This window comes from Impatiens glandulifera, chromosome 7 (genome assembly GCF_907164915.1).
Source record: "Impatiens glandulifera chromosome 7, dImpGla2.1, whole genome shotgun sequence".
Lineage (NCBI taxonomy): Eukaryota > Viridiplantae > Streptophyta > Magnoliopsida > Ericales > Balsaminaceae > Impatiens > Impatiens glandulifera.
In genome coordinates, this window is record NC_061868.1 from 3140798 (window position 1) to 3212886 (window position 72089).

The 72089-nt window shown below is 29.4% G+C and overlaps 7 protein-coding genes and 1 non-coding gene across 8 annotated transcripts; 4 read left to right on the forward strand and 4 right to left on the reverse strand.

The window, feature by feature from the left end:
* Nucleotides 1-4104: 4104 nt before the first annotated feature.
* Nucleotides 4105-5872, forward strand: LOC124945606 (aquaporin TIP2-1-like). The gene is made up of 3 exons (XM_047486068.1): nt 4105-4327; nt 4449-4699; nt 5346-5872. The coding sequence occupies exons 1-3, from the start codon at nt 4201-4203 to the stop codon at nt 5715-5717; spliced, it is 750 nt and encodes a 249-aa protein (XP_047342024.1). The 5' UTR covers nt 4105-4200; the 3' UTR covers nt 5718-5872.
* Nucleotides 5873-8329: 2457 nt separating this feature from the next.
* Nucleotides 8330-12753, forward strand: LOC124944915 (tRNase Z TRZ3, mitochondrial). The gene is made up of 12 exons (XM_047485263.1): nt 8330-8743; nt 8826-8915; nt 9014-9058; nt 9133-9187; nt 9275-9318; nt 9709-10086; nt 10169-10416; nt 10493-10634; nt 10733-10783; nt 11031-11413; nt 11561-12146; nt 12241-12753. Exons 1-12 carry the CDS (start codon nt 8384-8386, stop codon nt 12562-12564), a joined length of 2706 nt encoding a protein of 901 aa, XP_047341219.1. The 5' UTR covers nt 8330-8383; the 3' UTR covers nt 12565-12753.
* A 10730-nt stretch (nt 12754-23483) lies between these two features.
* On the forward strand, nt 23484-24331 carry LOC124944510 (dehydration-responsive element-binding protein 3-like). The gene has a single exon (XM_047484776.1). The coding sequence runs from the start codon at nt 23583-23585 to the stop codon at nt 24204-24206; it is 624 nt and encodes a 207-aa protein (XP_047340732.1). The 5' UTR covers nt 23484-23582; the 3' UTR covers nt 24207-24331.
* A 2700-nt stretch (nt 24332-27031) lies between these two features.
* Nucleotides 27032-32106, reverse strand: LOC124944508 (probable inactive ATP-dependent zinc metalloprotease FTSHI 2, chloroplastic). The gene is made up of 12 exons (XM_047484775.1): nt 31910-32106; nt 30448-31785; nt 29741-29913; nt 29539-29640; nt 29298-29462; nt 28969-29109; nt 28621-28779; nt 28460-28545; nt 28232-28310; nt 27746-27868; nt 27601-27657; nt 27032-27528 (listed from the first exon to the last, which is right to left on the reverse strand). Exons 2-12 carry the CDS (start codon nt 31778-31780, stop codon nt 27310-27312), a joined length of 2637 nt encoding a protein of 878 aa, XP_047340731.1. The 5' UTR covers nt 31781-31785; nt 31910-32106; the 3' UTR covers nt 27032-27309.
* A 14588-nt stretch (nt 32107-46694) lies between these two features.
* On the forward strand, nt 46695-46766 carry TRNAM-CAU. The gene has a single exon. It is a non-coding gene; the product is annotated as a tRNA-Met (tRNA).
* Nucleotides 46767-47873: 1107 nt separating this feature from the next.
* On the reverse strand, nt 47874-50748 carry LOC124910708 (CASP-like protein 3A1). The gene is made up of 3 exons (XM_047451389.1): nt 50428-50748; nt 48367-48505; nt 47874-48262 (listed from the first exon to the last, which is right to left on the reverse strand). Exons 1-3 carry the CDS (start codon nt 50703-50705, stop codon nt 48047-48049), a joined length of 633 nt encoding a protein of 210 aa, XP_047307345.1. The 5' UTR covers nt 50706-50748; the 3' UTR covers nt 47874-48046.
* A 4530-nt stretch (nt 50749-55278) lies between these two features.
* Nucleotides 55279-56655, reverse strand: LOC124946189 (GATA transcription factor 12-like). The gene is made up of 2 exons (XM_047486759.1): nt 56319-56655; nt 55279-56195 (listed from the first exon to the last, which is right to left on the reverse strand). The coding sequence occupies exons 1-2, from the start codon at nt 56598-56600 to the stop codon at nt 55482-55484; spliced, it is 996 nt and encodes a 331-aa protein (XP_047342715.1). The 5' UTR covers nt 56601-56655; the 3' UTR covers nt 55279-55481.
* A 13287-nt stretch (nt 56656-69942) lies between these two features.
* On the reverse strand, nt 69943-70961 carry LOC124946072. The gene has a single exon (XM_047486632.1). The coding sequence runs from the start codon at nt 70906-70908 to the stop codon at nt 70321-70323; it is 588 nt and encodes a 195-aa protein (XP_047342588.1). The 5' UTR covers nt 70909-70961; the 3' UTR covers nt 69943-70320.
* Between the last annotated feature and the right edge of the window lie 1128 nt (nt 70962-72089).

Genomic DNA, 72089 nt, shown 5'->3' on the forward strand with positions numbered 1-72089 from the left:
AATCTTGATAAGAATGCGTAAAAAATGATGTGTCACTTTCTAATTAAATTAAAAGTTTAAAAATTCTTATTTCATACACATTATTGTCAAGATTTTCCATGCTTTCTATCCTTACTCTTATATCATATCTATATATATATATATATATATAATGATGCTTAATTTTTAAAGTGTCCGGATTGCCGGGTCGAGAGCTGTGATTAATTTGGATATATGTGAGAGTAAATGGATACTTGGGTCGGATTGTGGGTTGACCCGCCCATAAACTTAAAACGGTTAAAAATAAAATTAAAAATGCTATAGGTATGGTTCGAACTTGCAACCTAAACAAAACAAGTACAACATTTTAACCAACTAGGCTAATAACACTTTATATTTTAATTTCAACCCAAAGTTTGATAAACGCGTGACATTTTAACAATATAAGTTTAACTTTTTAACTAACTAATCTATATATATATAATGATGCTTAATTTTTAAAGTGTCTGGATTGCCGGGTCGAGAGCTGTGGTTAATTTGGATATATGTGAGAATAAATAAATACTTGGGTCGGATTGTGGGTTGACCCGCCCATAAACTTAAAACGATTAAAAATAAAATTAAAAATGCTATAGGTATGGTTTGAACTTGCAACCTAACAAAAACAAATACAACCTTTTAACCAACTAGGCTAATAACACTTTATATTTTAAATTCAACCCAAAATTTGATAAATGCGTGACATTTTAACAATATAAGTTCAACTTTTTAACTAACTAATCTAAATATATATATATATATATATATAATGATGCTTAATTTTTAAAGTGTCCGGATTGTCGGGTCGAGATCTGTGGTTAATTTGGATATATGTGAGAGTAAATGGATATTTGGGTCGGATTATGGGTTGACCCGTCCATAAAAATTTTACCGTAATATTTTTTTATAGTTTTTTATATCATTATTACTCGTGCAAATGCACGGAATACATGCTAGTTCACTAAAATATCATTTCAACCTAAGGTGGCCAACTAATTCATTAATGGTTGCAAAATATCAAGTAAATTGTTGTTATTAATTATAAATTAGGGTCATATCAGCATTTGTTTGGTTTCAATTCCTTTTGAGAAGAGAAGTAGATCAAGAGTGACTTGTGCAAAATGCTAATTTTAGAAAATGATAATTGTTTTCAAATAAAACCTCATTATGGCTCATTATTTTTAATTTTATCACTTTTGAAAAGGGTAATAATTTTCAATTTATATTTAATAAAAGAAAAAACATTTCCCTTTTGGAAATGGCATCTTGTGAATGAATAAGTTTGGTCGGTGCATTAGTGGCCCTAAATGGCTCATGCCATCACCTCTCCTGTCTCCCCATTTCTCCTTTTTATTATTAATCTGTCGGACCCAACAACCACTAAATAGAAATTCAAATTTATAATTAAACAAAATAATTTTATGATTGAACTTGTTACTATCCACAATTCCACATCACAACTTAATTTATTTTCAATCTAAATATGATCTTCATTCCCATTATAGACATATTAAAAATCTATCCTTTTTTTTATATATAAATAATACTTACAAATTCATTTAAATTATAACACTCACTTACTTGAGGGGAATAGTTACAAATCCAGCACATTGACATTTGAAAATTCTTCAATTTATTTTCATCTTTTGTTTTTTTAGATGGGTAAGATCTAAAATAAAAGACTAATTAGAAAAAAAAATACTATAAACATGAGAATTCATCTATTAACCAATGAATGAATGGGTTTGTAAGTTGGATATATTTTTTTAATTAAATTTGTTAATATATATATATATATATATATATATATATATATATATATTTAAGTATATTTTATTTAAATTAATATTTGAAAAACAGAAAAATTTATAAAAAAAAATTGTTCAAACTTAAAATTAGCTCTAAAATCTAAATAATTTTAATCAAAGAAATGACAGAAGTGAGTTTGAATGAATTAATATATATATATATATATATATATATATATATATATATATATATATATATATATATATATATATATATATATATATATATTAAGGTAAATTTTAAAATAGTATCTCATATAATTAATATTTTAATAATTTTTTTTTTAAACTCCTAATCTAACTCTGGATGTGATATTTTCAAACAAAACAATTTGTCAAAACTGTAGAGAAATTAACTATTTTTTTCCAATTTAACTTCATCTGAATTTTGTAGGTCTATAAAACTCATAAATTATAATATCATTAACAATAATAATTATAAATCATATTTAACTTACTAAAATAGTTTAAATGAATAAAAAATCTAACCTAAGAAATTAAATGTTTCAAGTTTGATTTTTACTAAAAACACGATATATTTTCAATAAACGGGCTCTAACGGTGGATGTGATGAAGGATAATTTGGATCCAAAACATAAACTATTTTATTATATTTATCATTATTATTTTGTAAAAAAATTATTAAAATTATAAGTTTTTAGGAGCCATGTTAATTTTCTTGAAATTAAATAATAATAATTTTATTAAAGAAAAATGAAATTATTAGTGTATTTGTGGACCCCAACAAACATGAGTCAAGAAGCTTATCAAAGGATGATAATGGAATTAATGGGCTTCTCGACAATCTCATTAAGCTGGCATGTTTGCCTTGTTGGCAGTCTACTTTATATATATATATATATATATATATATATATATATATATATATATATATATATATATATATATATATATATTTATTTATTTATTTTTATCAAAAAAAAAAAAAAAAATTTATTATTAATAAATCCAGTCATATCTATGCCACCTTGTCATATACAATTGTTTAGTTTATCCAAATGAATTAAAAAAAATCCTTGTTTGGAAATTATTTATTATTAATAATTTAAATATTATTACGAACACTAATTATTCACGAATTCTATCCTCATTTAAAATATCTTCAAAATGAATGTCATATATATATATATATATAATTGTGGTCATTTTATTTAAAAGAATTATAACTTAAATATAATTAAGACTAGTTTGATTTGATGATTAAAATACAAATTACAATTATCAATCTAATGTTTCTTAAATCAATTTGTTTTTTATAAAACTAACATTGACACCATATATTACAATAGTTTTAATGAATAAGTTGATTCAAACAAATTTATTATTTACTTAAATCAAAACTTCTAATTTATAATTTAAGGACATTTGTCGTAAAATAAGAAAAAATAATCTATTAATATTTTTTTTCTTTCGAAACAAGCTGTAATAAATAATTCCTTCCGTGACACTAAGTGATTAACTAATAAACTGTCTAAATCAAACTAACCCCTTAATATATTTATTTTTCATAAAAAATATCTCTAAAAAATTATTAATTTAGTTATCACTCAAATTTTGAAATATATATATATATATAATGATGCTTAATTTTTAAAGTGTCCGGATTGCCGGGTCGAGAACTGTGGTTAATTTGGATACTTGGGTCGGATTGTGGGTTGACCCGCTTTTAAATTTAAAACGGTTAAAAATAAAATTAAAAATACTTGAGGTTTGTTTCGAACTTGCAACCTAACAAAAACAAGTACAACTCTTTAACTAACTAGGCTACAAAGACTTTATATTTTAAATTTAACACCAAATTTGATGAACGCGGGACGTTTTAACGTTAATATAAATTCAATTTTTTAACTAACTAATATATATATATATAATGATGTTGAGTAAATGGATACTTGAGTCGGATTGTGGGTTGATCCACCCATAAATTTAAAACGATTAAAAATAAAATTAAAAATGTTATCCGTAATTTTTTTTCACGATTTTTTATATTATTAACTGTGCAAATAAACGGGCTAACTGCTAGTTTATTTAACTTCTTAAAACTTAATATGTCAAGTAGTTCCAATTTCAAGATTATAGGTGTTAAAAAATGTATTTTTTATTATACCTGTTAGGATATATATCAATTATTTTTAAAATGGTGTTATGGATTAGTTTGTAATTAATTATTTTCAATTATCAATATTATATTCATCTCAATCTCAATTTCAATCTCTATCTCTATCTCTCTCCATGTATATAAATGTACTGATTGATCCATAATTTTCTCAAAGGCAAAGGTCATAACTCACTTTCTCTCTTTCTTTCTTTATTTCATTGATTTTCATTTTGAAATTTGATAAAATTAATTAACATGGCTGGAATAGCTTTTGGACGATTTGATGATTCATTCAGCGGAGCCTCTATCAAGGCTTACCTTGCTGAGTTCATCTCCACCCTACTCTTCGTCTTCGCCGGAGTTGGCTCCGCCATTGCTTTCAGTAAACAACAATCTCTTTCTTTTATAATATTTGTTTTTTTGATGTAATTGATAATATAATGATGGATAAGGTAATAAATTAAAACTATGTTTATCTGATGTAATTGGTAATATAATGATAGATAAGGTAACATCTAATGGTGCACTTGATCCGGCGGGATTGGTGGCGATTGCAATTGCACATGGATTAGCTTTGTTTGTGGCTGTTTCTGTCGGAGCTAATATCTCCGGCGGACATGTCAATCCGGCTGTTACTTATGGGTTGGCTGTTGGTGGTCAGATCACTATTATCACCGGAATATTCTATTGGATTGCTCAACTTGCTGGATCCATTGTTGCTTGTTATCTTCTTAAATTTGTCACTGCAGATTTGGTATCATCCTTTTTCTCTCTTTCTATTAATCCATTAACCATATTTATTTATTTTCAAAAAATGATTAATTTAACGAAAAAATCAGAGAAAGCAAGTTTACGAATCGTAGTATGCCATGTGGGTAAAAGAAAGAAAATTTTAAAAATGTCCCGAAACGTTCATTTCTGGTCTCGAAACGCCAATTCGGGTCTTAAAATGCTCAATTTTTTTAGTCCCGAAATAACCATTTTAGGATCCGAAATGAATGTTTTCGAGACGTGGGTACAACCTGGCAGGTTACGTCAGATTCGTGGACTTGTTTTCGCATTTTTTTTTTTGAATTTATCATTTTTCTTTTTCACTTTTCACATTAAAATTATATTAATTAATTAAATAAGTCTTTTAGAAAACAATCGTCTATTATTTTATATATAAATTATTATTTTTGGAATGGCGTTAACATTTATTAAAAAAAATTATGCTACAACCTTTTGATTTCCTGGTAAGAATGTATAAAATGGTCATATTTTAAAAGTTAAATAAAAATTGACCGATTTACCTTTTTTGAGATCGGAGGAGATCCGTAATATATTAGGCTAAAAATAATTTATTTATTTTAGTTTAAAAAAAAATTATAAAATAAATAGTTATATATATTAAATTTCAGGCAATTCCAACCCATAGCTTAGGGTCAGGAGTGGGAGTGACAGAAGGAGTGGTGATGGAGACAGTAATAACGTTTGCATTGGTGTATACGGTGTACGCGACCGCAGTGGATCCCAAGAAGGGTTCATTAGGCACTATTGCTCCAATTGCAATCGGGTTTATTGTCGGAGCTAATATCTTGGCTGCCGGTCCATTCTCTGGTGGATCCATGAACCCGGCCCGATCATTTGGGCCTGCAGTTGTAAGTGGTGACTTTAAAGATAACTGGATTTATTGGGTTGGGCCTCTTATTGGTGGTGGGCTTGCTGGTGTTATTTATCCAAATCTCTTTATGAATCAACAACATGTCCCTCTCTCTTCTTCTGATTTCTAAAAGCCTCTTTCTTCAAAGAGAGAAAATTTCATTTCCTTCACTTTTTTTTTATTTAATTAATCATTTGAGTGTTGTTATGTCGTGTGTTTCCTTTTCTACTTTTATTATGTATTTATCTCTTATCGTATGTCAATGACAATGCTTCATTTAATCCATCTGATGCTTTTTATGTCTAAATTATATATGTTTTAGATAACTCTCCATAGTATAGAACAATAACACATGTTTATAAACTTATTAATTCTTAAAAAAAAAAAAATTAGATATAGGATTTTTTTACATATCTTGTAACTCTTTAGCTCATAAAGTATATAGCATATTTTTTTATCACTTATATTTAAGTTGTAAATTGGTACGGTGTTTTGTTCGACGCATCATCTTGTTTAATTAGTCGAATCGGTTTTTTTCATTATGACTTTTTATAATTTGAATAATATTATAAATTTTAGTGGGTTGTTTTTTATTATCTTGATAATCATTTTTCGAGTTCAAATTAAGAAAATAAAAATGATTAATAGAGGTGAGTAATGAGAATGAGTATATAGATAAAAATATAATATTTAATTAGGACTATGTAATTATTTTCATTTTTCTTTTAAAAAGATTAATGTATATTAAAATAATTAAATTCATGACATAAACATTCTCATAATGTTTCAATTTATTAAAGAGAAATTATTACTATTATTTTGTAATTGAAATTATTATTAATATTTCATACACAAATAAGTATGATATAATTTAATAAAATATAAACACATAATATGTTATCATACTAATTATATTTAAAAAAAATAGTTACAACAAATAGAATTAAATTATTCAATTTTTTTTTATAAATTACAAATACAAAATTATTAATCATACATAAATAACAAATTCTTTATATATTATATACTAAATACTGGATAAAATAATTTAGATTAAATATAATATTTTACTTAATAATATATATTATAAGTTGGTATAATTTTTTTATTAATATTTTTTATTAAAATATTTCATTTTTAACTTTTTTAATATTTTTTAAATAATTTATTTATATATAATTATTATTAATTTTCTTTTATTTTTAAATTTCTAAATTTTAACTAATCTATTATAATTTTTTTATTAATATATAATATTTAAAACTAATTATATAAAAAATCATATTATTATTAAACAATAATTTTATTAATTGCATTTTATTTTAAATAATTCTATGATATTATTTAAATAATTGAAATAATATTTTTTTAATAAATAAACTATAAATTTTATTATTATTTTAATTATAATAAAATGAGTAATATAATTATAAATAGAATATATATATAAATAAATAATTAAAAGAATAATAGTGATGATAGGATGCGAAAGATCTGCAGCAAAAAAAATGACAAATGATGTGTCATTATAATTTGTAAATGTCACCTAAAATATAAGACACATATAAATTTTTATTTCTTAAATCATTTAATATTTTCTAGTTTCTTCAATTTTTTAATATTTAAAAAAATATTTAGTGATTTATCTCTATTTAATTTTTATTATTAAATTATTATAAATAACATTTCAAAATTATTAATATATATATTATTATATATATATAATTTTAATGTATTATCAAATATTTTTGTTATTATTAATTTTATTTGAAATTGAACCACTACAAGACAAATTCATAATTATTAAGATAATTATAATTCAAATCATAAAATACTGATATTTAAGATAAATATAATTCAAATTATGAATAAAATTAATATTCAATATTTATATAAAAGAAAAAACACTTACATACAAGACTTAACATAATATAATATGATTGCATAATAGAAAATATATAATGATACTTAATTGAGTTTAGAATAAATTTATTTAAAAAAAAATTATGAAAATGATAATTGATTGAGTTTATAATAAATTTATTAAAAAAAATTATAAAAAAATAAATAAAAAAGAAAAGAGAAACTACTCGTAGAGGGTGTATATATATATATTTTTAAAAATCATATAATTTATTAATTTAATTTATTTTCCCTATTATTATTCATTTAAAATAAATAAATTATTAACAACAATATATATATATATATATATATAAATAGACTAGAGAAATAATTAATTAAAAAAATAATGAAGAATTTTATATTTAATTTTTTATTCTTTTATTATATATTTTTTTTATATTTTGTTATTTAATTTATTATTATTTTTATTACTCTAAAAATTATATAAATAAATAATTTAATTAACAAAATTATATAAATATATATTTACAAATTAATTTTATTTATTCATAACCTCATACATAAACTTAATGATATAATTCACAAAAGATTATTCTAAAAATTGTTGAAAAATGTTATGAAACACCGTCCTAAGAATAATTTCACCTCCTCGATTAAATTACTCATCGTTACATATTTTTGGATTAATCTTGAAATAATTACAAGATTGTTGTATTATTTAACATGTACATTCTTATTTAATTATTTTAATTTTATTGATATCATTTTTATATAAACCTTTCACCCGACCCCGAAAGGAAATTGGCCTGACCCAACAAGAAAACCGCTAAAAAAAAAAAAGAAAAGCGGAAAGAGTTTTTTAATTAAGAACGGGTTTTTCTCCGTTGACGAAGGAAGCAACAAAGAGAAGGAAAACCTCCATTAAACCCAATGCCCCAATTGCCGTCTTTGCGCCTCCTACTCTCCTCCGCCAGTTATCAAACATCTCCTCTCAAATTCTCTTCTTTCTCAAATCTCTTCCGACCCAGATCTTCTCCAAGTTTCCGGCGACGCACTATTTTCACTTCCTCCGCTTCTTATCCCAATAGACACAGAGACAAACCCAGTTCTCGTCCCCTTAATCTAAGTCGTCGAAAAGGCAGTTCATCGATGGATGATATTGAGGATAATGGGTCTATTGGGTTTAACAAAAGGAGAGCTGAAGGTAAGGATAAGTCTGACTTGCCTAAGAAAACCCTCAAATTGAAAGACGCTAAACTTAATCCTGTCAATACAATTTGCTATCTTCAGGTATATCATTGATGGGTTTTACTATTTCGTTTGAATTTTCTCAACTGGGTTGATGTTATTGATGATGTTTACTTGTTTTTAGGTTCTAGGAACTGGAATGGATACACAAGATACATCACCATCTGTTTTGCTCTTTTTTGACAAGCAAAGATTTATCTTTAATGCTGGAGAAGTAAGCATTTATGTCATAATCTATTATACACTTGTTCTTTATGTTGGATTGTTTAGGTCAAATTCAAGGAACTATTTTAAGCATATATAATGTTACAGGGATTACAACGCTTCTGTACAGAACACAAGATTAAACTGTCCAAGGTAATAGTTTATTCTTCCTTTTTAACCATTGATTTGAATCTTTAATTGAAGATCATCTGTTTGTATAATGTCAGATTGATCACATATTTTTATCTCGGGTCTGTTCAGAAACTGCAGGCGGCTTACCAGGTTTATTTGATCAGAGAACCATCCTTTTCAAATCTATTTGCAGTGTTTTTCTCGTATTTTTAAGAATTTGATTGTTTTTTTCTCCAGGTCTTCTATTGACATTAGCTGGAATTGGAGAAGAAGGAATGTCGGTGAGTATTCGATCAAACTCTATAAATGCTGAAGGATAATAAAAATTACTTGCTGATGGAAGAACAAGTCAATGAAACACGAGAACAGGGCAAATATATTTTTTTCTTCACCAGCTAAATCTTGATAACATTGACCCGATTGGAAACATTTTCTAGATCTGTGCCTTGTTCCGGATGAGGAGCCATCAATAGACATTTTTGAACACTTTTATCTTTTTTGTCGAAGATCTCATTCTCACCTGGATGTATCCAGAAACAGAACTTAGTTAGACACAAATTTAGAGTTATCTTTTGATAGTTTCTCATGTAGATCCTGATCCATATTGAAACCCAGATCAGAAAGTGTTTCCAAATTGAAATTTAAACAATAGTTGATTGATGTTTTTGTAGGTTAATGTATGGGGTCCTTCGGATCTAAATTATCTCGTTACAGCAATGAGATCGTTTATTCCCGGTGCATCCATGGTTAACACTAAAACGTTCGAGATGAGTGAGTCAACAGAACCCGAAATCGTAGTGGAAAATGAGGTGGTGAAAATATCAGTCATTCTATTGCAGCCAGATCCAGTTGTAGGCCAAAACACGAAAAATGATAATCACCTTTTGTCAAAGGCTGGCGACATATCTGCCATTTACGTTTGCGAATTACCTGAAATAAAAGGGAAATTCTATCCGGAAAAAGCTATTGCTCTTGGCTTGAAACCCGGGCCCAAGTATCGCCAACTGCAATTGGGTCAGTCCGTGAAATCAGACCGAAAAAATATAATGGTAAGTACCAAACTTAAAATTCCCCATTTGGAAACACTTTGGTTCTGCGTTTATTTAGAGTCTTAACATTCTTTCATGGTAGGTTCATCCTAGTGATGTTATGGATCCTTCCATACCGGGTCCCATTGTACTTGTTGTCGACTGCCCGACAGTATATCATTTGGGAGAAATTGCATATACTGAATCCCTTCAAAGCTTTTATGGAGGTATATCGAAAACCGTTAACTGTATAATTCATTTGAGTCCCCTATCTGTAGTAAACACGGATGAGTATCAATTTTGGATGACGAGATTTGTCGGAGCCCAGCATATTGTGGCAGGACATCAACCGTGAGTTTTTTTTCATCTTTTGTATGGTTATGTTTCAGTTGTATTGAGTTTTACCGATGTTCAATATTTTATGCAGTAAAAATGTTGAAATTCCGATTTTGAAGTCTAGTGCTAAGATTGCAGCTTGGCTCAATTATCTTTGTCCTCAGTTCTTTCCATCTCCAGGCATTTGGTCTCTTCAGAAACAGGAAGGGTCATATTCAAAGGCTTCAAATGAGGTTGGAACTCGATTTTTTTGAATTTTATTTATCGGGTAACCGTTAGTTTCTGTACATTAAATTTTCACTTGAACAAGTCTTCGGTTTATAATTCTCAGGATCCTTCCTCGGAGCCTTGCAAAACTATTTCGGCTGAAAATCTTCTAAAGGTAAATGGCTTTAATGACTTTTTACCCAAATAATCCAATTTTCAATAAACTAAACCGAATAAGGTTATTTTGAAGTAACTAATGGTTATCTAAGCAAAGTATTGTTTGATGAGATTATTTGGATTAGATGACTAAATATCTTTGTACTTAATGTTTAAATGTTATAAAAGTATTGGTATTTTAGTAGATGACCAAATAACCTTCATCAACAAGGCCTATAACTCGGTTTCTTTTTGTGGACGAACAGTTCTGGTTGCGGCCTAGTTCTCAGTTTGGTTTGGATAGATCCGGTGTTCCAAGTTTAGCTTCCACCTCAGATGTAATCAAAGAATTGTTTTCTGAGATTCCGGATATAGAATCTGTGGCGAAGCAGATTTCGAAGTTCTGGGATCTTGAGAAAGACAAGGAAGAAGACATGGTTGAAGAGCCGTGGTTGAGTGAAGAAGATGATGTTCTTCCTAGTTGTTTGGAAGATATATCAAGAGAAGAAATGGAGATTGTCCTTCTTGGAACCGGATCTTCTCAACCTTCAAAGTATCGAAATGTTAGTGCTGTCTTCATTAATCTTTTCTCAAAAGGAAGCTTGCTTTTCGATTGTGGTGAAGGAACTCTCGGCCAACTTAAACGAAGGTAAAAATCGCAGCGACCTTTTGGAAACTGTTTCTAATCTAAGAATAAAAATGTTTCCAAAAGGTTTGTTTGATGTAGGTTTTTCTTTTCAAATAATCCAGAAAATACCTTATTTAGTGGTTAACTTTTTTTCGGGTTGGTTAACAGGTTCGGTCTTGAGGGTGCTGACAAGGCGATCAGAGGATTAAGATTCATATGGATCTCTCATATTCATGCGGATCACCATACGGGTTTAGCAAGAATTCTCGCACTCCGACGCGATTTATTAAAAGACGAACCACACGCACCTATAGTCGTCATAGGTCCTCGACAACTTAAGAGGTATTTGGATGCATACCAAAGGCTTGAAAATCTAGACATGCTATTTCTCGATTGTCAAAACACTGAAGATTCTACCAATGACGGTCAAAAAGATGTCGATTCAAATCTATTCACCCGTGGAAGTCCCATGAGGAGCTATTGGAAACGTCTGAATGGTGGTATTGCTAATGAAATTGCTTCGTCTATTATGAACGACTTGGAAAAGACTCTCAAAGAGGCGGGATTAGAAAGTTTGGTTAGCTTTCCTGTGGTTCACTGCCCTCAGTCTTACGGTGTTGCCTTGAAGGCCTCGAATAGGGTAAATTGCGACGGAAAAGTTATTCCAGGTTGGAAAATTGTTTATTCAGGCGATACTAGGCCTTGTCCCCAACTAGTTAAGGCTTCTCGAGGGGCTACGGTTCTTATACACGAGGCAAGTTCATAAACTCTAGGATTTTTTTTTTTAAAATCAGTTAGCACGACCCCACTTCATTTGGTTTTTGTTCGGAATATTTTCTTTTTTGCAGGCTACGTTTGAGGATGGAATGGGGCACGAGGCGATTGCGAAAAACCATAGTACGACAAAGGAAGCTATTGAAGTCGGGGATTTAGCAGGAGTATACAGAATTATCTTGACTCATTTCAGCCAACGGTATCCCAAGATTCCAGTTTTCGACGAAACCCACATGCACAAGACGAGTATAGCCTTTGATCTGATGAGCGTTAACCTAGCCGACCTTCCTATGCTCCCGAAAGTTCTCCCGTTTCTTAAACTCCTATTTAAAGATGAAATGATTGCCGTTGACGATGAATCCGAAGATGTTGTTCTTGCCGATGCTGGTCGATTATAGATTTTCTATTTATTTTCTCAGTTTTGCATCATAATCTTGTTATCTAAGGTTATGTTTCCTTATGTAGGTATAAGAATATCAATTCAATTATTATGTGTTTTCATTTCATTTAGTCACTTCTAATGTCCTCAAACAATTGCCTATATTACAATTCTTTCTTTGAATTTCTTTTATCCTATTGTGATTTCATTTAAAAATTGTTTTTTTTAACAAATTTGAGTGAAGAAAAACTGAATATATTCGTCACACTAACCAAGTTAGTATTTTAAAAAATATTCATTTGTCATATTAAACCAAACAAAGGTAACAAATATTTATATGCGTGTTGCGATTTATCTTATTTAATTTTATTTATACGCGTGATAATTTATTCACTAAAACTAATAATTAATATGGATATATTCAAAATAGCCGTTACCTGGCAACAATATTAGCAAAGAGGTAGACTGATGATGACGTGTATTAAGGAGCTGTTTGGAATTTGAAACAGACAAAAATGTGAACAGTTAAGAAACCACTAAAACTTCTTGTCCCAACGGATACATGATGGAGCCTAACGGGAAAAAGGCGTTTATTTGATTTTGGTTATCCGTTATTTTTTAATAAATTTAAAATTTTATTTGATGAAAAATAAATTATTTGGGTTAAATTATTAAAATAATTTTCTATTTAAAATTTTAATTTCTTAAAAATAATATAATTATATTTTATTTAATAAATTATTAAAAGAATATATAATGCAATAAAACATTATTTGAAAATAATAAAATAAACTGGATGAAACAAGCTCTAATAAGAACGGGGTTCAGTGATATATATATATATATATACTTTGTATTGATTTAATTTTTTTTTATTTTAATATTTAATAATCTCTTTTTAAATTAATAGAGTTTGACTCCCATTCGCTAAAAAATAAAAGGTATATGAAAATAATTTTAGACAAATCAAATTTATTAAAAATCATTTTATTTATTTATTATTTTTTTTTAATAATCCCAAAGAAAGTTACATTTTGAATTCATATTTTTTTTTCTTAAAGATAAATCATAAGCAATAACAATTTAAATAAAAGTTTGAACACAATTTAAAATAAATTTTTTTTAAAAAATCAGTTTTGATTTTCACTAAAAATGTTTAAATTATAGTGAGAGTCATTACTTCATAAGTATGTTGTCATGAAATATAAAACAATACAAAAAATTTTAAGTGGAGATCATGGCGGTGGTGTGTCATACTAGCTCTCCTTTACTAAAAAATAAAAAAGGATACAAAATAATTATATATTTTGTGAATAGCGAATAATCGAGCTTCTTTTTAGAGATTAACAACTCAATTTACTCTTTAACATTTTGCTAAACTTTCCTCCTACTTTTAAAAAGATTATGAACTCTTTAATTTCTCTTCAAATTTCCTAAATCTATGGCTCCTAAGAAATATCAGCATATTTTTTAAAAGAAAAAAAGAAATCCCTTTTAATCTCTGTGATGATACATTCCTTAATTTTGTGCCATCTCCTTAGAAAATAGATTCCATAATGCAATTGTTCACCATTTTTCAAATAGAAAAAAGACAATAATCAATCTCACACAATATGATTTATAATTTCCATCTCAATTATGTACAAAATATACTTAATATTATCAATATATGCTCCTTAATTGGTCATCTTTCTTTAAATGCAAACATGATGACTTGATGCATCAAACTCCTTAGTCATCTTTCTTTAAATGTTAACATAAGATAAGATGACTTAGTGCATGGGAATCACTTTGGATGATCAAACAAGTTCCACATGTTAACCTCATTACCTTAAGTTCTCAATGAATGCCACACCTTATTTGTCATAAAGTAGTTTTCTTTCTCTAGTTTCCACATGCATGAGCTATTATAATTACTATCAATGTTCAAGCAATCAAATATTTCTTCCTTCTCTTGCCCCAAAAACCTCAATCACTCTCCCCTCCAAATGCCTAACCACTTTTGCAAACTTGCACCTATATCCCAAATTCACACAATTGAATTCCATTTTGAGAATATTAATTTATTCTAAAACCATTTTTTATTGTATAAAATTAGTATGACTCCCCACAACCATGATTAGAGTCGGCAATTTTTGACCCAACACGAAAACACAACCCGAACAAAAAAAAATCAGATTAGGATTATGTATTTTTGGGTTCGAGTCGAAATTTGGTCGACACATTTAACCTGATTAATAAATATGTCAAAATCGGGTCGACCTGAAATGACCTAGTGTAGACCCGTCTATCCATTTACAATTTTTTTTTGTAGGGTTTTGTTTGTACTTTCTTAGTCGCTCACTCATCTTCTTTTATTGGGGTTTTTTTAAGCGAATTTATGATATTATTAGATTTTGTTTTTTTAAAAGGTTAATGTATATTAAAAATGATAAAAATCGTTTGAACAAATCATGATCATCCTTCACCACAAAACTAGTAGAAGATATGTTATTGGGTTTTGTCTTTCATTGGTGTCATTTTAATCTGAAATAAAAATATATGATATTAATTAAATCGAATTAAATTGGGTTCAGTTCAAGATAGACAATCGAGTCAATTACAAATAAACATGTCATCTTCAAATTAGTATGGCTCAACTCGCTAACATGTCAATTTGAACACGTCAACCTGAACCTAACCTGAATGGTCAGGTCTAATCATGACATCCACTTCAACTTAAATAGTTCTAAATGAGAAATGAATTCACGATTTTTAATCTCTTAAAAACCACCCGTTACTTGAGTTACTTTAATATGAGTTTATTCTAAAACAATTTCTAACTCAACTTAATACTGATAAGACTTAATGTATTATGTATACATATCTTATGATATTGTATATCCAACCATATTAATTTTAAAAAATAGTTTCTAAATAAAGTTAAATATGAAAAATAATTGAAGAATATATAGTATTGTGCTGAAAGTATTTCATATTTTGAGAGATGGTTAACAAATAACCAAAAGTATTCTTAAGAATTAACATGAATATATGAAATATTGAAAATCATATCACAATTAACTATTTGTCTCAAATGAACTATGGAACTTGAATCATTTACTCCGGTACATTTTTTAGTGTTAGTAGTTTTATATGTTAGAATTAGTCATGTTTAATTTTTAATATATTATAATATCAATATTATATAACACTAAATATTTGTGTGAATATATTATTATTTTTAAATCCTGTAATAATAACATCTTAAGCAAATTCAAACATGATTACATCATACCATTGAAGGACCCGACCGTTCTACTTATTTTCTTTTCCACTTAATAATTACTTAGAATTGATTTTAGTATCTATAGTCTTCTTTCTTTTTTTAAAATTGAGAAGAAATTATGATTCTAGAATTAATATAGTAAGTTTTTAATACGTGTCGCGTTATTCATTAAAGAAATCAATTATAAATTTACAACGTTCATATGGATGGTTAGTTTATAAATTTGTATTTTTTTAATATTGGAGTATGAGGTCATGACTCACTTTAATTAAAGTATATTAAATGAGAATAAAATAAAGACAAGAAATGTGTTACTAATTAACAATCAAAATAAACATAGATAAATAAAAATTATTTTGAATGCCCTTAGGCTGAGGGGCTTTATCAATTGTATTTATTTAACATCCTTAAATCTTATTAATAATTCATCGGTTTATACACTATCAATATAAATTGAGCTAAACTGAGTAAATATATCAATTCAGTTATATTCATTTAGGTGGATTTGGGTTTGAAAAAAAAATATTTAAAATTTTCTATAATTTTGTTTTTTTTTATATTTTATTCTTATTCAAATATTAATATAAATAAAATAATATTCGGAAATATACCTTAATTTTATATATATATATATAAATATATATATATATATATATTATTAACAAATCTATATATATCTAATAACGCTTAATTTAAAATATTTGAGGTGTATTACACGCTCTTTCCAAAATCATTCACAAATCAGGTAATTTCTCTTTCCTAATTTATTTATTTTAATTAGTTTCTCTCTCCTAATATATATATATATAAATTTCTTTCCTAATATGTATATATATTTCAATATTTTTTTTCTCTCTTTACCATATAGATATTTATATTATTTTTTTTCACACTAATAATATAAAATATTTTTTTATTATATTAATAAACATTTATTTATATTTATATATAATAACGTTTAATATGATTTATTAAATTAACAATAAAAATTCACTATAATTCTCTTTCTCTATTTTTCTTAATTTAATTATATTAATATTAATTCAAAATTTTCATTAAATATCAATTATAAAACCTCCAAAAAAACGTATAATAAAATATTAATTATAAAAACTCCCACAACAACATGAATTCTCATTAATTTAGTATTAAATATTAATTATAAAATCTTGCAATTTAACCAATTAAATCAAACTTTTCATTTTCTTCTCCACCCAAATATTTTTCTACTTATAAATAATCTTACATCAACAAAGTTCAACTTCAACAAGAATATTCAACTCAGAGTCCCCATGGATTGTTGAGCACGATTGAATCCTTCGATTCTGGCCAATTACATTGGAAAATGCGTAAAATTTCAGATAACAACGATAAAGGTTGCATCTTTGAAAGGGGAGAAGGTTTGGTGATGGCGTCAATTCTAGAGACGATCCTAAATAAATTTTGTATAAGAAACTTTTTTTCGGTTTATTATTTTGATTCTTTGTTTAGTGAATATATATATATATATATATTAATTAGATTGTACTTTTTAAATTTTTTAATTCAAATAAATTGTTTTTTTATTATCTATTTTTAATGTACTCTCATCATAAAATTACAAATTATTTTACCATATAAAATTACAATTTTCTTTCATAAATATTAATCATATATATAATAATAATATATATATATCTTTTCTCACCTAATCTATATATATCTAATAACGCTTAATTTAAAATGTTGGAGGTGTAACACACGCTCTCTCCACCATCATCAACAAATAAGGTAAATAAATTTTGTATAAGAAACTTTTTTTCGGTTTATTATTTTGATTCTTTGTTTAGTGAAAATATATATATATATATATATATATATATATATTAATTAGATTGTACTTTTTAAATTTTTTAATTCAAATAAATTGTTTTTTTATTATCTATTTTTAATGTACTCTCATCATAAAATTACAAATTATTTTACCATATAAAATTACAATTTTCTTTCATAAATATTAATCATATATATAATAATAATATATATATATCTTTTCTCACCTAATCTATATATCTATATATATCTAATAACGCTTAATTTAAAAGATTTGAGGTGCATAACACGCTCTCTTTATAATCATCCTAAAGAAAATGTAATTTCTCTCTCCTAATTTAATTAAAGCAATTTCTCTCTCCTAATTTAATTAAGATAATTTCTCTCTCCTAATTTAATTATCTATTTCTCTTTCTTAATTTAACTTTTACTCTCTTTTTTTTTTCTTTTTTTAATTAAATTTTGTTTTCTATTATTATTATTATTATTATAATTATTAATATATATATATATATATATATACGATATTTTATTACCATATATTATCTAAAAAATTATCTATATTAATATTAATTCAAAATATAAATAATTTTGTTATAAACACACCTACCTTCATAAATTTTTTAAATATATATATATATATATATAAACAATTTTTTTATAAATGCACTTACATTCATAATTTTATATTTATTTGTTACCTTATATATTATATTATTTTTCATCAATAATTTTATGTATTTTATACATTTTTTCTATTATATATATATATTTAATATTTTCATTATGAGTATAAATAATTTTTATGTTATAAAAAAATTAACTAATTACTAATCTATATATATCTAATAACGCTTAATTTAAAATATTTGAGGTGTATTACACGCTCTTTCCAAAATCATTCACAAATCAGGTAATTTCTCTTTCCTAATTTATTTATTTTAATTAGTTTCTCTCTCCTAATATATATATATATAAATTTCTTTCCTAATATGTATATATATTTCAATATTTTTTTTCTCTCTTTACCATATAGATATTTATATTATTTTTTTTCACACTAATAATATAAAATATTTTTTTATTATATTAATAAACATTTATTTATATTTATATATAATAACGTTTAATATGATTTATTAAATTAACAATAAAAATTCACTATAATTCTCTTTCTCTATTTTTCTTAATTAAATTATATTAATATTAATTCAAAATTTTCATTAAATATCAATTATAATACCTCCAAAAAAACGTATAATAAAATATTAATTATAAAAACTCCCACAACAACATGAATTCTCATTAATTTAGTATTAAATATTAATTATAAAATCTTGCAATTTAACCAATTAAATCAGACTTTTCATTTTCTTCTCCACCCAAATATTTTTCTACTTATAAATAATCTTACATCAACAAAGTTCAACTTCAACAAGAATATTCAACTCAGAGTCCCCATGGATTGTTGAGCACGATTGAATCCTTCGATTCTGGCCAATTACATTGGAAAATGCGTAAAATTTCAGATAACAACGATAAAGGTTGCATCTTTGAAAGGGGAGAAGGTTTGGTGATGGCGTCAATTCTAGAGGCGATCCTAAATAAATTTTGTATAAGAAACTTTTTTTCGGTTTATTATTTTGATTCTTTGTTTAGTGAAAATATATATATATATATATATTAATTAGATTGTACTTTTTAAATTTTTTAATTCAAATAAATTGTTTTTTTATTATCTATTTTTAATGTACTCTCATCATAAAATTACAAATTATTTTACCATATAAAATTACAATTTTCTTTCATAAATATTAATCATATATATAATAATAATATATATATATCTTTTCTCACCTAATCTATATATATCTAATAACGCTTAATTTAAAATGTTGGAGGTGCAACACACGCTCTCTCCACCATCATTAACAAATCTATATATATAAATTTCTTTCCTAATATATATATATATATATATATATATATATATATATATATATATATATATATATATATATTTCCCTTAATTTATTTATTGAGTATTTTTTACTCTCTCTTACCATATAAATATTTATATTTTTTTCGCATTAATAATATAAAATATTTTTTTATCAATAATTTTATATTAAAATATATAATATTACATAACATATTTATTTTTATATTTAATAATAACAATATATATATAATAATGTTTAAAGTCAACATGCACCACATTAATCCATCGTCATTAGATATATAATCCACATTATCAAATATTTTATCTCTCTTCTCTCCTTCTCTTTATTTCATAATTTCTCTCTTTGCTAATAATTATTTATCTTAATTATTTTCTCTCTCTTAATATATATATATATATATATATATATATATATATAAAAGTTTCTTTTTTAATATATATATATTTTTCTCCCTTAATTTAATTATTAAATATTTTTTACTCTCTCTTATTAAATAAATATTTATATTTTTTTCACTAATAATATAAAATATTTTTTTTATCAATAATGTTATATTAAAATATATGATATTATATAACATATTTATTTTTATATTTAATAATAACAATCTATATATATATATATAATAATCTATAAAGTCAAGCACCACATTAATCCATATATAATCTATATCATTAAATATTTTCTCTCTCCTCTCTCCTTCCTCTTCATTTCTTAATTAAATTTTGTTTTTCTATTATTATATATATTATATTTAATATATATTTCATTATCAGATATTATCTAAAACATTATCTATATTAATATTAATTCAAAATATAAAAAAAAAATTGGTTATAAATGAATCTTAACTTCATAATTTTTATATTTATTTTATTTATATATAAATATAAATAACTTTTTTTATATTTTTATAAATGCACCTACCTTCATAATTTTATATTTATTGGTTACCTTTTATATATATATATATATATATATATATATATATATATATATATATATATATATATATATATATATATATATATATATATATTATATTAGTTTTCATCATTAATTTTATATAAATACATTTTATTTTTTATCATACATTTTTTCACTCATCATATATATAATAATATAAATAATTTTTATGTTAATATAAAAATTAACTAATTGGTAATAAATATTAAATACAAAATATATATGCATACACAAAATAATAAAATTATTTCAACAATCATAAGTCGTCTAGCGGTTTAAGTGTTCATATTTCATGCGAAAGATCAGGGTTCGAATCCCAGAACATGCAAAATTTTAAATGTTTAAGGTCACGAGATGGAGGTTGGGTGGTCAGTGGTTTGTCGAGTATGATTTCATAATTAGTGGTTGGTATGACGAGCATTTAAAATTGTGAGGTCACGAAATGGAGGTCGGGTGGTGGGTGGTTTTTCGAGTGTGAGGTCGGAATTAGTGGTTGGTTTGGCAAGCATTTGAAAGTGTAAGGTCACGAGATGGAGGTCGGGTGGTGAGTGGTTTGTCGAGTGTGAGGTTGGAATTAATGGTTGGTTTGAAGAGAATTTGAAAGTGTGAGGTCACGAGATAGAAGTCGGGTGGTGGGTGGTTTTTCGAGTGTGATGTCGGAATTAGTGGTTGGGTTGGCGAGCATTTGAAAGTGTGAGGTCACAAGATGAAGGTCGGGTGGTGGGTGGTTTGTCGAGTGTGAAGTCGGAATTATTTGGTGGTGGGTGGTTTGTCGAGTGTGATGTCGGAATTAGTGGTTGGGTTGGCGAGCATTTGAAAGTGTGAGGTCACACGATGAATGTCGGGTGGTGGATGGTTTGTCGAGTGTGAAGTCGGAATTATTGGGTGGTGGGTGGTTTTTTGAGTGTGATGTCGGAATTAGTGGTTGGGTGACGAGCATTTGAAAGTGTGAGGTCACAAGATGAAGGTCGGGTGGTGGGTGGTTTGTCGAGTGTGAAACAGAATTATTGGGTGGTGGGTGGTTTGTCGAGTGTGAAGTCGGAATTATTTGGTGGTGGGTGGTTTGTCAAGTGTGATGTCGGAATTAGTGGTTGGGTTGGCGAGCATTTGAAAGTGTGAGGTCATAAGATGAAGGTCGGGTGGTGGATGGTTTGTCGAGTGTGAAGTCGGAATTATTGGGTGGTGGGTGGTTTGTCGAGTGTGAAGTCGAAATTATTGGGTGGTGGGTGGTTTGTCGAGTATGATGTCGGAATTAGTGGTTGGGTTGACGAGTATTTGAAAGTGTGAGGTCACAAGATGAAGGTCGGGTGGTGGGTGATTTGTCGAGTGTGAAGTCATAATTATTGGTTGGTTTGACGAGCATTTAAAAGTGTGAGATCACGAGATGAAGGTCGGGTGGTGGTTAACTAATTGTTAATAAATATTAAATACAAAATATATATGCATACACAAAATAATAAAATTATTTCAACAATCTTAAGTAATCTAGCGGTTTAAGTATTCACATTTCATGTGGAAGACCAACTTTCGAATCCCAAAATATGCAAATTTATATTTTCAACGATGTATTCTTGACTATAATATATGGTGGCGCAACTTTTAAACAAATGATAAGCATCTGAAAGTGTGAGGTCAGAATTAGTGGTTGGTTTGGGCATCTGAAAGTGTGAGGTCGGAATTAGTGGTTGGTTTGGTGAGCATTTGAAAGTTTGAGGTCACGAGATGGAGGTCGGGTGGTGGGTTGTTTGTCGAATGTGAGGTAGGAATTAAAGGTTGGTGTGATGAGCATTTGAATGTGTGAGGTCACGAGATGGAGGTCGGGTGGTGGGTAGTTTGTCGAGTGTGAGGTTGAAATTAATGGTTGATTTGACGAGTATTAGAAAGTGTGAGGTCACAAGATGATGGTCAATTGAGGGGTTAAGTGAGTGTCGAACGGATAAATATAAGTTAATCTTAAGTTTAAAATGAAACTTAATTTTATCTAAAATATTTATAAATAAATAATATTTTATATATATTCTCATCCGTGCAAATGCACGGGATTCATGCTAGTTTAATATAATTTTCCATATTCACTCAAACTCAAAATGTTTTATAATCTACTTTCATAATTACATTAAATAAATATAATAGAATTTTATAACATATAAAGGAATGACATGATGTAGTTTAAATGGTAATATACTTCTATAATAGATTTAGTCACAATATATAAAGTTCTCTTTTAATTATATTTGTCTTGGGATTTTCAATCTAAATTATTCATAAGATAGATTTTTCTATATTTGACTTGTAGTTGACCGATTATGATATTGGTGTTTTTCATGTCCCGACTTCATCTCGATTCTATCACAAACACTGATAACACAATTAAATATATTGAATATATAAAATCATCAGTATATATTTTTTATTTTTTATTATAAGAATTTTAAATTTATTTCTTTATAATAATATAAATTTTCATATCTTACAATATATATAATATTAAAAAAAATAACAATTTTTTTATATATAACAACACTCAAATTTCCTAAAATTGAACAAAAATATTAGTCAAAAAATTATCATAAATAGAATGAGATGAACATGATAAACGCATTTCCTCACGTTGATTAATCAAATTGTCATCTTTTTATACCCAATTAATAAATCAATTATACAACCATTTTAAGATATACATAACAATGACATAAGTCACAACTACAGTATATTACTTTTAATGTGGTTGTTTTCAACCTCTAAATTATAAACTTGTTATTTTAGTTATCTTTTTTTCTAACTAACTATACAAAAATAATCTAATAATCTATTATCATGATAAAAAGAAAGAAATCCAGTTGACATTAAATGTTCATAAAAAACAATACCCACTTTATATTATATATATATAAATTAGTCTTCTTGGTAGTTTGAGTGTCACAATAAACGGCTAGTGACAAATCTCTCCTCTTCTCTCTCTCTCTCTACAAAACCCCCTTACTGGTTTCTTTCTTATCAACAAAAAATTACTTCTCTCTCTCTAAAATGGCAAGAAATCATGGAAATGAAAGCTCAGCCACCGTTTCATCTTCATCTTCTTCATCTACCAGGTCGACCCATAACCCGAAAGGAAAAGTACTAAAGAGAGCCCGTGAAATATCTTCAAAAACCGGTACTAAGCACCCGAAATACAGAGGTGTAAGAATGAGAAGTTGGGGAAAATGGGTTTCAGAGATCCGACAACCACGAAAAAAAGCCCGAATTTGGTTAGGAACATACCCGACACCCGAAATGGCAGCCCGTGCCCACGACGTCGCTGCAATAACCATAAAAGGTGAATCCGCAGTCCTTAATTTCCCCCATCTAGCAAATTCACTTCCCCGTCCGGCGTCGATTTCGCCGGAAGATGTCCGGGCGGCGGCGGCAAAGGCGGCGGTTATGGAGGATCTTTCGATTTCGTCCGAGGAAGAAGAGAATCATGATCAATTGGGAGAGATAATTGAATTGCCGAAATTGGAAGAAGATTTGCGATTGGGAGATTCTTGGGTGTATCCGCCGCCGTGGACGGCGGAGATGGAATCGGAGCTTTATTTTAATAGCTGTGATGAGTCGTCGGCGGCAGTGGCCGCGGCGGAGCATTATTATTTGATTTTGAATAGTTTAATATGATTAGTGAAAGTAATATTATAATTATTTACTATTTTAAAGTGTATGCTTAATTACATGTTTGATTATCATATATTCATATTATGTAATTGTATTCACTTAATTAAATAAAAATTATATATTTAAAAGTTATTTAAAGTAAATAACAATATTATTTATTTATTTAACTTAATAATATAACACAATCAAAATATCCCTTTTCAATATTCATAAAAGGTTGAATTTTGAAATGTGAATATTTTATTATGTTAATTGAGATTTCAGATTGTTTTTAAAATTTATAATTTTTAATCAAAATTTTATTAGCTTTAATTTAGATAATTAAATAAGTGACATTTAATTTTTATTTTTTATATATAAATGGTAAGGTTAGGATATTTCAAGGAGCCTCAATTCACATTTAAAAAATTATTCTTGTTAATTACTTACTAGTAAAATAAATTAATATTTTCAATAATATTATTTTAAAGAAAATAAATAAAAAAAAAAAAAAAAAAATTGTAACGTTGAGAGAGAGACGATTTTGATTTGGTCATATAATATAACCGTTGATGATGGACAAAAGATAAGTTTGAAAAAAATCAATGAAAATAAATGGGAAAGAAGCCAAATTAATTAACTTACTTTTCTTTTTTGAAAATTGACAATTCAAACAAAATAAAAATCATTCTTGGAGTGCGGCACTGAATATGCTCTATCACATTAGTTTTATCCTTTTTTCAAGGTTACATGAAAACAAAAAAAATTAATAATATAATGAGTTTAGAAAAACAATGAAATAAAATAATAATAGTATTTTTTTTTTTAATTCAAAAAACTAGACTGACTTTTACTTCAATTTATGTGTTTAAATGAAAATAAAATTCATAACCTTTACTATATTAAAATACCAATTTTTAATATAAAAATTATATATTTTTAGTTTGATAATAAGTTATTTTATAGTAACTTTAACTCAAGTCAATATTCAATTTGTGCAATACCAAATGAATAGATTGTAAAAAAAAGGTTCCAAATAATGTTTGGTATTGAACTTGAACAAAAGTGTATATCTAGATAAAACCTCAATGAAATTTATAATTTGATTGATTTATGACCTAATTTCATATTTTTATAATATAGATTTATAGTAAAATAATCACTAATGTGAAATCTCACCTAATTGTAAAGTCCACATATTTGGTAGAAGTTCAAATTTCATTGAGATTTTATCCACACCAAAATAGCCTTCAAATGCATTATATTAAACACAAACCTTATCTTATTTTAATTTTCTTTATGATTTAAATTAAATATAAAAATTAACATTAAAGGTTTACATAACTAGTAAAGAAATGACTCGTTACAAAATAAAATGTTGAAAAAAATGTATCAACTCACAAATATTGTCGAAGTAGACAAATTAGCTAGAGAACGCAATAAAAAATAATGCATATTCGGAAAAAAAAAAAAAAAAAAAACAGGACATACTAAGGATCATAGACTAGTTAATTTTGAGGATATTTTTCAATAAGCCCTGTAAGCTAGACAATGTATCATTTTAATTTTATACAAAGTTAAAATCTTATATTTATTTATGAGCTATTGGCATATAAATTAATAATAATAATTTTTTCTATTGAATTATTAATTTCTGGCATGAGGAAGAGGGAAGTAATTATGATGGAACAGTCCATTTAAGGTAGAAGGACCCCATCTGTGATCTGTATTTGTTTCTTTCCTATTGAATATGCCCTAACAAAGATCAATTAATTAATGCTCTTTCATTTTTCTGGGTTTTGTCACACATCTCTCCAAATATCACAAAGAGACTTCACATATAATACTTCACAGATTTTGTGGTCCAGATTCGATCTCTACTTAGAATAAATAACTTGCTTGTTTAGTTAAGATTGTCCTTACCATTTTAGTTATCTTAATCGACATGGTAACTAGCATGGTTACAATTCAGGTCGGGTTTGAATTGACGGATTGGGATTGGGATGAACATATTAGCGGATGAAGTGATACTAACTGAATTAAATTTGTTTAGTAATTTTGGTCAAAAATCTTATCATGAATTTGACTTATTTATTTGTAATTGACTTGAACCGACTAAATTGACCTTACTTAACTTAAACTCAACCCGATATAATTAATATCACATTTTTTCCAAATTAAAATGACATCAACACAACAATGAAACTAAATTACAAATCCATTTACAGAAATTTCTATAAAAGAAAATGAGTGAGTGAAAATTGGTAAACACAAAACCCTACCATAAAAAATTATAAAACGGGTTGACGAGTTTACTTTGAGTCATTTAAGGTCGACCCAATTTTGACATGTTTATTAATCAGATTAAATATGTCGATCTGATTTCGACCCAAAATCAACAATACATTACTCTAATATGAGTTTTTCATGTTCGGTGTTTTCGTGTCGGCATAGTAATTAATTAATTAATTTGATAGAAAGTTTTAAACCCTAAATTATAATTTTATGTTTTCAATTACAAACCCAAGTTTAGCTCTCAAATGGGCACAATTTTTTTAGGATGGCATAATTTATATGTAATTTTAAGTAAGAGATCTCTTTTCTCTTAAGCAACAAAAAGTCAAACAATATGCATTTAATAAGCAATTTGGTATGAGATAGTAGTCAAGAGAAAGAATGAGAGGAAAATTTTAAGGATTGCCCAAAAGCTTTAGGCCAGATTTTATGGTCACCTAAGAAATATTGTAGAATTAGGCCCACCTAATTTTATGAAATAATTCCCCCATCATCAAATTCTACCCAATCATATTTTTCACATGTGACATTTTCATATTATTTTTGCAAACAAATATTATTATTTCATTGTAATGTATCATGAAATTTGAATTATGTGGATAATCCCAAAAAAAAAAACTATTGTTTCTAGTCTAAATTCACATAATTATCTCTCAAAGAGGATACCAATCTAATATGAATTCTAATCCATACAATAAACATAGTAACATACAAATTAAATTTAGAGAACCTAACTCGACAAACTCCACAAAATGAAAGCTAAAGAAAAAATAATATCAAAAGCCGGCTAAGATTGATGGGATCGCGGTTAAGCATTCTTCTCATGCATTTCTCATGCATTTCCTCCAACAATAGTTGTCTCTTTGAGGTTCATCATCATTTTTTGAAACTCTTCTCGTTTCTGAGCTCTGATATCCACGATGCTAGGTGGCAACGGTTCTAAGCATCCATGTAACTCGACCAAGTGAAAGAATTCTTGTTTGGTCAAGCTCTTCTTCTCAACTAACTCGTCTACCACCTTATCCACAAGCTTCCGATTACCCTCCAAGATCTAGCATATAATAATCGATATATTAAACACATTTAAAATGATTTAAAGGGTATTGCTTCTTGTAGTTGATACCTTTTTAACCCGTTCGTGGCACATGTTTACTATCCGCATGGCTTCCACATCAATGTCCTGATTAATCAATCAAATCACCCATTCATATTCCATATTTGAAATCATTTGAGGAATAGAAAAAGAATTTAGCACCATTTGCACTTACACTATTCCGATCAGCAACCCAGAAGTTGTTTAAGCCATAATGCTTGTCAGAAAGACCAGCAAGTACAAGAGTTCGGGCAGTTGACCTCGCATTATCAGCTGTTTCTGCCCATATTGTGCTCAACTGCAAAAAAGTGTGAACCAAATACTAGTTTTGTAAAAAAAACTCTTAATCTTGTAAAAATCTAAGCTATGAAAGACTGAACTCGGTAGTTTAGGAAGAGTCAAAATCACAACTTTAACCCTACAACATAATCAAATTAAGTCATTACAAGAGTAAAATAATCTTTTAAGTGCTTTTCCAACATTGGTTCCACATTTGATCAAATCAATTTACAAACTAAATACTTAAAAATTTATATATTTTTATTTGTGTTTTGAACACTAAGTTCTCAAACGCTTAAAATTCAATATTCAGCATTCATCGTAACTTAATTTTCAGTTTATTTAAAAACAGCCTAAAATTTATTGGACTCTAGCTTCATACCTGACCTTCACCAAACCATAGTTCATCAGCTGCACGAGGTGCCAGTAAAACAGTAATATGATCCAATACAGATTGACGACTGCAAATGGATTAAAGAAATTTCTTTAATTAATCAGGTGTGTTCTTAAGAATTCCTTTAATGTTAACTAACATCATATTGTGAGAATAATTCATCGGGGTAAAAGGGTAAAAACATAAGAATCAAAATCAGAGATGAGATATTGTCACCTGAGCAATCCTTCATTGAATTTCATATGATTCATTTTCACGCGGACGTAACCCAGTTCCCTGCCAGCTCTAGGGGAAATATTAAGCTAACCAAAAGTAAAGATGAAACCCATTAATAAGGAAACATAGTAAATTTAGCTGATTTTTTAGAAAGAACATACAAACTCAATGTTCCTCAGGTCTGGAAAATTCATGGCTGCTACTGCCATAGCTGCTTCATTGAGAGCAACTTGCCTCCACATTTCAACGCTCCTCTCCTTTCTATCGAGCATACCTCTTTCTTCGACTTGGGCAGCTTGCAACAAATCATCAGTTGTAAGCTGCATCATCGTTGTTGTTCCTTAGAAATAATTGAGGCATAATGGCCCCAATTTGGAAACACTTATGTTTTGGTCTCAGATTGAATTTCGCTTCCAAAATTATTATGTATTTGGAAACTTTTCCAACACAAAAGTGTTTCCATATGGGGCCATGGATCGATCAACATACAAAGCTAAAGAATCAGTTACCTCAGTTCTACTATCGCGAAGCATATTAATAGCAGCTACTTCGAGTATGTTAGCCAGCTCAGCACCCACCATGCCATCTGTCATGCTAGCAACCGCCATATAGTCCACATCCTCAGCCATTGGTTTCTTTCGAGCATGGACCTGTTAAAAGCTTGTTTGAAGTACTGACTTTTTGTAATAAATCTTGGGTTCAATAACTAAAATATCCTTTGTATTTAATATTTAAAATATTATAAAAAAATCAAGGGTAGTTTAGTTATTTGAATGACAAAGTGATTGACTTGATGGGATAAGTGGTCATCAAACAAGGCCTAATAAAAAAAACAAACCTTCAAAATTTCTATCCGACCAATTAGTCCAGGTTTAGGAATGTATATTTTTCTGTCGAATCGTCCTGGTCTCACAAGTGCTGGGTCAAGTATGTCTGGTCTGTTGGTTGAAGCAATGGTAATAACTTCCCCTCTTCCTTCAAACCCATCCAAGCTCACAAGAAGCTGAAAAAATGTACAAAACAACGAAACATAAATTTAAAACTTACAAAATAATATACCGGAGAAACTCCCAAATCACCTGATTGAGAGTCGCATCACGTTCTTGCCCTCCAGAACCCTTGATTAAACCACGTTCTCTTCCAACAGCATCCAACTCGTCAATGAATACGACAGATGGAGCCTAGAAAACAAAAAAAAAATATATATATATATATATATATATACCATGTCAGATGTCAAACAAGATTTAACAAAGAATGCAGGTAGTAAAAAGAACTTACATTTTCTTTTGCCTCTTGGTAGAGTGCTCGAACACGGGAAGCACCCACACCAACATATATTTCTACAAATTGTGAAGCGGAAATAGAAAAGAAATTCACTCCTGCCTCACCTGCCACAGCCTTTGCTAACAATGTCTTCCCCACCCCTGGAGGGCCACATAAAAGTATTCCACCTGATAGGAATCATCAAAGGAAACCATTTGTTTTCTTTCAAGGAACAAAAATTCTACTTTTTATAATAAAAAAAATGCACTAGGGAAATTATTGTCCACGAGAACACTCATCTATGACAAGGAATGCTTCAGCAAACAAGAGCAAATTATTGTTGAGATTGTTAGGAGCACCAAATAAAAGGGAAGCAAAAAAGAAACACGGAGACTGTATAGAGGAATAAACTATGATGAGAGAAAGGAGCATGAAGTGTTTTGGGACTTCATCTTTCTTTGAGGTTTTATTCATATTGTATTCATTTTGATTCCACGTAGTTAATATAATGTAAATGTAATTAACTTCATGAATCAGAAGTGGCTCAGCAAAAGCGTGATGGGCCAATAACACACTGGTCTTGCTCTAAAATGTGGAATTTCAAAACTATTTGAAAGTTAGAGACACCATAAATAACAAGAACATACCAATTTTAAATCATAATATCAAAGATCAAAATCAAGAAATTCATGCACAATATCATCATAGATGAGGGATCTTACCAGGGATCTTGACTCCTCTTCTACGATACATCTCACCATGGGTGAAAAACTTGACAATCTCCTCAAGCTCAAGCCTTATTTTTCCAAGTCCAGCTACATCTGAAAACTTAACATCTACACCTGTCTCCAAATACTGAGGGGGCCTCCTATTACGTGCCCTTCGAACACGAGCGCCAGATTTCATGAACTGCATAGCCGTTTTCATGTAAGGATTTTGCTCGCCTTCACCCCCTTCCCCTTCTTGTTCATCTTCATCATCTTCCATACCAATCATTTCTCTTTCTAAGTCCTTCATCTTCTTCCTCTCATCAGCATCTGCTTGCTCAATCTTTAACCTGTCCTCATAATCTTTCTTTTGTTTCTTATAACTGAAAACAACTGTCCTATAGAAGAAAAAGAAAATCAGTAATCCAACCACGGTTGTCACATTGGGATCGCTAGCTAAGTTTGACCAGACATTTGACATGTTCATAGAAACAATCCGTGCTCTTCGCAAAGCCTGTTCATGTTTCGTCTTCCTTTCCTCTCTTCTCCTCTTTCTCTCATCCATTTTCCTCTGATTTCTTATTGTCTTTTCGATCATATCCCTCTCGCGTCTCATTGCATCTAATTCTTCTCTGTTCGTCCTCTTCAACTCCTCCCTCATCTTCTTCATCTCCAAACCCATCTTTGACTGCTGCTTTGGCTTTAAAAATGAAAGCATCCATAAAGGAATCTTACCCAAAACACCCAAATATGGAGATGGAATCTCTGGACTCTTAACTGGAGGACTATATGCATTCACACAAAGAGAATCAATCCCCAAATCAACCCATGATTCCCAAAACTTCCTATCAGTCTCTGCAGAAGGCAGCACTACTCTTAACACACTAGAATCTTCCAACACAGCAAGAACAACCTCAGGACGCTGCTTTAAACCAACACCAGGTGGCTTAATTATGTGTTTAAGCTTTCCATCTCTCTTCAAATTCAATAAATCCGTATAAGCCAATCGATTTGCCACAGTTGGAAGCCCTTTCGTCCATGCTTCAAATTCTTGGGGAGATAAAGCTTCAACCTTTTTTGCCGACCTCTTTTTCTGAGATACTTTAGCTGCTAATGAGGGCTTAGGTAGTGAAGCTGATAAAACAGTTAATGTTACAGAAAGTTTAATAAAATCCAATCGATTTCTCTTCAAATTCGATTCTTCATCGGCTTCAGAGGTATCTAAAGTACAATTAATTGATCTGCAAAAGTGAATAGAGGGTCTGGGCGGTGGTCGGAGACGATGGGGGTAGTGAAAACGTTGAGAAGAGATGAAGGAAGAAGTAAAAATAGAGCAATGAGTGGCCATGAAACCTGAGTATAGAAAAATGTCACTTTGGGTATGTTAAACTACCTCGAATCTTCATTGATGTTGTTTGTATTAGCCTAATTCATAGTAAATTTGGTTGAGTGCAGGAAAGAGAGAGTGAAACCATACCCAATAAATGAATCAGCTTTGTATGCTTTAAATATATACAGGCGCAGCCGTCCGTCTCTGGGTATGCAATTTGAATGGAAGAAGAAGAAGAAGAAATACCTCGTCGGATATCATATGGCAGTTCAGAGATGCGATGCGATTGCGATTGCGATTGCGATTGGCGATGCGATCCGAAGAAACCCAGAGAAGTTCGAAGCTTCGGGTTGCACCCGTCCTTATTTGGGTTGCACCAGATTCTTTTTTAAAACAAATTAATGAAAAATAAATTATTTGAATTATTATAATTTTTGTAATATTGAAAATTTTATAAAAATAAAATAAAGATATTTTTGGTATATTTTAATTGAGTAAATAATTGTTAAAATAAATCAATTGTGATTTTTAAAAATGAATATTTAAGATTTAAAATATTTTCTTAGATTAAATTTTTGAATGATATTATATATATTATTTCTATCTTAAGTTTCATTGAGTTTACGGCGACATAAATTATCTCATTTTTTAAAGTTAGATCCTCACAGTTTGGATCGGTTTCATTTTTAGTTAAACTCCTTTGACAAAGTTTATGTTGGGGAAAACCCTTGACAGAACCACAAAAGAAGAAAACAAAAGAATGAACACACTAACAGAATTTGATAACGGAGTTCGGCCAAAATGTTGCCTACGTCTCCGAGCACTAAGGCTATCAATTAATAAGGAAGAAGAGATACAAATTTGGGTGCAATAAACCAAAGAGGGGAGAGTTTCTTTTATACACTAAGAAACTTCCCCAACTCCCATCATCTTCCGATGTGGGATTTCTGCTAATTGTGAATATAGTTTCTTTTATATACTAAGAAACTTCTTTCACTCCCATCATCTTCCGATGTGGGATTCTAATTGTGCCAAAAACAACAAATCTCCACCTTGGCACAATATCCAAATACTAATCTTTAATATTAAAAAATAAACCTTCAGTGCTTCCAATTGGCGCTCTTCAGCGCCGACTCAAACGCGGAATGTGTTTACCAAATCTAAACCATTAGATTTGGTTTTCCCCATGTCTTTCATCTCGAACTCTTTACCCAATTGAGCCTTCAATTTGTCAACTTCATATTGGCTCTTTGATGCTATCAACATATCATCAACGTATAAGAGTATATAGATGTAAGACTCATCTTGCAATTTGCGCAAATACACACATGAACTGAATCTGCTTCTTGTGTACTTGTGCTCCATCATAAACTTATCAAGTCGCTTGTACCATTGTCTCGACGATTGCTTCAACCTGTACAATGATCTGTTCAACTTGCAAACCCAATTTTCTTTATCAGCAACTTTGAACCCATCTTGTTGATAAATGTAGATTTCCTCGTTCAAATGACCGTGTATGTCTGCGGTCTTCACATCTGGTTGAGCTAGCTCCAAATTCATCTGCGCTACCAAGGCCAACAAAATTCTAATGGAAGAGTGTTTAACAACAGGAAGTACCTCATTATAATCACCTCCTTCCTTCTGAGCGTAGTTTTTAGCTACCAATTTTGCCTTGTAGCGAACATCAAATTTTTCAGGAAATTCTTCTTTCTTAGCAAAGATCCATTTACAACCAATAGCCTTCTTCTCTTTTCGTAGATGACTCAACTTGCATGTCTCATTCTTCTGAATAGATTGCATCCCATCTTCCATAACACCTCTCCTTTTCCCATTTTCAGTACTTCGACTGACATCTGAAAAAGTGGATGAAACATCATCTACGACTAGAAGTGCATAGGCCGCCATGTCAACAAACCGACCTGGTTTTTGAATAACTCGTCTTGGCCTATTAACAACAATTGATTCACTTTGTTCTGAAGGTTCTTGGGTTGGAACCTCTTCCTCATTTAACTCTTCGTCTATCGTCGGAGAGTCACTAATTATTGGGCTTATCTTTATCTGCTCAAACTCCACCTGTCGCGGAGTACAATCAACTTTGTCTGGTGTTACCTTATTCAACATTGAATAATCATCAAAAGTAACATCTCTACTGATAATGGTTTTCTTTGCATCCAAACACCAGAGGCGATATTCTTTAACTCCCGTATTAAATCCCATAAAAAGAGCCTTCTTTCCTCGTGGATCCAACATTGATTCAACTACATGATAATATGCAGCAGAACCAAAAATATGCAAAGAGTCATAATCAGTTGCAGATTTTCCAGACCATACCTCTAATGGAGTCTTGCCACCAAGTGCAGATGATGGTAGGCGATTTACCAAATGTTGAGCGTATGACACAGCTTCTGCCCAAAATTTCCTGTCTAACCCAGCATTAGACAACATACATCGAACTTTCTCCACCAATGTCCTGTTCATACGTTCCGATACTCCATTCTGCTGTGGTGTTTTTCTAACTGTGAAGTGTCGAACTATGCCACACTCTTGGCATAACTTCTGGAATGGATCATTCTTGTATTCTCCACCGTTATCAGTCCGGAGAACTTTGATCTTTCTTCCTGTCTCGTCTTCAACTTGAGTTTTCCATTTAAGAAAAATCTCAAACACTTCACCTTTGTTCTTCATAGTAAACACCCATACTCTTCTGGAAAAATCGTCAACAAAAGTAACAAAGTAATGTCTACCTCCAAGAGAAGGAGTCTTGGCAGGTCCCCAGACATCTGAGTGCACATAATCCAAAATACCCTCGGTATTATGCATAGCAGTGCCAAATTTTACTCGCCTTTGTTTTTCCAGAATACAATGTTCACAAAAATCTAACTTACAAACTTTTGTACCTTTCAATAATCCCTGCTTGACAAGAGTTTGCATAGATTTCTCACCAGCGTGCCCCAATCGCATATGCCATAGTTTTGTTGCCTCTAAATCCTTACTGCTCCCGGAAGTTGATACACATGATGTCCCATTAACTGTACTACCTTGATAGTAATACAAATTATTACTTTTCCTGATAGCTTTCAACATCACTAGCGCTTCAGATATTACCCTAAGAACTCCATTTTCCAATTTCACATGTAGACCTTTCGACTCCAAGGCCCCCAAAGAAATGAGATTCTTTTTCATATTCGGTATGTACCGAACATCTCTAATAATTCTGGTGGATCCGTCATCATTCCTCAGCTTGATTGAACCTATCCCCTTTATTTTACATGTATTAGCATCTCCCATGTAAACAACTCCACCATCTAGCTCCTTAAAGTGAAAGAACCACTTTCGAACTGATGTCATATGATAAGTGCAGGCTGAGTCCAATATCCACGCATTAGGATGTGATGTTGTGTGTGACATCGATAAAGAGTATTCTGAATCTGCATCACCTTTGTTTTCTGCAACATTCGCATCTTCAGAATCTTTCTCTTTCTTCTTCAACTTTGGGCAGTTAATCTTCCAATGTCCTTTCTCACGACAGAAAGCACATTCATCTTTGGCAACTCTACTTTCAGATCTTCTTCCTTTCCCTTTTGATTTGCTTTGCTGACGGCCCCTGACCATCAATGCTTCATCTGCTGTCCCTACTTTGCTTTTCCTTTTATCATGCTTTCTCAATTCATGACTATATAAAGCAGAACTTACAGCATCAAGAGAAACATTTCCCTTCCCATGAAGTAACGTTGTTTCTAAGTGTTCAAATTCATCAGGAAGGGACGATAGCAACATCAAAGCCAAGTCTTCATCCTCAAACCTAACGTCAAGGTTTAACAAATCCGCTACTAACTGATTAAACTTAGTTATATGCTCATTCATCGTAGTACCTGATTGGTATTCAAACCGGAACAGTCGCTTCTTCATAAGGAGCTTATTCTGACCACTCTTCTTCAGAAACTTGTCCTCCAATGCTTGCCACAGTTTATGTGCAGAAGTTTCATTCTTCACAGCATACTTCTGCTCTCTGGACAGGCACGACCGAATTGTTCCGCACGCCAACCGATTCATGATACTCCACTCTTTTTCTTCTATACCATCTGGCTTTCCGACCTCAATAGCAACATCTAGACCTTGCTGAAAAAGACAATCTAGAACCTCACCTTGCCACATGCCGAAATGCCCAGTTCCATCAAAGATCTCCACCGCAAACTTCAAATTCGACATCGGTGTCCTCGTCCAGGATGACGAAGGAGTTGACGCCCCTTTTGAAGACTCCACCATGCCAAGGACGAACCTTCGGCTCTGATACCACTTGTTGGGGAAAACCCTTGACAGAACCACAAAAGAAGAAAACAAAAGAATGAACACACTAACAGAATTTGATAACGGAGTTCGGCCAAAATGTTGCCTACGTCTCCGAGCACTAAGGCTATCAATTAATAAGGAAGAAGAGATACAAATTTGGGTGCAATAAACCAAAGAGGGGAGAGTTTCTTTTATACACTAAGAAACTTCTTTCACTCCCATCATCTTCCGATGTGGGATTCTAATTGTGCCAAAAACAACAGTTTATTGGCTTAAGCTTGTTAGTTGCTGAGTTTAACTTCTTATAGGACTTGTCTGAGTCATCAGTGTCAAATCCTGAACCGAATTTGTATCCGACAGACCTCAACAGACTAATCTGATATTTGACAGTTTCTCCAGACCTTGTCCAAAACTGACAATGTAAGTTAAGCGTTAGTTTTCAGAAGAAAGAGTTTGAATTTTTTCTTTGAGCGTTTCATTCTCATATGAGAGCTCATACATGTTGTTTTTAAAAACTTTTGGTTCGGAGGTTTGAAAAAAAATAGATTCATCATTTTCAGATTTTGAACTTGTTTCATTTTGAGATTCTGATAGTTTTTTATACTCCGAGACCATGTCATTTAGTGCAGCCACTAATTTATCTCGTGAAAACTTTTCTGAAGAGAAATCAAATACCTCGGATTCCTCATAATCCTCATATTCTCTTACATTGAAGCAAACAACCTCTTCATCATCATTATCGTTGGATGATGAATAATCTGAGTCGCTTTGCATCCACTTGGCCAACTGTCATCCGCCATGAGGGCCTTCAACTCATTTTCGTTGTCTTTCTTCTTTCATCACGTTTTGTCTTTCTGCACTTCGATTTGTAATTACCTAAAATCCCACAAGTAAAGCATTTAATGTTAGCCTTAGATTTAACTTTATCATCATTGTTATTATTTGAAGAGCTTGAGTTAGAATTATTCATATTCATGAATTTGCCGAATTTCTTCACGAGGAGAGCCATTGCGTCGCTGTTGAGCAGCTGTCTTTATTTCGGTGGCAACTGGTGACTCCTCGGCAGTCACCAAAGCCTTGGTTATGATGGTGAATGTGGGGTGCTCCTCTTTATTCCTAGAGTTCAACTCAATCTCATAGGCCTTCAGATCGGCAAACAAGTCCAAGAGTTCCATCTTATTGAGGTCTTTGGACTCCCTCATCGCCATAGTCTTGATGTCCCACTCCCTGGGCAAAGCTCGCATGACTTTGATTGCAACCTCTCTATTGTTGTAAGTCTTGTCAAGGTAGAAAGAGTAGTGATGACCTGGCTGAATCTTGCATCGAACTTAGACATCGTCTCTCCAAGATGCATCTTAAAGTTGTCGAACTGCTGGGTGGCAATCGTAATCTTATTCTCTTTGTTTACTCGTTGCCTTCACACAATTGAGTGAGTCTTTCTCAAACTTCTTAGGCAAACTCGCAAGATATGATGTAGTTGAACATGCTATCGTCAAGACATCGGTATAAGATATCCATGGCCAAGTTGTCGAGGTTGTTCTTCCTCTTATCTTCACTTGTCCATTCAAATTTGTCTTTCTCTGTCTTGATAGGTCATTCAGTGACAACACTCCACATGCCATCATTTATGGACGTAAGATGAGCACAAACTCTTTTCTTCCACACGATGTAGTTTTATTTCGAAAACATAGGAATCTTGGAAGAGTTGGCATCTTTAGACATGATTCGGGTTCTTTAAAAGCTTGGGAATAGAAAACGAGGCTTTGATACTAATTGATAGGATCGTTGCTACCAATAGAGACTAAGGTCTGACTATTAATAACAACTAATACACTTCAGTTCGATTTTAACTCTATTAGAAGTTAAAATCTATTTCTATTCTTCACAAATCATTTGAACTCTTGAAACGGTTTCAAGTGCGAAAGTGTTCGTCGGATTTGAAGCTTTGAATTAATGAAAGATGAATAACATAAAGTAAAGAACACAGTGGGTTATTTATGGATGTTCGGAGCAAACCCTCCTACGTCACCCTTTCTTTCACAACCGGAAGGATTTCACTAAATTCTTTGAATCAAATACAGCTTACTGAACTAGTTAACAATCTGTTGAACACAACCTCTGTTCAACTTACAATATCAACAATATTCTCACAGCTAGACAATAATTTGATTTTTTCTCTCTTGAACTTGAAGAATGTAAGAAATCAGTAGGTGCAAGAGTGTAAGCTTGTAAGATTGACAATCGGTTATGTAACTGGTGATTCGTTCGTTGTCCTTGGGCATCTATTTGTAGTAGAAGGACACCAACGATCAAATCTTCTTTATGGACATGTGATAAGCGTCCATTGGAAGGCCGCTCATAGTACAATAGTACAACAGACTTTGAGCAAATGGATCGTGGTCGTACCGAACTGGTAGTGCGCCGAATATCCTCTCCGATATTGTCTTGTACTGGACAAACTGTTGGAAGGACATTTGCGTACGTGACATTCGTTCATTGGATATAACTAGCTGGCTTGTTAGACTACACAGGAGTGAATGGAGCAGACAACTAGTTGATTGTGGTTAGACGTATGCTAACTCCAGACGGCTGTTGAAGCGAGGCATTAGACGTGCTCCATTAGACTACCAAGTCTAAGAGAGTTAAACGTCAATGTCTAATTACGCGTTCCATTAGACCAACAAGTCTAATGGAGTTAGATTGCAACGTATAACTATTTATCTGTTAAACTGCGACGTCTAACTATGTATCTGTTAGACTGCGACGTCTAACTACGTATCTGTTAGACTACGACGTCTAACTACATATCACATTAGACTACCACGTCTAATGGAGTTAAACTACAACGTCTAACTTCACATCCCTTCAGACTTGTCTGAAGAAGTTAGACGTCAACGTCTAACTACGCATCCCATTAGACTACCACGTATAATAGAGTTAGACTACAATGTCTAACTTCGCATCCATTCAGACTTGTCTGATGGAGTTAGACGTCAACGTCTAACTACGCATCCCATTAGACTACCACGTCTAATGGAGTTAGATGTTATCGTCTAACTACGTTACACGTCTATTTACCCTACTTAGACCACGTCTAATTCAACATAGTCTTATGCACCTACACAAAACGAATATACAACTTAGCTTTATTCTAGTTGAATATCTAGCTTTATTCATAACTAAACATCATCAAAATTCCGTAATATTCACGACTAAATATTATCAAAATTCCGTTCTAAACATTATCAAACTTTTGTTATTTAATGTTTCATAGCTTTTGACTTCTACGTTTATTATTTCTCACTTAATTAACTATTTTCTTTATTTTGATTTTACTTTTTCCCAATAGGCTATTTTGAAAAATGACCAAAATGAGGGATTAATAGTGCCGCCAAAAGTGAGAGAAGCAATAAAACGCATTTTGTGTTTAAGAATGGATCCGATTGGAGAAAGAATAGGTTATGCGTGCAGTTGGAGATAGCCTTATGGCTTATAAGTCATGATTGTTTCACTACTAATCATCATAGTTGACTCAAATTTGTAATTTGTACAACTCTTGCTATAAAGCATAGATTCACATATTCTTTATTTACCTTGCTTCTATTGTTTCATATTTTGCAGGATATTCTCGCTTAATCTTTTATATCAAATCGTACCGAAATAAATGTGCACTAAAAAGTTTAATTGCAAAACATTGTTGAACGAATTATAACCTACATGTACAAGATATTGAAACTTGGTTATGCTATATTTTTTTTTGTATTTTTTCTCTCTTCATTAATTTTGTTTAACCTGATTTTGATAGCATGAGTCATATATCTTATACATTAGGCAAATATGTTTTAAAACACACCATTTTCGAATTTTCCAAAGGATGTCATTATAATTAATAATATAAAATTAAAAACAATATCATCAAACAGAGTGGCGCAGTGGAAGCGTGGTGGGCCCATAACCCACAGGTCCCAGAATCGAAACCTGGCTCTGATATGTTTTTTAAATCTCTCATAGTTACAATCAACAAGAACCACAACATCGAGCACTTATCTCCTGTCAATATTTGTCTCTCGATAATCGATGATGAATCTTAACTATCCTCCTTGAACATCGTCTTCAACATGATGCCAAAATATTTGAGATTCTTTTAAACTCATTGTCTTTCCTAACCTTGAGATTCTTCTAAAAAAAATAGGCTTAATGATCTCAACCCATAACTAGTCATATTTATATAACTAACTAGAACTCATGTATGATATAATTGTACCGAATATTTATATTGGCTATATTCATCTTTCAAATTTATTAAAAAGTTGACATGATGAAAGATAAAACTTTAGAGAAAATTTGTGAGATGTTTTGGATCGAGAATGTCTCTACCCCTAAAAAGAGAAGGAAAATTCTAAAGAGAATATGTGTGGTACCTAGTAGAACTAGTTATAAACTAGTATAAAAAATATTTTCATATTTACTCTTAGCGTGTGTTTGATGAGGGAGGAATTGGAATTGGATGGGTCAATTCCAATTCTAATGTTTGTTTGAAAAAATAAATTTAGAAATTGGATTTAGAATTTAAATTCTGATGGAATTATAAACCATGTATTTATTACCTTTTGAATTCCGGCCAAAATAGGTAAAAATTCTAATTCCATCAAACAAACACATCATACCCATTTCCTTTCACCTCTCTCTCTCCTTCCCCATTTCCCTTCACCTACCATTTTCAGCTTTCACATCTCTCTCTCCTTCCCCATTTTCCAGATTCTAGAGAGCCCCTATTATTTCCCTTCCAATTAAATCTTCTTCTTTCTCTTCTATTATGTAACGGCCGACCACGGGCGACGATCTCTCATTGGCGGTTACGATCTCTCACTGCTTTAACATCAGGTACCTCCCATATATCTCTTCAACGCCCATTGAAAACACTTTCGATTTTTTGTTTCTAGATCTGGATGTGTTTAGATATTCCTTTAGGTTTGAGTGATGTCATGTATTTGTGGAATAGCAGTAGACTCTTTATTTTTGTATGTGATACTTTATGATTATCAAGAAAGATTATGACTATTTATGGGGTATATGGTAAGATTATAGTGTGTAGAATATGATAAGTGTTAGTTTGATAAATATGTTTGTTGGTATCTAGTAAGATTATGACTATTTATTAGTATTTTGATGCCTAAAATTGATTCTAAATGCATTTTTGATTTTTTTTGTTTTAAAATTTAAATTTATGTAATCTTAGTTTTTAAATAGAATAGATTTAAATCAAGTTATTTGGAGTTAGAATCAAATAGAAGGTAAGTTGGTTGATGATTTGAAACATGTGATAAATTAACACATCCTCAATACCTTTTTGGTCGCCATATTACAATTGTGGATTGGTCACCATTAACTGCAATTGTGAAATATGAAAACAACATATGATACATATAAACCTTATTTAATTTTATTTATTTTGCAGAACGTGGTATCTTATTAATGGATGATAACAGTTTAGTACAAATAAAAAAAAATTACTTCTTGATGTGATAACTCAAACCACTATTGCAATTGTGGATTGGTTACAAGAACAACCTATACCAAGAGTCCCACGATATGACACTGAGGAAAATAATGCATTAAAAAAAATATTGTTAAAAAGGGTCACAAAACACAGTTTCACTATGTTTTGTGAATTGTTGCGTGAAAAGGGTTTACAAGATAATAACAATGTGACGGTTGAAGAATCTGTAGTCATGTTCTTACTTGTACTAGGACATGGAGTAAAACTTCGGGTACTTTGAGGTATCTATATTCGTTCATTAGAGACAATTAGTAGGCGCTTTCATGAAGTACTACGCTTGGTTCTCAGTTTAAGTAAAGATTTTATAAGATTACCTAATCAAGTTGAGAATGTTGATGAGAATGATCATAAATGGAGGTGGTTCAAGGTTAGTATCAAAATTAAGTTTGACATATATTTGTAGATTATTTTAGAAATTATATAGTTTAATTTAAATTTTTTTAGGATTGTCTTGGAGCTTTGGATGGAACACATGTTGAGATGACTATTCCACTTAAAGATCAAGGTAGATATCGAAATAGAAAACAACAGATAACAACTAATGTTTTGGGAGTATGTGATAGAAAGAGTTTGAAATTTCTTTATGTTCTTCCTGGATGGGAAGGTTCATCATCAGATTCAAAAGTTTTACGAAGTGCATTAGTGAGAGAAAGGGATCCATTTCTTGTGCCGACTGGTATTGTTTTTTAAATTGTATTTATATTAGTAGCATTAAGAAGAATAATAAATTTGAATTTTATTTAGGACATTATTATCTAGTTGATGCTGAATATGCAAATACTCCAGGATTTTTAGCTCCTTATCGTTCTACTCGTTATCACCTAAATGAATGGTCAAGTCATGGTAATCGTGCTTCTAACTATAATGAATTATTTAACATACGACACTCTTTAGCAAGAAATTCAGTAGAGAGAACATTTGGATTGCTGAAAAAACGATGGGCAATACTTCATCAACCATCATTTTTTGGTACTAATACACAAGTGAATTTTTATAACATAATTATAAGAATTGGTCATATTATTTCCTTGACATAGATACACAAATATTTGTCTCAATAATTAATTATTTGAATGACAGGTTCGTATTATTAATGTTTGTTGTGTTCTTCATAACTACATTCGTGAGATTGCAAGTGAATTGGATTATCCATTGCTGCATGAGGTTGATTGTGATTTGGCACAACAATCAAATGAAGTATTTGATGTGAACTATGAAGATGTCATAACAAATGTACAAGGTGGTAGTCAATGGACAAATTTTAAGAATGATATGGCAAGGGAGATGTATAGTCAATATCAAGTTAGAAGTGGTAGAACTTAATTATATGTTTTTAGTGATTTTAGTTTATGTTAAGCTAGTATAATTGTGGTGATGTGTATATTCTTTTATCAATATAAAATCTTTGTTGGTGTCTTTTCTAATCAATCTTATATTTTCACTCTACATTTTGAAAAGATAAAGAGAATGAAGACTAAATTGTATCTCAAATGGACATCAATGATGGATAATGTGCTAACAAATGTATTGCTTGAGCAACATAATTTGGAAATCATCCTCCTAACAGATGGAAATTTGTTGCATATGCTGTTGCGGTTAGTGCATTACACAATCAATGTAATGTTAATGTTAGTAAGGAAAATATACAATCACGACTTAAGACTTGGGATAAACATTACGCTGTTATAAGTGCTATGCTTGGTACGAGTGGATTTGGATGGGATTGGGATAGAAAAGTGATGAAAGTGGATAGTGAAGAAGTTTGGACAACTTATGTTAAGGTATATTAGTTTATGTTGTTTGAATTCTTATTTTAAGATAACACTTTTATATATATTTGTGTGACTTGTTTATAGGCACACCCAGATGCAAGTCATTATAGAAGTAAAATTGTTGAGAATTGGGAAGATTTGTCAATTATTTGTGGACAAGATAAAACTAATGGAAATGGAGCTGAAACGACTGATGAAGGCGCAAAAGTTATGTTTGAAGATATAGAGAGTTGTTCAAAATTAAGTAAAAAATCAACTAGTGTATAACGACCTTCTAAAAGAACTTGTCATAATGATATGGCCACTGCAATATCCAAGATGACTGACGTGGTTGGTAAGGCATACAATGTTGAAAAGACAAGTGTTCAACAAGTTTTTGATGAACTATCAAAAATTTCAGACTTAGAGGAGACACAATTTCTACAAGTTGTTGATGTACTCACAACAAACGAGAGGAAGTACTAAGTGTTTCTAACAATCCCTGAGTGTATGAGGCGTGCATGGATTTTGTTACAAATAAAGAAGTGATCATCAAGTTATGAGATTTCCAATTTCTTATTTTGTGGCTTTTAACGTGTTTCGTTTGTTATTAAGACTGTTTTTATCTCATATATGGATAGGAAGATACTTGAAACTTATTGCATACAAAATTATAAATTTTTCTATGTTACTTTGATCTTCTATCCAAATATTATTATAACTTGTTTGATGTTATGCTATTTTTTAATAAGAAAATTGTCTTGCTGAAAATTTGTTTAAATGAGTTGTTTTTTTTGTTAGAATTTTTGTTTAAAATTATTGATATAAAGTTATTTTTAATTATTTGTCAAAATTATGTTCATAAAATAATTTCTTCCAAACAAAAGAATTAGAATTGAATTACAATTCTATCATTTTTCTAAACATAGGAATTTGAATTGAATTACAATTCCAATTCCCCTCATCAAACACACCCTTATATTTTTATTATGTTTTTTCTTTGAAAGCCCTATTTTTTAGAAAGTTCTTCCATTTCTTTGTCAATTTAGGAATTCCTCATTTTCTCTTTTCATTTATCTTCATTTGAAACCTTAAAGATTCAGGAAACTCATTTCTAGATTTTGGAAGATTCGGAAAAGATTCAGGAAACTCATTTCTACAAGAATTGATTTTGGGAGATTTTGAAGATTCAAAAAACTAATTTCTACAAAACTAGATTTTGGAAAATTTGGAGAAGATTCAAGAAAATCATGTATTTGATAGTCTAAGAAGTTGAGGACGAGCTCATTATTTAAAGACGAGACTAAGAATACAAGATTTAAATAGGTATGTCTTTCAACATACACAATACAATTTTTTTCTTGAGAAGTTATTTTTCTATCTTTTGATTAAATAACTGTTTTTTAGTATCTACTAATTTAGAAAAACCATATTGTAAAATAGAAAATATATCATTTCAATCTTACAAATGTTCTCCGACTTTTAAGAGAAAATTAGATCGATACTCGTTACAGGTTCATAGTATTTTTATGTGTAAATACTATTGTTTTAAACTTTTTTTATACCCTGAATACTTATTTGAGTGATTTTACTCTTTTTTTAGCTTTATAATACCACTTGGTATAGTCTATCAAAAATTCAAAACTTACAAATCTTGAAACCAAAACCAAGTTTTTAGGTAAACTTGAAACATTATATTTTTTCAAATGTATAATAAAATTATTATTTAAAACTAATTTGTATGTGTCATTATCTTCCACATGTGAACTCATCTCACTATCCGAACTAAATGATTGTTCACTTTTTATTGACTACAATTAAGTTTTACATACCCTATAAGATATTTGAAATATAGATTGTAAAATCATAATCTATTCACCATGTTCTATGATTAATTATATTAAATTCATAACAAACAAGAGTGTCAAACCAATTCTTAAATTTTACACATCTTTCTTTATGTGCAAATTCTTATCAGAAGAAATAAGTTTAGGGATCTCTAAAGATAGCAAGTCATAGAGTTATTGTCATCAAATAACTCTAAGAATTTATTTTTATAAATATAAACTACATGAATGTTTGTACAAATTAATTCCAAATAATTAATTTATACACATTATCAAATAAAATAATTTAAACTTTAATGTGTATTTATATTTTATTCATTACATAGAATTAATACTTACACAATTCACATCCCAAAAATACAATTTACTTATTTGGATTTACCTTTTATATTTAATATTTTTACAAAATATTTATTTGAACTAGTATGCAATTATTGTAAAAATAAAAAATTGACCTATACCTTTAGTAATGCCCTTCCACTTTGTGAAAATTTCCGAACATAATACTGAAAATAATTTTTGTTTTTTTAATCATGATCCATATTATCTTTTGAACATAATCCAAGTTATAATATAATTTTTTGTTTCAGTTTTCAAATTTTTATATTTGTTTTAGCACACATAATTAAAATATATTTTTCATATTAATATTATAAAAGCCTAGTAACAAATAAGTTCAAATTTCCCACTTATTTGCTGGGATAAGTTTTTTTTAACAAGATAACACAAAACACAAATTTCTTGAACGTTGGGAGGAAGATTATTGATAAGTCGCGACGGAATCTAAATTAAAACGAATCAACGATGACCTTATAACTCATTACAGTTGATTCCACTTTTTTTTAGTTTATTTTTGTCCATGATTTTTTGCCAAACTTTTTTCACCGAAAACACATGTATATGAAAAGTTATTATAAGCAACATATCCAAGGATTCAAGCCATATTGTGATATATTTTTCCTACTTTTATTTTCCTTTAATTGAATGTACTTTATTAGATAAGCATATGTTCAAGGATATAGATCATATATAATATACATTAGACAAATATTTTTTTCTCATCTTTTGGCCTCTAAGTCATGTTTGTCTACCTTCTAATCATTAAAGGCTAATTAAAGCATAGATTTCACATTTTATTTATTTGTTTCGCTTCTATTTGTTCACATTGTCCATGATATTCTCGCATAATCTTTTATATCAATTGTCACCAAAATAAATTTACATGAAAATTTTCTTTGCAGAACTTTGTTGAACCCATTATAAACCTACTTGTACAAAGGATATTTGGTTATGTTATATTTTTTTTTGTATGTTTTTCTCTTCATCATTTTTTTTAAAGTTGGACCTGATATCGATAGCATACATTCAAAATATAGGTCATATATCTTATACATTAGGCAAATATGTTTTAAAACTATTCATTTTCGAATTTTCCAATTACTGTCATTTTACTTAATAGTATAAAATTGCAAACAATTTCATCAATCAGAGTGGCGCAGCGGAAGCGTGGTGGGCCCATAACCCACAGGTCCCAGGATCGAAACCTGGCTCTGATAGATTTTTTTCTCTCTTTATTTGTTTAGTTTTCCATTATTTTTTCAAACCATTATAACCTAAAGGTTCTATAATTGTAAACATGGCTATATTATATTTCCGTATAAACAAAGATTTTGTCGCCCTAAAGGTCCTAAGATGAAACATGGCTCATAAGATTGAAATATGGCTCTTTTATATTTTTTGCCGATCATGTTTGCTTCCCTTCGGGAGTCGGGACCATATAGTTGACTATACTATGCAATTGGTATGTCTCTTGCTTAAACAAAGATTTTCTTGATTCATTTGTTCACCTTATTCATATTACCTCGCAATACCTAAATTCAACATAATTCTTGATCATCCCCACTTCATGAGTAGTGATTTTGCAGTTTCGACGCCCCTTATTTTTTTTAATAAGACTGATCCATTAGTCATGTTTTTCTTAGAAGCGGAGGAAGATCCATCATTGGATGGAGCAACAATTGGGCCATATTGTATAGTCCTCAACTAACATGGTTTTTGCAACATCGCCTTCGCAAGCGAAGAGGAAATTGTCTCCCGAGTTTGATGGATGTTGAGATCATTAGTATACTCGTCATTGTCATCATTACAATCAACCCGAGGCGACAATTAATTCACATCCACACAAGATGGAGTCTCCAAAACAAAATTTATTATTGGAACTTATAGATATATATAAGTTTGGTTGTTCTAAGTACAAAGTACAATTGAAGTAGTATGCAAATATAACTAAAAAAGCTCCACCAATGTAGCCTAGTGGTAAGAGTCGCTTAAGAGACCAAAAAGTCACGAGTTTGATTCCATCTAGAAACATTTTGTGTTTAAGCGATGGATCATGCATGTGGGGTGTCATGCTTTATTTTTTAATTTAAAAAAATATATATAACTAAAAAAATGAGCTTGACCTGATACCATTAGTAATGCCCTCCCATTTCAAACTTTAGTTAAATCTCGTTACTACTATTTTGTTAAATTTTGGAAACTAATACTGAAAATTGAATCATGATCCATATAATCTTTTGAACATAATCCAAGTTATAATATAATTTTTTGTTTAAGTATCCAAATTAATGATTATATTTGTTTTAGAAAACATAATTAAAATATAACATTCAAATTAATAATATAAAACCTAATAACAAATAAGTTCAATTATCTCCCACTTATCTGCAGGGGATAAGTTTTTGTAATAAGTGAACACAATACACAAGTGACAATTAAGAGACACGCACATGGGAGGGTAGATAACTAAATCTATAGGCTAATTTATTATGATTAACTAGTTCCTCGATAACCAAATGACATCGAGAACAGTGGAAACGAGGAGGAAGAAACAACCTACAAATGTGAAGGCTATGGAAACCGCAACATGATTGCAAAATCGACGCAATGGCTTACAGAAATTGGGTAAAGCCGTGTGTTTGATTCCTGCGTGGTTCAAGTTGGTCACACCAGATGCAGCCGAACCAGCACTTATCATTGCCATTGTAAATGCCTAATTATAAGCAATACATATTTGATTTTAACCAATATTGCATATTTGCATGCATGCATGTTTATTTATTATTGTTACTGTTTATGAATATATATTCAAAGAACCTGATCAACCGCGAAGAGCAGCCACGCATGATTACGAGAACTAGGATTAACCGTGGTTTTTCGCAAAAGTCTCCATGCGTTGATTACTAGCTGGAGCAATGAATGTGCTGCAACCACTGTTGATATTCCAACCACGTACCTGAAAATTTTAAATTTATTGATTTTCTATGAAATTTCCCTATGATATAGTCCATTTGAAAATGGATAAACCATCACTTATCTCATTAATTTGAATGTGGATTGATATGAGATTACATTTAGGAATTTTATGAATGATTTCTCACCACCCTATGTATTATTATTGTATGTTTTTATGTTTTTGTAAGCATAATAATACATTCTTACAAACTTCTATAACATTTTAGCTATTTAGATTAGATACTCGAGCTAAAACTAATAAAATTTTATTTTTTATCAAAAATTTTGTATTCTATTTTATTTAAATAATAATATCATTATTTTAGTTATCTCTTATTTTTAAGATAAAATGCATATATATAAGGACGTGAACGACGGATCAAGGCGAGGAGTGCATTTACCATCAGACCCTATTTCGAAGATTTTTTTACAACCATCCTCACCTCATTCGGATTTGAGAAAACCTCAGTACACCCTTTATACCATATTTATAAAAAATATTTTTTTATATGATAAAATTACATAAATGAATGTTTTTATATAATATATTTTAGGATAGTAAAAATTCATATTCTTATAAAGAAATAATTTTTTTTTATAATATATGAATAATAAATCAATATATTTGTAATATTATATATTTAATAGGGTTTATTAGTGTTAAACATGAAGAGTCTCGACGGAAACACCAATCATCTTCATCTCATTCAGATCAACTATTGGTCATAACTGAAAAAAAAAACTGCTCCATGTAACCATTCAAATCTAAAACAATATAATCAGGGACGAATCTATGTAGAGTCTAGGATGTGCTCAAGCCCACCCGAAAAAAAAAAATATTTTTTTTTACGGTAGAAATATGATAATACTCTTAATCTTTTAAAAAAAATTAATATAATTCGTTGTTTTTTTATCTAATTATTAAAAAAAATGGTAAAATTTTACTTTTATATACTTGTTTTTTTCAAAAAAATTCCGTTATTATTTTAAGCCCACCCTAAATTTTTTTCAAACCCACCCAGTTCAAAATCGGGTCTGTCCATGAATATAACTGATTATAATTGTCCACTTTATATTATCTCTAATTTATGGCTCATAGTTAATTATATATATTACTTAACCAAATAATAATATTTCCAAATCAAACAACCTAGCTCTAGATTCTTCTTTAATACTATAGCTAGCTAGGGGAACTACACCCCAAAGAAAGATTCACGGGTGGCTAATATTTTCATTAGAAAATGCCAAAATTATGTCCCTACTAGTAGTTTATTTGAGTTAATTAAACATATAAAAATAAAAATATAATATAAGTCAATCAATTAATTTTTTTTTTCAAAAAAATAACCTCAATAACCCAACGTGAAAGAAGCTCATGAACTCCAAGTCTATTCCTGTCATTCCCTACTCCTCATTTTGTTTTACTTGTTTAATTTGATGTGATTTTCCAAGTATGTTTATCTAAGATACCAAAAGTGTCAGATGATTTTCTAGTTAGAGAAGTCTTAAGTGGAAGTGTCCTGATATAATGTTTGATTCTAAGTGAGAACACAAGTTGAATATCTCGGGGATAAATCTATATTAGGATTAAGGTGGGTTGAAGCAAATCCCGAAAAATAAAATAAAAGATTAACCTCTTATTACTTAATTTTTTTCAATTTAATTCACGTTTTGGTTTTCTATTAGAACAAAATATATGTTTATCAACTCGTTTTATTCCTAATTAGTTAAGTTCAATTATTCAAACAATTCTTAAAAGTGTATTTGAGAAATGCTATGTTGTTTGATAAACTATATATTTCATCAAATCATATGGCTAGCACTAATAATCTAAACGCTAGAACTTCAAACTTCATTTGTGTATTCTGATTTCATAATAACCACAAACAAACAGCAAATTGATAAGCAAGAAATGAAACTTACTCAAAGGAGGTGGAGAAAGACCATTTGGAATGAACAGGTAAGCCAAATCCAAAAACAGAGATAACAGCGGTTTCTTTAGCAGTCGCCATGAAACAGAGAGCCGCTACTGACGCAAGAAAACAGGACAATCTCACAACTACGTCCATCATCATCGTCCGACTGTAGTATCTCCGATCAAACTTCTCTGCCACTATTTCCATACACGGTTCCGTCGTCGTCACCGCCGACTCGGTTTCCATCGCCTTCACGTCCGCCGGTCCGTCGATCATCATCGTCATCACTGAAATCAAACTTTGCGACTCCGATCCCCCAAGTGAGCTAAAAAGGGGAGCGCAGAGAGGGAGAGAGATAGAGAGAGATTGGAGAGAGATTCGTTTAAAAGAGGGAAAGGCGGGTGAGGGTTGGAGTGCGTGTGACCGTGCAGTTCGGAAAATGGGACACGTGGCATGCGAGAAATGGATCTGTGACGTGACTGGGCAGAACACATTAGAGAGTCTTCTCTTGGGAAATAACACACTAGTTTGCACATTTACTACTCCATTCAAAATTCAAACTTACTTATTTAAAAGATTATTTGAATAATTATATATATATTACTTCACATTTTTTTAAATCACTTAACTTCATCAATAAACATAAAATCACAAGCGAACTAAACACGAAAAATCATATATATAAATATATATAATTGATACTTAATTTTTAAAGTGTCCGGATTGCTAGGTCGAAAGCTGGGGTTACTTTAGATATATATGTGACAGTAAATGGATATTTGAGTCGGATTATGGGTTAACCCGCCCATAAACTTAAAACGATTAAAAATAAAATTAAAAATGCTATCACATTTTTATCGTAATATTTTTTTACGGTTTTTTATATTATTACTCGTGCAAATGCACGAAATATATGTTAGTTAGGTTAAGATCATGTATTTTTTGGTTCAAATCAAAATTAGGTTGACCCATTTAACTTGATTATTAATCACGTCAAAATCGAGTCGACCTGAAATGACTCAATGTAAAAACATCAACCAATCAAGTTGACCTGAAAAGACTCAATGTAAAAACATCAACCCGATTATAATTTTTTTTAGGCTTTGTGTTTTCATTTCTTATACATTCACTCATTTTATTTTGTAAGGTATTTTATAAACGGGCTTGTGATTTTGTTTCATTATTTTTTTTTATTGATATAATTTTAGTTTGAAATAGAGATATACGATATTAATTAAATCATGTTTAATTCGAGTTTAGTCAGATAAATTGGGTCGAATTCGGTCCATTATAAATAAATAAATCAAGTTCAAATTAGATATTTTGACATGAATTAATTAATATGTTAGATTCATTTTAGTATCAACTCGCTAACTTGTGAACTCGAACTCAACTTGAATTATCATATCTACAGGGCCGCTCCGGGTAAGGCAACCAATGCCCTTACATAGGGCCCCACTTTTATAGGGCCCAATTTTTTTATATTTAATAATATTATATTATTAATATTATTTTTTCTTCTTTTTTTCTCCTTTAATATTAAATATATATTATAAAAATAACTTTTTTTTATCTCTTTCTTAGTCTCGTGTTATAATATATTAATTATTTATATTTTATTTTATTAAATAAAATTAATTTTTTTTATACTATTTTAGGGGCCCAAAATTTAAATTTATATAGGCCCCCAAAATGATAGTTTAAGTGATAAGAATAATTTATAAGATACATAATAATATCTATGAAGGTAATAATTTTTTTAATTGAAAAATTATAATAATTTAATCGATTAAAAAACTAAAAATATTAAAACTTTGTGTAAATGTAAGTGGAGATGACTAGATGGAGGCGAAAGTCATTATGAACTGTTATGCTAATTTTCTATTTTAAAAGAAAAATAACTTTTTTTTTTTATTAATCAATATTTTTTTAAAAAAATTAAAATAAATCAACATCAAATGAGTTCTTGATTTTTAATGAAGAAAATATTATTATTATTATTATTATTTATAAATAATGTAATACGATATAAATTAAGTTAATTTTAGTGGAGAGAAAAAGAAAGAACGGTTAAAATGACACAAAACACACATTTTTTTTTATTTTTTTATTAATTAAGGAGAACTAGCATGACACGTCAAATTATAACCTTCTCTCAACTCAAAATGTTTTCGATGAAATCGAATACGTGACATTTTGTTCTTTTAAGTTAACTATTACCACTAAGCTACTTTGGTGAGTTAAAATAACACTAAACATAAATAAAATATAGAAATCTAACCATTTAAAATACAATAATAAAAACATAAAAAGAATTTTTACAATATTATTTTTCATCATAATAGTTAATAAAAAATATCATTTAAATATTTATACTAATATTAATATAATATAAAAAATTTTGGATAAGACATTTATAGGGAAAGAGGCTACCAACTAAAAACTAGTAGAGGAATAGTAATAAAAAGACCCATGTGGTAAATAAAGACACATTTATTGGTACCCTTAAAATTCTAAACATTCACCCATAAAAGAAAAGTCAGTTTCAGAAGGTGTGTGGTTAATGGTTATGGATATGAATATGGCTTATCCCAATTTTTGAAAGATGTACCTATTTACTAACCCTTTTTATCCTTTTTTTTAACTGAGATTCAATGTATACAAATATAGTAATATACATGTTTTTACCTTGTGACATTTTTGTAAATAATGATACATTTACTTTAGGCCCTAAGTATTTGAGTGAGATATAGCCTATGTTGGGCCTAATGAGAATCAATAAACCAATAATATCACTAAGCCTATTGTATTGTCCAATACTTTTAGTTTAGAATAAAACATATCAAAATGATTTATTAATTATAAACTTTATAAATTAATTATTTTAATCAGTTTAAGAATTTAAATTCGCTAGATAATTCAAATAACAATAGTAGTATCTAAAGTATCAATAATGATGAGTTCAATTCTCAAAGAAAAAAAAACTTAAAAGATGTCGATCAAACTTCCATCAAAAGTTTATTTTACTTTATAAATGGTAAAAAATTATACTAAATAATTTCGAGTTCTTTGTTGTTAAAATGGTACAAAAACGAGTTTAACCGTTCAAAGGTTGTTAACTTATTATCTATGTGACATTTATAAATAAAAAAATATGTTTATAATTTAACTACTACCGATTCTCTAAAATTTGGTAATCAAAACCATCATTTCACTTAAATCGGTAGTAAATTAATGACATGAATCTTTTATTTATTTATTTATTAATCCATCTTTCGATTTTAACCGCATTCGTCTAGTATACCTAAACAACTCATCTCCCGACGCCTACCACTGTTGCAAAGGTTCGAGCTTTAGTCGCACGAGGTTCTGGTTACACCACTCTAGGTCGAGTGTTGCCTAAGTTGTGTGTAAACCGGAGACATCTCCCTCATTTGATTGTGGAAACGAAGTCTAGTCAAGTATCGACCGCTTTTTGGAGCCCTCTCTACCACCAATGACATTCACAGTACAACGTATAGCCTCCCCGGACCCGGACGCATGAGACGCCCTTAAGGGTATTGAGAAAGTCGACTGAACACCGATCCCTCTCACAATGTTCTGTATTGTTTTACCTCAAAACTCATCTAAGATTGTTCGTCCACCAATAACATTCCTCGAGAATAATAAACACATTGAAAATAGGTCTCCAATAACTATTTTGGATGTGTCAATTTGAACATCTCACTCCCTTTGTCCAAATCTTTTAATACTAAAAGCAAAATCTTCTTTAAAGTTTACCTAGATAACTTTTTTTTAATTACGAGAGAACTAGGAGATTAGATTCTCATTATCACATAAGTTAAATCAATGTATTTCTATTTAAAATAATATATTTAATATACAATTGCAGTAAGAAGAGGTAAAAAAAAATGAAAAAATGGGGGCCACACAGGGAAGGTGCAAATGTCTGCTATCATGTGGACAATTTACCCATTATCGTCCCAATGTCACATGCCTAACCTTCATGATCCCATGCATTATTATTATTATTATTATTTGTTATTATTTATTCAAAGGCAACATTTATCTTCTTTTCAATTATTTATTTTATTTTGAACAGATTCCCATACACCCACTACGTAACACATACGATGTTCTCTTAATTTACATCAAAAATAAATTATTAAAAATATTATAACAAACAAAATATTATTAAAAATATTGAAGAAGATATATACAAAAGTGGTGCACCACCACTATTTGGCATTAGACATGCATAATTGCATGATCATGCTTCCAACACTTTCCCAACAGCTATAATATTGTTTTTATTTCTTTTCTTTTCTTTTCTTTTCTTTTCTTTTCAAACACTCCCTTATCCCACCTTTGCTCTCCCCACAAGCAACATTACAACAAGTATCACATTTATTTTTCTTTATTAAAAAAAAAAATAAGTTATCAATTTATCATATTCGTCTTAAAATATATCATGAAATTCAACTTAAACTTATTACGGTAACTTAAGAGACGATTCGATTCTCAATTGAAACCCTAAATTGAAGTGGTTGGGTGTGATGGTGAGTAATATTAGCATTTTAAATTGTAAAAAAATAGGCTAAAGTTTATAGGCTTAATTTTCACTAGGAGTTTCTAACTTTCTAGATAATAAAAAAAAATTAAAAATCATTTCAAAAAAAACAATATAAATAATATAATGACTACGATAAAATAGACCCGCAAATGATCTGGTGCAAAAGAATCGATTAAAATTTTTAAAAGATCATGGATTTGATTGAGATCTTAGCAATTTTCTAAAATTCAATAATAATAATAATAATAAATAATAATAATAATAATAATAATAATAAAAAGAGAATAGAATAAGAGTTATTGATTCTAAATTAGGCAAAGAAAATCCAGAACAAATTTTGCTTAAAACAAACAAATGAAACTAAATCCTTCCTTTTTTGATCCTAATTTCTCTGCTCATGCTCATCATTTTCCAGGCAAAATTCATCAAATCAATTAGAGAAGAAGAAAAAAAAATGTAGAAAAATTAGATAAGATGAATGTAATCAATCAGGTCCAACTTTGATGATGAATCAAGTAATCTTCAGGGTTAGATATGCCAAAGATAGAGCTCTGATGATGATGATGATGATTAATAAACAGATGATGATGATGTCCCTGAACAACAACATCATCGTTCTGTCGCCGGAGCTCCATAACTTTCCGATGAGAATTCGAATGCTTAGTTGACACAAATGTAGGACTAGCCGCCGGTCGATATTCCGGCACCAATCGTCCCGATTTGTATCTCACTCCACAAGCATTGCACAATGTTTTAGGTCCCATCGGTCCTGTTCTCCATTGAGGAGTCTTATCTGATGCACAGTGAAGACATTTCCGGCCAGGACATTCTTCAGGGTTTCGTTTCTTCGTAAACGATGATAGTTTCGTCGGTTTTCCGGCCGTCGGAGATACCACGAGCAGTCGTGATGACCAATCGCAGGGTGCTGCTCTTGAACGTTTGCTCCTTGCCTTTCCCGGTACGGATACATCGGAAGGAAATGAAGGAATCGGATCAACATTAATATGATTGTCATCATCATGATTAACAACTACGGCTGGAATTGGAATTGGATTTGAATCAGATGATGATGAAGTGTTTGATGATGGAGTAGCTTTAATGGCGGAGATTAGCTGGAGATGGTGATGGTTTTGCGATTCCTGTGTGCTGAATGAATCTTCAACAAAGTTCGATAGCCATTCCAGTTCAGCCATATCCTGATACTGTTCATCATCATCATCAAATCGATCAATATCTCAATCTCAATCTCAATAATCTCAATCTCAAATCCAAAAACCTAATTATAATGAAGAATAGCAAACAAACAGAACAGAAGAGAAATATACCGGAACGCAGAACTCGCCGGAGAACTGAGGATCAATTAAACCGCCGCAGAACTGTGTATTATCACCACCGGAAACCGAAGAATTACAGCAATCCATAGCCGTGAGAGACGAAGAATCAACAGAATTATTTCCGTTAACATTATTATTATTATTATCGTATAAATGATCTGTAGACATGGCTTCATCATCAACTTTAGAAAAGTCAAGTAAGTCATCAATGGCGAAATGATTAACATCGCCGGCGCCGCAATAAGTTCCGATGAAGTATTCCGACGTTGCCATTGATAGTACGGACGGAAAATGCGCAGGTTCAATCAATATTTTTCTAGAGAGAGAGTCTGATTGCGTTTGGAGAAGTGAAGGTGTGGGGTTGAGCTTTTTGATGAGTGAAAAGAAGGGTAAAAATGGAAATTCAATTAAAAGTCTGTAGCATCTTTACCTGCTACTATTTAAAGGAAATCACAATTTTCATAATGGCCAGTCACTTGCTTCTGTTAAAGTAGTTATATTTACTCTTAAATTACATAAATGTACACCCCTTCTAATTATTTCTTTTTCATTTTCAAATTGTTATATAAGCCTTTCTTTTAGAAAATAATTAAAATAAAATATATTTTAATATTTTATTGATAAATTAAATAATATTATAAAGAAGTAACTGAAAGTGATGTTTTCTGAATTTAAATTATTAAAATAATTAAATCAAACAAAAAAATATATATTAAAATTGGTAACTTTATGTCATGTCTAAATAAAATAATAAATTAAAGAATCAAATAATTAGTCATCAAATATAATATAATATAAATAATTCAATTTTTATTAAAATAATATTTTAAATCTTTTCTAACAAATAAAAATAAAAATAAAAAATTCAGTAACCAAGCTTAAAAAAGTTTAAGGACATATCCTAAATTAGGTTTATTTGGTTTATTTTGATTAAAGTGAAGAAAAAAAATTGTATAAAATATGAATAAATTTATTTGGGTATAATAAGTTTTGGAACATTTATGTTTCCATTGTTGTTAAAAATTACATAGGGTGTCACTGAGTAATATGGTTTAATAATTTAAATTTTAAAATAAAATAATATTTTAAATAAAGGAATGAAGTGATTGAAATAATGGAAGTGATGGAGAGGAAGAGAGAGAAAAATCAAATTTAATCTAAAAAAACAAATAAGTTTGTAAATTTCTTACAAGATTCAACAAAATATGAGATTAAGTAACTAAAACAAATATTATAATTAAATAAGGTTATTTAAACTTAATTGATAACTAAAAAACAATAATAAATCATCTTTCTTATTAATTTATTCAATAGTAAACTGATTTTTACTTTACTTTAAGATATTTTAAATTTAAAATATAAAATTATTATAAACAGTTAAATTCTTTTTAAATAAAAAATTAAAATTCTAAGTCATATATTTATTGAAATACTAGTTTCATAATAAAATATATATATTAATATAAAGAGACTTTATATGTAGGCATTATGATCTCAACTTCTCAATTTATTATTATTATTATTATTATTATTTTATATATATTTTTTTAAAAAAGATATTTCGTTTCATGAATTTTTTTAATAGTTTTTAGCAGAGGTGAATTAGCATGACACCTAACCGTCATGTCCCCACTTAAACTTGAATCATTTCCTGTCCTACCCACCTTTCAAACAATTTTTCCCAAACTACCCACCTTTTCATTCACATTCCCAAACTACCCACCTTTCTCTCTCTAAATCATTAATCAACCCATTAATTAACTCACTCTCTATCTTAACCTCTTAATCTACTAATTAACTCACTCTCTCTCTAAACCCATTAATTAATTCCTCCCTCTTTCAACTATTAATTAATATCATCACTTTTAAATTATTAATTAATTAATTATATAAATATTAAAATAAAATAACACATATGTTTTATTTTTATTTAAATCTATAAATATAATATATATGGTTCAAATTAAATACACTAAATTAAATAATTTAAATAGCTATTATAAATTAAAATAAAATAGAATACATTACATAAACGATAAACGGAAACTTGAAATAAAATATATTACATAAACATTAAAATAAAATACATTACATCACAATAAAATACATAACATAAACATTACAATAAAATAAAATACATAATAAATATTAATCACGTTCAATATACAATAAAATGCATATTTTATCTCTATAATTCAATTTTTATTATATTTGAAACTGCGACGTTTAATGACCTTAAATATGGTCAAACTTATTGTCAAAGGTCAAGAGAATTATTTGAAACTGTTGAGAAAAAAACATCATCACACAAGATTATTACATACAATGAACAAAGAGGAGTCTTCAAAGCACAATACAGAACCATAAATGGATATTGGAAGGGTGGTAACAAACATAATGTGGATTTATATAGAGGTTTTTGCTCTGGTGGAAAATGGAGTAGATATCATAAAATTGAATTATAAAGATAAAATCTGCATTTTATTGTATATTGAACGTGATTAATATTTATTATGTATTTTATTTTATTGTAATGTTTATGTTATGTATTTTATTGTGATGTAATGTCTTTTATTTTAATTTTTATGTAATATATTTTATTTCAAGATCTCGTTTATGTAATGTATTCTATTTTATTTTAATTTATAATAGATATTTAAATTATTTAATTTAGTGTATTTAATTTGAACTATATATATTATATTTATAGATTTAAATAAAAATAAAACATATGTATTATTTTATTTTAATATTTATATAATATATTTTAATTGAATTAATTAATAGTTTAAAAGTGAGGATATTAATTAATAGTTGAAAGAGATAGAGGAGTTAATTAATAGGTTTAGAGAGAGAGAGAGTTAATTAGTGGGTTAAGATAGAGAGTGAGTTAATTAATGGGTTGATTAATGATTTAGAGAGAGAAAGGTGGGTAGTTTGGGAATGTGAATGAAAAGGTGGGTAGTTTGGGAAAAATTGTTTGAAAGTTGGGTAAGACAGGAAATGGTTCCTTAAACTTTAAAGCAGATAAAATTGAACCCGTAACATTTTGGTCTTTAAAATCAACTCTTATCACTAGATTACTTTGGTGGGTTATCACGATCCATAAATTATTATTTTCAACCTACAATATTTTAAAGTTTTTTCAAAAGATACGATGTGGATATTCATTATGGTTATCCTTAATTTAATAAAAATAAAAATAAAATAAAATTGAAAAAAAATAAGAAGGGTAAAAAGGGGAATAATATAAAAAGTGAATTAGATATGAAGGAGAGATAATGATAAGATTAAGTGAAAGTAAATAAAAGTGTGAGAGAGAATTAAAAGAAATAAAAAAAGAATCATTTTATTGTTGCAGGTTTTGTCGCCGTCACTCTTCCATTAGAGGCCAAGTTTACAGCCGGATTCCTCTGCTCCTCTCTTACTCTTTTCTTTATTTTTTAATTATCATTGGGAATTGTGCTTATTTTGTATTAACCCTCTTTAACAAAAAAATAAAATAAAAAGTAACATGCTAATTTTAATTTTTATTAAATATGTTTTTTTTTAACTATGATTAAAATGTCGTAGTTTAAGGTTAATCATTAGCAAGTACTTTCTCACCTCTAGTTATAAATATGAGACTTAACCCACGTTTAGGCACGATCATTACAGCTCATTTTCATCCAATTTACGGCCTTTATTGGTCCCACATGTTACATGTATCTTTATTTCTTCATTGGAAAAAATAATAATCAACTTGTAACTTCTGGTAAAAATTATTATTTTTGTCCAACTACCTGTATATTTTTTTTTTTTTTAAAGAATATTAAAAAACGTAGTAACAATAATATGAGTCTTAACCCACATATTGAAGAACTATAATTATTGAAATTTTAACCATTTCTCTCGAACTATATAATTTATTAAAAAATAATCGTGTTGTTAATCATATCAACAGACTAAATCCAAACTTTCCAATAACTACTAAATGACTCGGACATTACCCAATAATTTTCACTATTAGTCACCCATCGATAATTCAAAAAATAAGTGAGTCACCGATTTCACCTTCTCGTGACACAGGCCTAAGAAAAGCCTATGACCTGCTCCTCCAACCCCTAAAAAAAGTTATTGGTAATCTAGCTACAAAACTATTAATATACATTTCAACACAACAAACAACTTAAACAAAAATAAGAATTGTATTTTTACCGATCAGGACCCCAAATAATGATTTTAATAATATAATATTTTTTTCTGTAAAAATTTCATCATAAATAACGCTATATTCAAATAACGATCTCTATCCCGAATAGTTATAAGAAAAATCAAAATAGTAATACATGACTCTGTAATTAAAAAAACATATTAGAGTTAGTTTTAGCTGGATTTTTCAAGTTTTTTTGGAATTTTTTTATTAATTTTTATTTATTACATAAATATTATTTTATAATTTCATCATTTAAAATATTAAAATATTTTTAATACAAATAATATTTTAATAATTAATCAAACTAAAAACTCAAATACTTCAAAGTCTCTAAATATTTTAACTTTAAAGAGTGAAGACTCTATGCATATACTTCAACTTAATTTAATGTGAAACCAATATTTTAACTATTTGTCTATTTAACATGACCATCTCACAATTAAATATTTTAAAAAATAATGTCAATAATAAAAATGGTTAATATCTCTAAATTATAATACCCATTAGCTAGATTGCATAGTTATGAATTAGCCATCATTACGCAATCCCAACCTTTAAGTAATTTTATTTTATTTTCAATATAATTATATTAGAAAAAGGAAAAAAAAAAAAAAATGATGAAGGCACATGAGAATTGAGAGTGTAAATATGACTAATATTAAAAAGTAATTGAAGGTTGAGCTACTTTACTTAACCGGTAGGCAAAGTGACATTTGCTATTCATTCATTATCATCACTTATAATTAATCCCTTAATGTAATATTAATCTTTTTTTTACCACATTACACAAGTAAAGTAAAACAAATTAATATTCATGAATCATCTTAATTATTAATTATTATTTTTTTACAAATTAATTATACATGAAGAAGAAGTTCATGGGCGCCAACTCAGCACGTGACAAAGTTATGGCTATGTTGTCAGCCATCATGTGAGGCGACACTCTTGATTAATATATTTTTATTTAAAAAAAGAAAGTAATTAATTTATTGAAAAATAATATTAGGGATTATTATTAATATTAGCTTAATTTTGAATTAAAGAGTCAAATGGGGTTTCTTTGATAGTTCCCACACGTGCGTCAACCCCTTCATGTCTGCAATGAGAGCGGGCAATGTCACATGCCCTTACCACGTTTCTCCCTTCCTTTTCTTTTATTTTTTAAACTTTTTTATATTATTAGATAAAACTAAATAAAAAATGAATAAAAAAAATTACAATGGAATTTGTAGGATTATGTAAAAAAACTTGTTAGTATAATGTTTGATGTAATACATGGAAAAATAATGGTAAATATTAACTTAGCGATGCTAATAGATTATAAATGTCTTCATGAGTATCTTTTGAGTTTGGATTGTGGTGACTTAATGGATTGCTTGAGGGTATTTGTAATCTATTTCTTCACGAATAATAATAATACATGTGTTTGGGTCGTCGCGAGCCGACCTGGTGGTAGAAATAAAGTGTTACGTGTGAATATCTATTGAATCCCACTGAAACAAAGTATCATGTGTGTCACTTTTAGAGTCCTAATTGAGGGAATATGAGACTACGAATGAGCATAGCCGGACCCGAGTTTTGGGCTGCCTCAGCCCCTATAGAAAAAAGATCGATATTTTTTTTGTTACCCTAGGTCTAGTTTAAAAATTGATAAAAAATGGTTTTATGTGACATTTGACCCATAACCAAATAAAATATCATTTTTTTTATCTTGAATCATTAAGGTATAATATTTATATTTAAAATTATAATAAATTTAACTTAATATCTTACTATTTTTAATAAATGGGCTGCTCTAGCCCGAGGTCTTGTCGGGCTTATCCCAGGACCGGCCATGCGAAAGAGATCGCGACGAGAATGTCGCACGATTAAGTTGGGGAGATTATGATGTACCACATCACATCGGGAAATCATAGTAAACATTAACTCCTTATAAGAGTAAGGCTAATAGAATATAAATATTTTCATGGATACATTTTGTGTTTAGGTTGGGGTGATCTAGTGATTTGTTCGGGGTATTTGTAGTTTATTTTTTTCTAGGTAACAATATTTAAGTTCGGAGCGTTATAGGTTATAGGTTGCATTAGAGCCGACTCATGAGTCATAAAAACCAAATGTAACAGAAAGTCTCTCTTGAATCTCGCAGAAACAAATGCCAAGTAAATCAATTCTAATGTATTAGCTGAGAGAGTCTATGAGATCACGACTTACAAACAGTACTATTATAAATTTTTTAAAAAAAAACATTGTATTCTTTGTATGACTTTGAAAAGAGCAAATAAATGTCATTACTAAATAAAAAAGACTTATTTCATTATAATCACTTTCAATATTTATTGGTTGGATGCTTGCTCATATAATATAAATCATCAATCTCTATAATATTTAACAAATTATAATTTATTGTCTAAACTTTAAAGTATACACTCAATTACAATTTATTGAAGAACCTTTATTTATTATTATTTTTTTTAAAGTTCATGAACATATGATAACTATAAATATGGATTTCTCTGTTAGTTATATTATAAAATGGGGATTTGTGCATTATTCTTAAGATATTATAGGTTAGGTTACACTTTTAAAAACTCATGGAGTATTTTGAATCTTCAACAAATCTTTAGGGACTGTTTTAAATACTTTGTCCTCTTTACAAAAAAAAAAAAAAAGTCTATCCTTGGACTAGACCGGGTTATTGTTTGAACCAACGAATGTCCGGTCATAAGCTTATGGCCCATAACTAGGTAGGTTTGGCCTACCCATTTTGTCTATTTTTTATTTTTGGATATATAATATATTTTAAAAAATGTTATACTTATTTTCTTATTATTTATAGTGTTTAATATATTATCTCATAGTGAAGTTGAGAAAAATGAAAGAAAGAGTGTTTCACATATCATCCCTTATTATGAACTAAGTTTTATTTTTTAAATTAGTTATTTTCTTTTGTTTAATTTGAGACGAGATAATCGAACTTAAAATTTTTATTTTCTTAGAAGTTCACTCTTGTCGCTTAGAATATTTTAAATGGTAATATTATTTTAAACATTAGATAATTTTTACGATCCTATCAAATTCAATTTAAGAGACATCGTATATTTTAATTTAAGACGTTGTAAATAAGAATCGAAACACCATTTATTTTATTTTATTTCATATTCTAACCATTGTATTGAATTAAATAAAACAATAAATTGTCTTCTTGTTATTATCGATTGTTAAAAGTATCATTGAATTACATGTGTTTAAGATTCCTGAATTTATGCCGAAAACATTTAAGTCTTTGAAGATAAGAAAAATGATTCAATTTGGTGTTGTTCTAAAGCTACAACTCTAACTATTGAATGCATGTCAACCACTTGGAATCATTATTGAATAGGAGAAACAAAGTCATGATAAGTTTGATTATTTGATTTAAATATACAAATTAAATAAGTTTATTAATTTAGATATATATTTGTTTTTGTAAAAAGTTTATTTATATTAAAAATGAATGAAATCGTTTAAGCACAATTACAAAACATGACATTAAAACAAAAAAATAACAAATAAAACAAATAAAAAAATACATAAAAAGTTATCGAGCTCGTAAATCTTCGAGAAAAACGATTAATTCCCCCGATAGACTCTACTGGTTTTCCTGAACGAATCTCATAAAATATCATAATAATAATATTATGAATGATACGAATCAGACAACTACGATCATTGAAATTCGACGATTTCTCTCCAACTAGATAGTTCACCAAAAAATAATTGGGATGGTAACCAAAATATGTAGGTTTGCCATATCAGCCGCATCAATCCAAACTTTCTAGCAACTATCTAAAAACTTGGGCATCACCCAATAAATCACATTAATACTCCATAAAAGGCTCCACATACTAGTCACCCTTCGACAATGTAAAAGTAAATGAGTTGTCGATTCAACCTCTTCTTGACACATGCGACTAGCCATGATATAACATTTTTTCATACACATATTATATGTTAGAATTCCACCATGAATAATGCTCAAACCAAAGAACGAGACCTTGAATGAAATTTTTGACTCCTAAAATTTTTCCCAATAAGAATTATATGGAATCATCTTAGCGTACAACTTGTAGCAATGCCCTAAATGGATCTTGCCAACGCATAATGTCTTGTTCAGACGATGACACTTGTTTGCATTCTACCAAAAATAAAACTCAATTATGGGACAAAGTTTCCATAATGTTTAATATCCTTTTAAATCTAATTCGGCTAGTGAAACCACTAGACTGATGATCAAACATATACTTAACTGCGGTATTTCTATATATATCAATAGAAACAAGCTCATGATACGTCGTAGCTAAATTTTTGACACTACACTATATATCGTCCCAAAATCTAATCGAAGAACCATCCCCCACAATTAATCTAGACTACTCACGAAAACTTTTTCACATAGGATAAATTCCCCTCTAAATGATACACCCCGCTGGATAATTAGACATTTTGATGAACCAACCAGACCAAACATTATCTTACTTTCATCTGATTATCGATGCTGAAAGACTATTCGGCTCCATTGCAAATCTACTACACCATTTTAATAGAAGAATTTTATTAAAAGAAATAAGATCTCGAATATCTAGACATCCTTGATCTTTAAAACATTTAACCTTATCCCAACTAACTAGATAACAAAACAATGAGTTAGAAGATCGTCATAGAAATTTACACATTATTCTTTCCATTTTTTACCGCCACACTCTTACGGAGAATGAATAACGACATCATATATGTGGGCATAAATGACAACACACTCTTAATGAGGATTAGTCAACTCATGTCAAGATTATTTTATTTTTCTACCTAGACAATTTACATTCAATTTTAGTGATAATCAGATCCCAAGAGACCTTTGATTGCAATTTAGCACCTAATGATATAACAAGATATGTTGATGGAAGATCACCAATTCTGAACTTCAACACATTTGCCAACCTTATATTTTTTCTATTCGAAATTTTTTTTGAAAAAAATATGTTTGATTTATTAAGATTAACTTAAAGAATGGAACATGCACCGAATAACCATAAAATATCTCGAAGGTGTTTAAAATTTCTATAAGTAGCCTAAACCATGTAGAGCGTGTCATCAGTGAAAAGTAAATGTGATATGGCGAAAGGATATCTTCTTGACTCACAACTCACTCCACGGATGAGTCCCGAGTTTTTTATGAAGCCATCATTTTTTAGAGAGAGATTCCATAACAATGACGAACAAAAAAAGAGAGAGAGTGGATCACCCTGTTTGATCCGTCTAGAGCTCTCGAAAAATCTCTGAGAACTTCCATTAATAATGACATAAAACTTAACCGTTGAGAGACAAAATCTAATCCAATCAATCCATTTCGTACCCATTCCCATTTTGTCCATTACATCAAATAAAAACTCTCAATTGACATGATCATAAGTTTTTTCGATATCTAACTTGACAAAAACACATTTTTCACCTCTTAAATTAGCTGAGTCAATGCACTCATTGGATATTAATACGACATCATAGATTTGACGACTTTTGATAAATTTTATCTGATTATTAGATAAGACCGTCTCTAATACTTTCCGTAATTTGTTAGCCAAACATTTTGCGACAATCTTATAGAATGACGAAACGAGAGTGATATGCCTAAATTCTTTACATCAATAGTTCTTAGAGCTTTACAAATGAGATATATCAAAGTAAGATTCAAACTTTTATCAAATGATGAAAATCGATAAAAATGATCAATTGATTCCATAATTTCAGTTCTAAAGAAATTGCACGACTTCTTAAAAAAGTAAAAGTAAACCCATCGCATCCTGGTGCTTTATCACTTTCACACCTTTAATGACCTCCTCAACCTCCTCCAATGTAAAACGAGCCACCAACATATCTTTTTACGTTGTACTAATTGAATAAATAATTATACCATTCAATTTAGGCCTAACCTTAAATGACTTTTTAAATAAACCCTTATAGAATTTGACAATACTCGTAGAGATTTCAGGTTCACTATCATAAACTTCCCACTCGATCGAGATAAAATTTATCACATTATTTCCTACTTGCGCGTTAGAGATCCCATAAAAAAACTTGGTGTTTCTTTCTCTGACTCTTAACCATAGCTCTACATCGCTAGCGTACCCCAATTTTTTATTCCTTACAAATATTGAGTAACTTGCTATTAATGTAAATATGAAAACTAACCTCCTCAGCGGAGAGTTCACGGATATTCTCATTCCCGTAAATAATATTAATTTTATTACACAAGTCATTAATTTTAGCACAAAATAAATCACGATCTCCCACGAACCATCTTTTAAGAAGCTTACGCAGATTCTTTAAATTCACAAAGAAATTACTCGATGGAGAACTAACCGATGATTGATTCACCCACCATGATTGAACACGCGGTATAAAGTCTTCTTTGATCAACCATTTATTTTCTAATCTAAATGGTCGACAAGTTCTCTCCATCTTTAGGCATTCTATATATATATATATATATATATATTTTTTTGGTATGCTATAGATTCTCATATTCTTAATTTAACCTCGATAAATGAATACCTTTGGACAAAAAAAATTTCATTTGGCGAGATTGTTTATTTATCGATTAATGAATATAATATTTATTTATCGATAAATAAATAATAATTCATCTACATTATATTTTTAGACTTTTTTTTTAATTATATCATTATATTATATTATATTATATATATATATATATATATATATTAAGTTCAAATGTACACTGTAGTTATAACTTTTATAAAACTTTAATTACATTTATATTTGTAAAATTCTAGATTAGTTATGCATGCATGGAGAGATAAAGTGTAGAATAGAAAATAAGTCTTATTAATGTGTTTGAAAATTAGTTATTGGATGAAATGTATTAATGATATATTCTATAAATAAAAATATATTATTTAAAATATAATGATTATTCATTTATATTTATATAGGAGATATAAAGACTTCATTTATATTTATTCGTTAATATATTAAGTGAGGTCATTCGTTAAGCCCATTGGACTAAGTTGGGACCTAATAATTTATTTATTAGACGATGTTATTCATTTATATTGTATTTAAGTTTTTCAAAATGAGTGTGAATTCTGTGCTTTTAAAGCCCATTATTATTGGACCGAGTGACCATAAAGGGTCCATATGAAGAATTTGTATGTCAAAGTTCAAACTATGATGAGATCTTTTATATATAGATATACCAACCCATTAAAGAATTTGTTTTAATTAATTTTTGAATAAATAAATTAGTGCCACTGTAAAAATAATAAATTAGTGGGATTGATAAATAATTTGACAAGTCAATTATTATTATTATTTTTTTTTGTTGGACAGTGCTTTAGAATACGATTAACCAACCTATTAAGTATTCCGATTACGATAAATTGATATGGTTTACAATCTTTTCTTTGCAATGTCGAACTTCGACGTGAGTGAAATGATTCAATAATGAGTTTTTTTACTTATTTTTATTTTATATAATTGCTAAAGTCTATATTGCAGTGTACACATCGAAAGAAAGATACACAAAGAAACTTATTTTTATTCTTACATAATTCTATGTCTCTAACTCTCTATTATGATCACAATCAATAGAAACTCATCAGAATTCTATCAAATTATTTAAATAAATAATAAATAAAACTAGTTTATTACAATTAATTGACAAATTATATAACTGCTTTAATCATTTAATTTCCGCGTCACCAAATTAAAACATATAGAAAAAAGACATGTCTAGATGATCCTATAAATAGGGGAATAAAAACTTAAAAGTCGGTTGAAATGGTTCTTTTCCTTGATCGAAGTCTATTGTGAATGAGTAATCGAATCGATATAAAAAACACACACAAAAAGTCTATGACCTAAGCTTTTGAATCCTCTCTTTGAAATAATAATCAATCAAATATTAGTTGGAGATAGTAAGGCAATTGATGATCTCCCTTGTGTGTGAGAACTTACAACTAGAGTTGAGCAATCAAATCGCTCTCCATCCCGGTTTTATGATCCTCGGGCTAACCCACTTTTCCATAATCATATAACTACTCGTCTTCAACATCCTACCCACTGTCTCGGCTTGACACAAAACCGAAATTATTGAACTGATCCCAAACACTAATATAAATTAAAAAATTTTAATTTAAGAGCTTATAAATAAGGATTCAACACTAATTCTTTTGTTAATATTCTAAACTTGTATTGAATTAAAAAAAAAAATCATAAAATCACTTTCTTGTTATTATCAATTGATAAAAATATTATTCAATTACATGTGTTTAATATTCCGGTATTTATGCTGAAAACATTGAAGTCTTTGAAGATAAGGAAAATGATTCAAATTTGGTGGTGTTCTAAATCTGCAACTCTAACTATTGAATGCATGTCAACCACTTGGAAGCCATTATCAAATAGGATAAAAAAAAAGGAATGATAAGATTATTTATTTGATTTAAAAATATAAATTTAATAAGGAATAAAAATTAAGATTTATTTAATTTTTAGATTTATGCTATAGATTCTCATATTCTTAATTTATTTAAGTTTTTCAAAGTGTCAATTTTGTGCTTTTAAAGCCCATTATTATTGGGCCAGTGACCATATGAAGAATTTGTACTTCAAAGTTCAAACTATAAGAAACTTTTATATATACCTATACCAACCCAATAAAGAATTTGTTTTACTTATATTAATAAATAAATTATAGATTAGAAAGAAAAATAAATAATGACCACAAATAAACTTAAAACATAAGTGAACTTGTTATGTATTTATTTATTTTTTCAATTGACTCCACATATAAAGAATTTGCCAGGCCAATGATTTTTTGTTTGTTTGGATATGCTTTAGAATAAAATTAATTAATATATTAATTAATTGATTACGATAGTTTGAATTCAATTTTAAAAAAAATTATCTGCAATACTTCGATAATCCCGGAATTAGAGTTTGAGATAAGTTTAAAAAAAATTTAGAGTGAACTTGAAGATAAATTAAAAAAAAAACTTATGGATGAAACTGAAAGATTAATATAGATTTTACATTTTCTTTTAAAATTAAATAGTTAACTAGTTAATTGAATTAGAAAAATTAGAAGACTATATTATATTTCTTACCGTTAAAATAAATAAAAGTAAAAATTATTAATATAATATTTTTAGAGTGAGTTTAAACCGTGACCTCAATGCCCTAATATTAATTTGTTATAGTTGACATTAATTATAAATAAGTTTTTTTTTTTATTTCATTTTTATATATATAAGGGAGAAAATCACTTGTTTATATGATTTTTTTCATTAATTCAATGTCTGTAATTGAGTATGAATCTATTTATATCATTAAAAATCAATAGAAACTTATAGAATTCCATCAATATTACATAACTAAATTTAATTATTTTATTACAACTAATTGACAATTATTGATTTAACATATTAGCAATACATTCACACCCTTTATAGCATAAATTACATCAAGAATACCATATATCCATAGTAATTTACTAGCAAATTAAAGCATATGAAAAAAAAACTTGTCTAGCTGATCCAACCAGCTAAAAATCCCTTAAAGGAATAAAAACTCGAAAGCATGTTGAGGTGGTTCTTTTCCTTGACCTAAAACTACTGTACTATGTAATCGAATCGATCAAACCAATAAACAAAACGCATAAAAAGTCTATGGACCATGGTAATTTTGATGTTAAAGGGTTATGACCTAATCTTTTGAATCCCTTTTGAGATAACAATTAATCCATTAGTTGGATATAGTAAGGTCATTGATCTCCCTTGTGAGTGACGGCATACAACTAGAGCTTCGAGCAATCCCACCGCTCTTCATCCTGGTTTTATGATCCCTCGGGCTAACCGACTTTGTCCTAACCCTACAACTACTCTTCTTCAACATCTCCCTCATTGCCTCGGCTTGACACAAAACCGGGAAAGCCCTACCGAACTTATTGAACCGAACACAAGCACTAATATGATCTTTCAACGCCTTCTCTTTATCTCCACCATTCTTCTCCACCTCCTCCTTCACTGCCTCGGCACACAATCCACATATCCATTTCATGAAGAACTTTGCCTTGACGCGCTCTATGTACTCCGGCGTATATTCTTCGCACATCCCACAACATTCACACTTTGCGGTTTCTACCTCTGATATTACTGGGAGGGTCTCGCATATTAAGTCTGTTCGAGACCCTCCCACCATGTCTGAAAGTGTCCTTCGGAGACTGCCACCACCACAATCGGTAGTGGAGAGGCTAGGCGGTTTGACGGACTTGAAGTTCTTGGACGGGGCAACATAAGCCGAGCTAAGAACGGATTCTCCGTGGGGTGCCATTGAAGAGGAAAATTTAAAGAAATGTGTAATTTTTATGGATTGTGAGTGATGAATGTTAGTTCATATGTGAAGAGGATGAAGGCCATGTTCACTTATTTATATTGAAGGTTATGCATGGGTTTTGATATTGGGCACCCATAAAGTGGTAATTTGTGGATGGATGGTCTTGAAATTTCTACATCCTTCACCAAAAAGTATCATAACAATCCAATATATTTATTTCCCATCTCGTGTGTTCTTTTTTCATTTTAGTTAAATATTTTTATAAGTTTGGGTTGGTTTAGGAAGATATTAAAAAAAATAATTCTATTAATAATTATAACTAAATATATAAATTCATCTTAAAAAAGTTCCTAATATAAAGGTGTAGTGATGCCCTAATACTTTATTTGATATTTCTAAAATGGTTACACATATTAGGAAGTTGTTTGTGGACAAACTTACATACAATTATGATTTGTGTACTTGTTGAAGAAAGAAAAAACGTCGTTTAAACATAATAAAAAATATATTGTACAAAACTCTAACCTTATTGATTAAAAGATTGTATTTTGTATGCGTTTGTTTTATTTAATAAGTACCTTCGCGAACATGTATTTTAATGCAATAGTTTTAATCTCATATTTGTTTTGAGGATTGTGGTAGCCATTGCTTTGTTATAATAATTATATGTCTCACGGGCAGCTTCACAATAGCCATATATATGATCTATCATACCTTTTTCCCATGTGATTGAAAAACACATGACCAAATTCTAGGGCATTGAAAGAACCAATTGCATATACTATAATGGTACCATTTTGAAAATAATTTTTAGGGTTAGAATCTCGGGTTTGAGTTTGAACGATAAAATATTATTGAAGTTTTATTGTAGAAAATTAAATATTATAAACACACAAGTTGAATTAGTGACCCTTTGGGATCTCTTGGACTATGATTAAGTGGTTGTTGCTATCTATGTGTGAGGTTGGTTCCAACATTTTTAATGGTCCTTGTGAATTCTCATGTGATCAATTAATGCTAAATTAAAGGACACTTCTTAAAATATCTTACTTCATGGTCCTCCCCCAACCTCACAATTTATATTTGGGAAAGTGACTTCCCAAACTAGTTTAATAAGAAAATATTCATATATAAGTTGTCTATTTATAAATTATTCTTCATTTAATTAACTCAATAAT

Coding starts and splice junctions, on each gene's coding strand:
- LOC124944510 (XM_047484776.1), top strand. CDS start 23,583: ATGGCAAGAAATCATGGAAATGAAAGCTCAGCCACCGTTTCATCTTCA.
- LOC124946189 (XM_047486759.1), bottom strand. CDS start 56,600: ATGGCAACGTCGGAATACTTCATCGGAACTTATTGCGGCGCCGGCGAT. Junction 56,196..56,318: donor CCGGCGAGTTCTGCGTTCCG/GTATATTTCTCT, acceptor GATGATGAACAG/TATCAGGATATGGCTGAACT.
- LOC124944915 (XM_047485263.1), top strand. CDS start 8,384: ATGCCCCAATTGCCGTCTTTGCGCCTCCTACTCTCCTCCGCCAGTTAT. Junction 9,059..9,132: donor ACAAGATTAAACTGTCCAAG/GTAATAGTTTAT, acceptor GTATAATGTCAG/ATTGATCACATATTTTTATC. Junction 11,414..11,560: donor CTCGGCCAACTTAAACGAAG/GTAAAAATCGCA, acceptor GTTGGTTAACAG/GTTCGGTCTTGAGGGTGCTG.
- LOC124945606 (XM_047486068.1), top strand. CDS start 4,201: ATGGCTGGAATAGCTTTTGGACGATTTGATGATTCATTCAGCGGAGCC. Junction 4,328..4,448: donor TGGCTCCGCCATTGCTTTCA/GTAAACAACAAT, acceptor ATATAATGATAG/ATAAGGTAACATCTAATGGT. Junction 4,700..5,345: donor AATTTGTCACTGCAGATTTG/GTATCATCCTTT, acceptor ATTAAATTTCAG/GCAATTCCAACCCATAGCTT.
- LOC124944508 (XM_047484775.1), bottom strand. CDS start 31,780: ATGGCCACTCATTGCTCTATTTTTACTTCTTCCTTCATCTCTTCTCAA. Junction 29,463..29,538: donor GTGATGCGACTCTCAATCAG/GTGATTTGGGAG, acceptor ACATTTTTTCAG/CTTCTTGTGAGCTTGGATGG. Junction 28,311..28,459: donor TTCAATGAAGGATTGCTCAG/GTGACAATATCT, acceptor ATCCATTTGCAG/TCGTCAATCTGTATTGGATC.
- LOC124910708 (XM_047451389.1), bottom strand. CDS start 50,705: ATGACGATGATGATCGACGGACCGGCGGACGTGAAGGCGATGGAAACC. Junction 48,506..50,427: donor TCTTTCTCCACCTCCTTTGA/GTAAGTTTCATT, acceptor TAAAATTTTCAG/GTACGTGGTTGGAATATCAA. Junction 48,263..48,366: donor TGCTCTTCGCGGTTGATCAG/GTTCTTTGAATA, acceptor GCTTATAATTAG/GCATTTACAATGGCAATGAT.
- LOC124946072 (XM_047486632.1), bottom strand. CDS start 70,908: ATGGCACCCCACGGAGAATCCGTTCTTAGCTCGGCTTATGTTGCCCCG.